At 47.6% G+C, this 67,725-nt stretch overlaps 1 long non-coding RNA gene across 1 annotated transcript; it reads right to left on the minus strand.

Annotated features, from left to right (window-relative positions):
- Nucleotides 1-28,180: 28,180 nt before the first annotated feature.
- On the minus strand, nucleotides 28,181-41,556 carry LOC147574670 (uncharacterized). Its single transcript, XR_015243391.1, has 2 exons — nucleotides 41,432-41,556; nucleotides 28,181-33,946 (listed from the first exon to the last, which is right to left on the minus strand). It is a non-coding gene; the product is annotated as an uncharacterized LOC147574670 (long non-coding RNA).
- Nucleotides 41,557-67,725: the final 26,169 nt, after the last annotated feature.

Consider the following 67,725-nt stretch of genomic DNA (forward strand, 5'->3'; position numbering starts at 1 on the left):
ACGCAGAAGGGCAGACCCTGGCAAGACGCCTTCCTGTCACCGAGCATCACTCCCCCAAGTGGTCCACCAGGATGGGCTGCCGCTCAAAGTCTCGCCTCCTTCACGCTGAACTTTCTGAAATGCAAACTCTACCCTATCGGTTTGCCCGCCCTCCTGCCATTCCCATCAAAACACCCATGGCTCCCTATTGATATTGCTGTTGGGGAAACGTGACACGGCACCAGGCAGCCAGACGGTGTAGGGCGGCCCTCGAGGTCCCCTCCAGCCATGTGCGACAGCACACCCTCCCACCCTGCGGGGCCTTCCACCGCGGTCCCATCCACCGAGGTTGCGCACTTCCTCCCAGTCAATTCTGTTTCCTCCTTCAGATTCCAAATGCATCATCAGAACCTCAGGAAAGCCCCCTCCCCCTCCAGCCTACTTTTCAGAATCAAATGCCCCAATTACGTGTTTTCAGGGAACCATGGCCTCTTATTACAGGCCTTCTCGATCTGGCAATTCTCCATCTGATTTAGCTTTATTTGATTAATGTCTGTCTACAGATTCTACGTTTATAGGTGGAGCGCCCTGGAAAGAGCACTCAAAACATCATTTTTTTTTTTTTTACATTGTTACACGGATTCATATAATCATAACTAACTCGCGTGAATTTAAAAGTTGTCAGCACGGAGAAGACATTTCCAACCACGGGAATAAATGAGGTCGTTTTGGGAGATGATAGGCAGAGCCAGTCCTGGGCACGGGCGCTGTGGTCCCACATGGACAGAACCCGGAGGAAGAGACTCATCCAGGGACACAGAAGAGGACAAGCCAGAGACGCAGGGTGGAAAGAGAGCAGCGCCTCAGGCCAGGAACAGAGCTCTCCTCATCTGAAGTCCAAGATCAAGGTGCTGGCACAGGTAGTGTTTGGTGAGAGGCCCCTGGTGCCCAGAAGGCCATCTTCTCCCTGCGTCCTCAGGCGGTGGAAGAGGCAAGACCTCCCCGGGGTGTCTGTTATAAGGGCCCTAATCCCATCGGGGAGGGCTCCCCCCTCCTGACCTACGCACCTCCTGGCGGCCCCACCCACCTCATATCATCACATTGGGGTGAGGTTTCAACACAGGAGTTTGGTGGGGAGACACAGTCTACAGCAGATAGCGCGCTGAGGTTGGAATCCAACCAGATCAACTCCATTTTAGGAAATACAGTATCAGAGGAAAATAACTTAAAACGAAAATCTAAGACTCACAGACACACACAATGTTTGGGAAAACTTCCTGGAAGACTTTCTAAGTTGTGTGTGTGTGTGTGTGTGTGTGTGTGCGTGTGTGTGTTTGGGACAAGGAGGTGACAAGCATCAGTAAATAATCCTCGAGTCTCTGAAATGTGTGCTCTATCCACTGCTCATAGAAGGTGTCGTTTTGTTTTGCCTTGTATTACATTTTTTTTTTTTAAGATTTTGCTACTGCCTTGTGTGGATAAAATACACGTTTTGCAAACGTAGCAAGTTATGTTAAGTAATTGGAGAAGAATTCTAAGATGGGGGGCCTGGGTGGCTCAGTCGGTTGAGTGTCTGACTTTGGCTCGGGTCATGATCTCACAGCTCGTAGGTTCGAGCCCCGCGTCGGGCTCCGCGCTGACGGCTCAGAGCCTGGAGCCTGCTTCCGATTCTGTGTCTCCCTCTCTCTCTGCCCCTCCCCCACTCGTGCTCTTTCTCTGTCTCAAAAATAAATAAGCATGGAAAAGATTTACAGAAGAATTCTAAGACAGAACTGAATAAAAATCAGGTAAGTTAGTACATAGTAATCTTTATAAATTTTTTTAAGTTTATTTATTTTTGGGACAGAGAGAGACAGAGCATGAATGGGGGAGGGGCAGAGAGAGAGGGAGACAGAGTCAGAAGCAGGCTCCAGGCTCTGAGCCATCAGCCCAGAGCCCGACGCGGGGCTCGAACTCACAGACCTCGAGATCTTGACCTGAGCTGAAGTCGGACGCTTAACCGACTTGAGCCACCCAGGCGCCCCAATAATCTTTAAAACCCAAAACAGGCAGGATACACACAACACGACCCTTGGTAAATATTTCTGAAATAACTCTTATTTCCTGCAGAAAATGTTTTGTATTTAATGCAACGTGGAAAATCTAAGTTTTTCAAAAATAGGCCAACAGTTTTCATGACATAGCAGTTTGGTGTGTCGAAATAATATATCTCTGGCTTTGCTCCCAGCCTCCTTGAAGGAGCCTTACTGTCCCTTAGATAGCTCTGGAAATCCCAAGGGCATACCCTCCAGACTGGTCGTTACCTGCCAGTGACCAGTGAAGACCCCAGAGCCATCATTTCCCTGATGTTTGCCACCAGATCAGCATTTCTATCCGTCTGCCCCCACCTCCCCGTGCCCGGGGTTGTCTGCAGCTCCCTGCATGGCTGCCCGCACCAATTTTGGGCTCTCAATGTTCAGAAGGGTCTGATAAAAAGACCTTTTGTTCGCAATCACTCCTTCATCGGACTGATCGCACTGGAAACAACCTGGGCTCGGGTTGGAGAGCAATCTAAGCAAAAGATACCCTTTCTGTACCCCAAATGACAACCTCCAACCCGCACTTACCAAGGCAAATGACGAGACAACCTTCTTTGAAAGCAATTTCTCGGATAGTAAGGCCTTTCAAAACAATTTTCTCTGCAAATCTGAGGCCGCCGTGATTCTCATAGACCAGCACAACGTGAAATGGTAAACCAGCTTCAGTGGGAGGTGAGTCCCCCACACCAGCCCATGATACATCAGTCAGCAACCAGGATTGGGTACAAACCTGACCAAAGCGGTAGCTGGCTGAGACCCGTGGGGGGGGGGGGGGGGCTAAGCCTACTTTTTCCTCCCCCTTCTACAGCTCTCCCTGCTGGCCCGCTTAATGTATTACGACACGTTTGAACATAAACATAAAGCAAGGCTGTATGCTACCGTACAATTTTGCATCTCTCCACACTCAGGCTGCCTTAGGTCGCTGGTAACTTATCTTCACGTTGTTAAAAGAAAAGACAAAGCTTTGAAAATTCCCTGAGCCGACAGAACTCATCTGGTCCTGCAAATAAAGCCAGATTTATCTTCTCCGGCAAGGCTCGCTTGACCCGGGTCATTCCTTTGTTTGTGCCTCTGGAAGTCACAAGCAAAACTTCAACTGTTTCCCAAGGTACCTACATTGACCGATTCCATAGTATTTCAAAAAATTCTAGCATTAGGACCAATCCCCGGGGAAGAACACAGAGCCACTGCCTTCTCGCCATACGAGCTGCTTTATAACAATCTGCCCCCGAGCTCACGCCACGTTCGGGTTTGAGGGCTCCCGGTTGGCAAACTGCCTTTTTGGCGTGTGCCTGATAAACTTTTACTAATTGGTACTGCGGTGACTCACTGGTTTTAACTTCGGTCATTTCTCAACTTTTGACAACATTTACCACGTCGACTGGTTATTTTTTGGAAGCATCTGTGTGAAGATAATAGGCCTGCATCTTCGGTGGGGGGGTGGTGGGTGGGGATAATGCCCTGAAAGCGAGCGTGTAGCAAAAAAGAGATTGCAGAGAGAGGCAGAGAAGTGCTGTGTGTAGGTGAACCTTCCTACTGGAGCCCCAGAACTGTAATTACCCGCAAACTAAAAGGTTTAGATGGAAAATTTTCCGATCACGTCTACAGAACCTCGAGGGCTAGAATATTCCGTAACACTTAAAGGTTTCGGTGAAAACGGTTCAGAAAAGAATACAGTTTTTTCTATCTATGTAACTAAGCGTAACCCCGTGGTGTGTCCCCCCCCCCCCGCCCCCCTATGTGAGTGTTGCTAAGCGTTAGGAAGGAGGTGAGGCCAGAAGGTTCTGTTGTGGTTCAGCTTCTCCCGGGCAGAAGAACTGTGAGCGCATGTGAGCGGAAGATAAAGAGGAACCATTTGGATCTGAAGACGTGGCTGACGGGAGAGTGGTGTTCCTGGCTTGGGTACGTTGTGTCACGGCTACAGGAATTACACGTTGTGGCATGCCTTTCTCCATTAGAAGAAACCTAACATTTCCCTAATGGGGAACAATTGCCTCAGAGAGGGCTCTGACGCCTTTCTTTGCACCGGGGGGTGGAGCCGCGCTCACCCTGTAATTACAGTGACACAACAAAGCTTGCCGAGCATGGCACGGCAGAGCCACCTTCCTCGTCACGCAGTCCTGAGAGCCAGGAGTTCTAAGAGGCGTGCGGTCTTCTCCCCCAGGGGCTAATGTCGGTGTCCACGGCGTCACTTGCCGTGGCACTGGGGGTGAGGCTCCATCCCCGCGTCTTAAATCACCTAACGAAACTCACCTAACTCACCGAGCCACGACCCGAAGGCCACCTCCGTCAGAATTTCCAGGCAGGGGCCCAGGCACCGGCGTGTGGACCTGCTTCCTTTCGCCGATGCGGGAAACGCTGAACAATCCCTGAGGTCCCCCCAGGTCTACACATCCATGGTGGTCTCAGCTAGTTGTTCCTGATGACGAGGAACCTGAGTAGAGGGAGGAGCACCCAAGGAGCCTCCTCATTCCCCCAATCCTCGGTCACAGTGAAATCTCCGAGGGGCCTAGGTCTACATGGGCTTTGAAATGACGTCCAGACCCGATATAGCTGCCCTCGACGAACCACTCACTGATGACTCTGACGGGCACGCTGTGATCCCAGGAGCGGCTGGGTCGGTCGGGGTGTATTTGCAGAGGACCTACCATTGACTTATTCAGAAAAGCTTCGTTGCTTATTCTGGCCCCTACCATCACGTGTTCTTTTCCCAAATAAAACCACCTCGCACACAGCAGAGGGTTAAGCCCTACAGATACAGTAAGATGGGGGCACCTGGGTGGCTCAGTCGGTTAAGAGGCCAAGCACTTGACAAACTGGTGAGGTTAGCGAATTTCAAGAATTCATAATATTTGTTGGTAAATCTCTGCCCTTCCTTTTATGCTTTACCTCCGGGTCACTTGGATTTAAAAATGTACGTGTCATGAAAGTGAGAGAAAACAAATCGAACAAAAGCGAGAGAAAAAGGAAGCCCAGCAAGTAGAAACCGTAACCCCCAAAAGTGACAGAAGTAAGGCCGGAGGGAAAAAGTCATCAGCTAGAAGAAACGCCCAGGCAAAGCTGTTGGTTTTATTTAAAATATCTGCCTAAATCCAAACAAGTTTTGGGAAAGAAAAAATTGAAAAGCAAAGACTAACTGGTCAAAGCTCACAAATACGAAAGAATCACATTCTATTAATATACCTGATTTGGGGACACCTGGGTGGCTCAGTCGGTTGAGCGTCAGACTCTAGATTTTGACCCGGGTCACGATCCTGGGGTCGTGGAATTGAGTCCCACATCCGGCTCTGAGCTGAGTGTGGATCCTCCTTGGGATTCTCATCTCTTTCCCTCTGCCCCTCTCCCCTCCTCGTTCTCTTTCTCTCTCTCAAATTAAAAATAGATAGATAGATGATAGATAGATGATAGATAGATAGATAGATAGATAGATAAATTTATAAAAAGGTAATACAAATTTGCTGACCTCATGACACAGTCTGGCTGAGGGAACAAGGAGACCGCCTTGAAAGCAAGTCAAAGTTCATACAAGCTCACAAGAGACACCTTGGAGGAGAATGTGGCTGAGTGTCAAATAGAAATATAATCACCAGGTGCCTTGAAGACGAAAAGGTCCATCAGATCCCTGAAGTTGGGCAGGAGTGGGCGACACACAGAGAAAAGAAGACACAGTAAGACAGAGACCCTGCCCTAGCAAGAAAACATGGTAATTGATAAAAGTATGGATCATTTGTCCTGGAAAATTGAATTCGGCCCCGGGTTTTGCCAAAGGGGATGCGTTTCTGTTCTGCGTTCGCAATGGAATTTCTCTGTCCTTTGCACACACAAAATTCAAATGTGTGACAGCATGCACGAATGTCAACGGCCCTGAGTACCTAGTAAGTGTGCGGAAATAATGCTTCATCGTGAGAGTTGAAGAATTCAACTCACCCATGTGATGAAGGAAACCATAACAAGTTTGCTCTATTCAAATAAGAAAGGGGACAGGCAGGGAGAATAAAGAAGAAGAGGAAGACTAATAACAGTAATAAAGAACTGAAGAAGAGATATCTACCTAATGCATCACCAAAATGAAAATAAACTGGAGTAGGCAAGAGGTGACGGGGGCCTGGCAAATTGCATAACTAAGATACACGAGAAGAGACAGACAGGTCAAAGACCTTGTGAGCCACTCAGGGTCCCTAAGTTGTTTATTGTGAGAAACTGGTGGTGATACACGCACACATTCTACATTTTAATTATATGGAAACTTCTGGAAGGGACATACATCGTAAGTGAGTGGAACCCCGATTGGCAGTGGCAGACTTGACTTGAAGGGGTGCCGTGTCAAGACTTTATGTGGCTCCTGCCCTAAAAGAAGTGTGGGAAGAAGGAGAGGGTCACCCAGGGCAGGCAAGCCACTGAAATCTAACAAGATCCGGACGCAGTCATGGAGGGATATCTGGAAATTTTGACATTCTAGGAATTGGAAGAACCAAAATTTGGGAGGCAGGCTCCAGGTAGGGGCAGCAAGGAGGCCTCTGGTGTCTCCGTCCTTTGTCATTATTGATACGCAAAGGGTGGCCTCCCAATGGGTGGCCCAGCCCCCTGAGTATCAGCCCCACCCCAGGTGCACACCATTTCCTTGTTAACGGAGGCGTTATTCACAAGGGGGGAAAACGCTTCCTGGTGAACGTAACATACTGTGCCTGACTCCACTTGGACAGTGTATTAAATACACCCAATGCGATAAGGTTATAAGGAAACAGGCTTATCACTGGTTTTCGGTATAATGATCTTTATGGGTGGCATCTGTGTATCTATATATCGTATATGTGTGTGTACGTGTGTGAATATAGAATCATATTCTTTTCCACCATTCTGGTAAGTGATTTTTTTCCTTTTTTTTTTGATTTCAATTTTGTTTACATCATGCAAGAGAGGTATGTGTATTGTTTTTTAAAGATTATTTATTTATTTATTATTTATTATTTATTATTATTATGTATCTCTGCACCCAACATGAGGTTTGAACTCACGACCCCAAGATCAAGAGTCGCACGCTCTACCGACTGAGCCTTGGTCATTTTCTTCCTTTTGACTCAGAAAATCATTTAATGCCAGTTCAAATGCCCGGCTCTAACAGAGTGTGCCATTTTAAAGAAAAGGACCCCCTCAGTCTTCCGAAGGACCCACGCCAGGGAGGGATCGCAGGGGGCGCAGGAAGAGGGCTTGCGCCTTTGGCTTGAGAAGCCCGGGGCCCTGGGTGCCCTGGAGAGGGACCTGGGAGAGGCGCGTGCTGTTGGGCCACCGATGCCTGGCCCGTGGGGGCCACAGAACTGGAGGAAGGCCTGAGCTGCAACCTCTTAAGCGTGGGGTCTGCAGGACAGAGCCGGCTGCCGCCCGGGTCCGGGGTTTCTCTGGGGAACCATCTCTCCTGAAAGGAAGAAAAAGAAAAAAAGCACTGATCTGTAAGATTCCTAGATTTTCCTGATGCACTTCTCTGTGGCCCACTTCAGGCTGCTGCTAGTCGTACCATAGGAAGGAATCGGCCCTCGCCGGCAGGTGCCCACGGGCCACACCACCAGTGTCAAGGCTATAGAGGCACTGCCACTGTTAATTTTTTGCGGCTGGTAACCCCCGTATATTTGTGGTAGACACACGCTCGCAAATAAACGTACGCGTACGTGGGCACACAAATATGTGATCTGGAGACACGTACCTTGCTAAAATAAAAATGTGAAGGCAGTGGGGCGCCTGGGTGGCTCCGTCGGTTAAGCGTCCCACTTCGGCTCAGGTCATGATCTCACGGTTCCTGAGTTCGAGCCCCGCGTCGGGCTCTGCGCTGAGAGCTCGGAGCCTGGAGCCTGCGTCGGATTCTGTGTCTCCCTCTCTCTGACCCTCCCCCCGTTCATGCTCCGTCTCTCAAAAATAAATAAACATTAAAAAAATGGGAAGGCAGAAAAGAAATGAAAAAGATAAAAATGTTAAGGCAGCATTCTAAAAAAATCTCTGCTCATTCAGAATGTCAGAGAGGGATCTTTAACAATATTTGTAAGTATTTGGGAGCAAAACTATTAATGGGGGATGACTGGGCTGAGCCTATATTTTGGAATGAGGACTTATAAATGCGCTGTGCTCGAAGACTAAAAGACGCATTGGTGTGGATAAAACAAATGTACTCTTTTGCCGTTTACTGGCGTTAGCTTTGTCTGCCTCCCTAAAGGCTGGGTGGCAAGTGTGACGCTTGAGCTGAGTGTCATCAGAGAAGAGCTCCGTCCCCGTACCCCTAGCATCCTCCGGGTTTAATGTCAAGAAGGCATCTCATGTCCGCTTGAGTCCGCAGTGTGCGTGGTGCTTCATGATATCAAGGCTCTCACACCTGTTCTAATTCCGTCTCGGTAGCTCCCTCGGCAATTCCTAAAGGTCCATGCTTTACGTGAAAAGCAGTCCCCAAAGTATTATTGTTTTATAGCCCTTGCTGTTTCTTATTAGCTACTGCATGGGTTCGTGTCCACTCTCGGTTCTGCGGTAGGGCCTGCCACACGCACTGTGCTAACATTCACCACCCTCTGCGCGATCACTCCCGAAAGTCCGGGGAGCGAGTGGAAAGATGGGGCCGCTGGCACAACGCCCAAGGGCTTTGTGACATAAAAAAAGATACGAATCTAGTGGAAATAGCAGCTCGGGTTTTGAATGCTACGTGGCTGAAAACACACCGACACTGCAGTCACTGTGACACCCGGCCTTGGAAAAGACCCGCAGTCCTCTAGTGGCAGCCTGGCCTCTTCACCCTGGGTGCCGGGGAGGAGAACAAGGTGGAGGCCGAAGGGAAGCTGGAGGAAAGAAGGAGAAAGCTCCCAGGAAAGAACTGAAGAGGAAACGCAGACCAGGCTGGGGGTGGGGGGGTGGGGGGTGGGCAGCGAGGCGAGGGAGGGAGGGAGGGCGCCGGTCAGGGACGTCAGGGTCAGGCGGGCTGTCGGAGCCAGGGCCCTGCCAAGGGTTCCGCGGTCAACCCCACATTGTCAGGAGGCCACGGGCACGCAGGAGCCCGCGTGGGGATCAAAGCATCAGACAAGGACCACAGCTGCTGGCTAAGGCTCCTGCTGACCGAGAGCCCGGCCTCTCCTGCTGCAAGTGGCAGTGTTGGGCTGCGTCCCCAGAGGACTCGCACTTTGGCCTGGGTCACGGGTTCTGGGTTCCTCGGGAGAGGAGGTACATTAAGCCCACCTCGTCACTGGCCTCCCAGCTCCGCGGAAAACCCCCTGCCGTGAAGGACCCCGCTTCTTCCCCACTGCTACGTCGCACACGGCCGTCGGCCGGGGAGGCGGTTTTCTGTGCCCGCCTGCTGCTTTTCAAAGTGGCCCACGAGCAGCCGCCAAGTTTGCGCTCAGTTGCTGTCCACGCATCCAACCACCCTGTGGGCACAAATCTGTGCCTTTGCAGCCAGCAGCAGCAACTGCGTTAGAGGCGGGAGCCCAAGAGGGCGCCGCAGGGGAGCGGGAGGCCCTCCCTTACTCACCAGCAGGCTCTGGGGACGGCAGAGAACACACAGGACCACCGCACCCGGACATTCCTGGAGCGCCGTCCCGGGGCCGGAGGCCATCCTCCAGCAGGACAGAAGGCTCAGGGGGAGCTGCCCGTGCTGGGCACCAGCGGGCCCAGGGGCTGCGGACAAGACACCCATGGGGGCAGCTGTGGCCTTGAGCCCACCTCCTCCCGCTGCACAGCACTGGGGTTCAGGGGCTGCACTGTTTCTTAGCCCACCCCCGCTGTGCTGGGGCCACAAGCGAGCTCTCCAGGGCCCTGCCTGTTCCGTCCCCTCCTCCCGCCTCCCCCAAAGCTCCCTGATGACCCTCGGTGTGGACATTTTACAATTACTCTTGTAAAATGACATTTGCTTAAGCTTTATGCGTTTTTCTCTTTAGATGTAAATAACATCCCGGTTCTAACCCTGGCAGATTCTTGCTCTGAGGCGAAAGACGTGTGTTCCGTGTGCTCCATTAAAACGGAGAGCCCGGTAGGGTTTCTCTCAAGAACCCGCATTAAGTAATGAAAAGTGCTTTTCCCCAGAACTCTTCCAGCCCCTTCAATCCTAGAAGTCAAGAGCTATAAAGGTATGTAGAGGGCGCCTGGGTAGCTCAGTCGGTTGAGCGTCTGACTTGGGCTCAGGTCATGATCTTGTGGTCCGTGAGTTCAAGCCCCACGCAGGGCTCTGTGCTGACAGCTCAGAGCCTGGAGCCTGTTTCAGATTCTGTGTCTCCCTCTCTCTCTGACGCTCCCCTATTCACGCTCTGTCTGTCTCTGTCTCAAAAATAAACGTTAAAAAAAAATTTTTTTAAATAGATAAAGGTATGTAGAAAGACAAAAGCACTTCGTTCGGCTACGTGAAATGGAACTTTTTGAAAAGTTACAGCAACATGTTTTTAAAAGGACGTGAGGGGCTTTAAATAACTTCTTTGCTGACGTCGACAGCGGCCGCAGCCCTCCCTGCCACCATTCAGTCTTCTCAGGAAACAGAAACTGCCCGCCTTTCTCTGCACCGGTAACAGAAGAACACCGCTGACATCTTTAGCATTGGTTACATTTAAGAGATGGTTGAAAGAGTGTTCTAGAGACGCCACTGGGCAGACGCGCAGGGCATAGGAAGCTTACGAAAGAAACTGAAGAAGACACAAAACAATGGAAGAACATTCCGTGCTCATGGGTTGGAAGAACAAATATCGTTAAAATGTCGATACTACCCAAAGCAATCAACACATTTAACGCAACCCCTACCAAAGTAGCACCAACATTCTTTGCAGAGCTAGAACAAATAATCCTGAAATTTGCGTGGAACCACAAAAGGGCCCCAGTAGCCAAAGCAATGTTGAAAAAGAAAACCAAAGCTGGAGGCATCACAATCCCGGACTTTAGCCTCTACTACAAAGCTGTCATCATCAAGACCTCATGGTATTGGCACAAAAACAGACACGTAGACCAATGGAATAAAATAGAGACTCCAGAACTGGACCCGCAAACGTATGGCCAACTAATCTTCAACAAAGCAGGAAAGAGAACTTAATGGAAAAAAGACAGTCTCTTTAGCAAATGAGGCTGGGAGAACCGGACAGCAACGTGCAGAAGAATGAACCTGGACCACTTTCTTACCCCAGACACAACAAGAAACTCAAAATGGATGAAAGACCTCAAATGTGAGACATCAGAACCCTACAGGAGAAAAGAAGCAGCAACTTCTTACCTGAGGCCAGGGAAATAAAAGCAAAAATGAACTATTGGGACCCCATCAAGACACAAAGCTTCTGCAGAGCGAAGGAAACAAAATTAAAGGCAACAGATGGAATAGGTAACGAAAATCCCCCATTATGCTCTCCTCACCCCACCCTTGTTGTCTCGGGCCTCAGAAAAGCGTCTGGAACTTGAGAGTCGGAGGGAAAAGCATGAAGGAAGCCAGGTCAGCGGTCGCCGGCCCGACGCCCCGCCTGGCTGTGACCAGAAAGTCGCGTCCCGGCTACACGGCCCCGGAGGCAGGCAGGAGACGCAGGAGAAGACAGCAAAGGGGAGACTGGATCCCAGGAACTTTGCACTGAGGAAGTGAAACGAGTCCCCTGCCCGGCTTCGGCCTGGAGAGCAGTCCCATGAGAGCAAAGATTCGGTGAACGAGAGGGCTTGGGGGCCATGCGACAATTTACAGAATGACCTTCCAAGGATCACGGGGAGCTACGGAGACCCGCTGACCACCAGCATTTAAAATCCCAAAGGGCAGGGGTGCCTGGGTGGCGCAGTCGGTTAAGCAGCCGACTTCAGCCAGGTCATGATCTCGCGGTCTGTGAGTTCGAGCCCCACGTCAGGCTCTGGGCTGATGGCTCGGAGCCTGGAGCCTGTCTCCGATTCTGTGTCTCCCTCTCTCTCTGCCCCTCCCCCGTTCATGCTCTGTCTCTCTCTGTCCCAAAAATAAATAAAAAACGTTGAAAATAAAATAAAATAAAATAAAATCCCAAAGGGCAAACCGAACATTCCTGGGAACAGGATCAGCGACATGCAGAAAAGGAAAAAGACAGAAAGTGAAGCATTGACAAGATAACAAAATGGAAGATCCCCAAACACCGAAATGGGCCTAATGGCAGGGCAATAGGGGTCCGTGCACCAGAGGACCAGGCTGGGAGAAGAAAAGTATTTACTTACTGTTTTATTTTTATTTTTTTAAAGTTTATTTTGTATTTTTAAGTTTACTTATTTATTTATGTTGAGAGAGAGAGGGAAGGAGCAGGGGAGGGGCAGAGAGAGAGGGAGAGAGAGAGAATCTCAAGCAGGCTCTGCACTGTCAGCCCAGAACCCAACTCTGGGCTCGAACCCACGAACCATGAGATCACGACCTGAGCCAAAATCAAGAGTCAGATGCGCAACTGACCGAGCCACCCAGGTGTCCCAAGAAAAGTATTTAAAAATGAAAGCAAGAAAATTTCCTCGACGCACGGACTTTGTAGAACCAAATTTTTCTCTAACACAAAGATTAATCCCGCAATGCAACCTGGTCAACTTCCTGCAATTCAAGATTACCAAAAGCAAATATTTCCATCATGGAACGAATGCCCTAAGTGGAGATAAAGACAGGTTGCCCTCGAGGTCCATCGCATTAGCGTTTACCCAATGCTAGACGACGTTAGAGACATATCTGCATGCTTTGGAGAAAAGGGCGTTTCTTCCATCTCCAGAATACCATGCCCACACAGGGGTCTGCAACTAATGAATATCTTTTTTAAAAGGAACAACAATGAGCCCCTAAAAAGCAAGCAGAGCAAAGCAAACATACAAACAAAACAAGAAAAGAAATCATCGCAAAGCCCTGCTCATGACAGGGCTAACATTTGTTGAGGACTTAGTGTATGCCAGGCTGTTTTATTTATGTATTTTTTAAAAAATTATTTTGAATGTTTACTTATTTTGAGAGGGGGGAGGGAGGGAGAGAATGCGTGGGGGAGAGGCAGAGAGGGAAGGAGACACAGAATCCGAAGCAGGCTCCAGGCTCCGAGCTGCCAGCACAGAGCCGGACGCGGGGCTTGAACTCAGGAATTGTGAGATCCTGACCTGAGCTGAAGTCAGACGCCGAACTGACTGAGCCACCCAGGTGCTCCTGATGTAAACTCTTGATTAAACGTTCTACGAACACTATAGAGACTTAAGAGGAACTAATGACAATGAACTTGTGTCCCTGCCCCAAAGCCTGCACTGGAACTCAGAGTTAGACCTTGTTCTCCACTTGCACATCACGAGATTTAGGTTTATATCTGAAGCTTGAGAAATTGCTATAATACCTGGTCAGACCATTCTCACTTCTTCTTATGGATTGTCCCCTGGGTCTCAGACATCTGGGACCGCTAGTCAGTCTCCCTACTGTGTGTGTGGCTGTGGAAGTAATTCCTCCCCACACGGACTGCTGCCATGCTGGATGGCAAGGCTTCCCAAACCCCAGGGACTCCTGAATGGACTTGGCCTTTTTGCTAGGACTCTGTGTCAGTAGATAATAATGCTTCTAAGTGACACCCCCCACCCCGGTGGCCACAGCCATTTTGATAACAAAAAATACCCAAAACCGTTAAAACATGGTTAGGCTACACAATTCTGTCTCCTGAAGTTCTGGACCATATTAATAGCTTTTTGTCTATGTTACAAATACCTTGTAGTGATCAAAGCTTAATAATTATTGAATACCTATGTTGAGCATTTGGAATGCTGAGGCAATACAAAGTTTGGATGAGAAATATCATCTTATCGATGCATTTTAGAGACTGTGCTTTTTGTTTTTCTTAGAAGAGTAAGCTAAATTATTACATATAAGTTTTTGCCGTGGCAAAGACTCATGCAATGTTTTAAGGAACTTCTGTGCATTGGTAATTATATTTCACATTCAGCGCCGATATATCCTTAGATAGGTAGATGTGAATCAAATTATAGAAATTGGAATATTTGCCCAATAGCTTATTTGCTACTTCATTTTTTTAAACTTATTTATTTATTTTGAGAGAAAGAGAGAGGGAACGATCAGGAGAGGGGCAGAGAGAGAGAGGGAGAGAGAGAAGCCCAAGCAGACACCACAGGGTCGTGCAGAGCACGACACAGGGCTCGAACTCAGGAACGGCGAGATCGTATCCTGAGGCAAGAGTTGGACGGACGCTTAACGAACTGAGCCACCCAGGCACCCCGTTGCTACTTTATTTTATTCTAAATTATGTTTCCATGGGTGTCTTTTGATATCTTAATTTGATCCTTTCTCTATTCTTCCCAATTCCAGTCTTCCTAAAACACACACACCCTCACACACACAAAGACGCATGTACACACCCAGTTCTGCCTCCTCTCAAATTCTCTGGAAGCATATTTTTTAAAACACTTCTGAAGTACAAGCAATGGGTTCTCACTTATCTTTCTGAGAAGACTGAGTGGTTCTGTGTTGGTGTTGCTAAGGTGCTGTAGCACAATGACATCTTCACCGAATTTTGAGGCCAAAAGGAACATGAGCGATCAGCTAATCAACCCTCCTCGTTTTCCAGTTAGGAAAACTGGGCACGGGAAGCACGGAATTGCCAGAATTCAAAGGACAAGCCCGTTCCAGAGGCTGGTCCAAGACCTAGGCCTGGGGATTCCCCCTCGGTCAGGAATCCAGATAGAGCAGAATTAAAACCACCAAATCAATAAATAGTACTTAATAGGCATTTACGATGAGTATGAAAATAGTTTGTGAACTTGGGAGCTTCCAAATTCAAAAGTGATATGCAGTAGAAGGGCCTGGCGTTTTGGGGTGGTTTATTAAGTAAAAACAAGAGAGTTTTAGGCTTACAATGACTGCTTTTCATAGTAGGGGTTTTCATGTGGCAGGGAATTGGCTAAGGGTTATGATCTCATGCCATTAAAAAAATTTTGGGGCGGGGCGCCTGGGTGGCTCAGTCGGTTAAGCATCTGACTTCGGCTCAAGTCATGATCTCACAGTCTGTGAGTTTGAGCCCCGCATCAGGCTCTGTGCTGACAGCTCAGAGCCTGGAGCCTGCTTCGGATTCTGTGTCTCCCTCTCACTCTGACCCTCCCCTATTCATGCTCTGTCTCTCTCTGTCTCAAAAATAAATAAACGTTAAAAAAAAAAAAACTTAAAAAAAAAATTTTGGAGGGGGGTGGGGCGAGGGACAGAGAAAGGGAGAGAATCTCAAGCAGACTCCACGCTCAGTGTGGAGCTCGACTCAGGGCTCGATCCCATAACCCTGGAACCATGACCTGAGCTGAAAGCAAGAGTCAGACACTCAGCCAACTGAGCCACCCACGTGCCCCTCTCGTATCATTTTTAAGACAATGACTTAAGTGCCTCTTATGATTTCAGAGGCACTTATAAAATATAACCCAAGTTATGTTTCACTCACGTTCATGAAATAAACTAGATTTGGTTTTGCTTCTGAGGTTTAAATGGTTTTGTCTGCTTAATTAATTTTATTAATTTTTAGCAATCTCCCACCATCGGTCACTCTTTCAGCCCACCAAGGGTGACAGACTGGTAGAGCATTACTCTCGGTTCCCATGGACTGTGTCATGGGGACACATTCACTGTCACCAACGATGAGTCCTCAGGACGGAGCGTCACGGAGTCGCTGTGGCCGACAGTTGGCTGGTCATCACAGACAGGGGAGTCCTCATGGGCGCGTTCCCCCCAGTGTCTGATCCTGATGGATTACCATTCGATGTCTGAGGGGTTGCCAACAGGCATGTAAAACCCTCCAGAGTGCACGACACGCGAGAGAGATTACTACGCTGGCTGTAAGGAGAAGACTAGCCAAGGATTGAAAACTTCCCAAGAGCAGAGATCCCCAGGAGCCAAGATTCAACCAATTGAATAAATCAAATGGGTTATAATCAGATTTGGAGTTTTACCTTTCTGAGTCAGTCTACAGTTTTGGAGGGTAACGTGTGATTGGGTTTCAGGTTTTTTGTTTTTTGAATTATTTACATGATGGAGAAGCAATCACACAGCCTCAGGATCGCTCGGGACAAGAGGAATGAGAGGATGTTGCGTCTCAGGAGGCATCAGGCCTGGCAGGAGGCCTCGGCAGGGTGTGAGCAATCAGGTAATTTAATGAGAAACATTCCTATGGAAACAAAAGCAAAACAAAGGTCAATAGTGGAAGCTAATTATAATCTCAGTTTCTGAGTTTGGAGAGCAGCCCGAGATTTCGAGAGGTGGGTTCAAGGCGCGCGTAGAGGGTGAGGTGAGGGCAGCAGTCCATCTGATGCACATCCTGGTTTGCACTTTGGCTGTCTTGGAAGATGCCCCTCCAGTGTCCCGTTGAACTTCCTTGAGTAACACACATAGTGGCAGACATAACGGAGGACCACGCATGGCCTGTGCAGTGATTTCTCTGAAGTTTACAAGAGGGATTTACGGGACTAGAATCCGATCACGGATGCACTATAGTTTCTATTGAAACACAAAGCTTGTTTCTAGACATCCCAGTTTTATCAAGGATATTTACAGTGAAATACTTGTTTGTAATATATATTGCTTGTAATATAAGTCTAGCCTTGTTAAACTTGGCCTTGTCATGTATAAAAGTGTAATAAAATGGTGATGTTTTGCATATTCTAAGATATGACATTTCAAGCCAAAGCTTGGTCATATGCAGGGGCTTTCTTGGTTCCACAAAGTCAGCCCGAGTTCTTTAAAATTACCTGGTAATAAGGCCTAATCGTGACCTATAAAGTCTCTTTAGGCTAAGAACCCAAACTAAAGACTTGTCCAATTATGTCCCATTACAAGGAAAACAGATTCTTGTTCAACTTATATAAATATGTATATTATCATGAAAAATAAAAATATTGAATCAGAGTTTCAGAATTTTGGAAAGAGAGGGAGAAAAAGATAAATGTTTCAGCCTTGTTTGCAAACATACATTTTACCAAATTGCTGTAATTTGTAGTTTGCTTGAAAGAGAAAAGTTTCTTTAAATCTGGGAGGAAACATTAAAGATCCAGCAATGTGTTTAATGACGTTGCAGAAATTATAATATTCTTTGTCAGTTCATTCAATATCCTGCAATTAATTCTTGTTTTCCTTCCTCTTGGGTTGGCAGCTTTCTGAGTCAATCAGTATTCTAGTAAAGTTTTAGGAATTCTTATCCCGTTCAGTGTTGCGATCCCAGGGTTATCGGAAACTTGTGTTCTGAGGCACTTGTCGGGGTCTTCTCCATAAATCTCTTTGAAGTGGGAGCGTTTTTGCAGGAAACTTTTGCAAAGGCATCAAAAGCCTTGGAGTAAAACCCACAGACAATGATGCAATTGTCAAGTCAATTTGGTTATTTTCGTGACATACAATATTTTAAGGTAACACTGGGAATCAAGCCCGATAACATTAGACCAGGACATGACAGATTTTGAAGAATTTCATAATTTCCGAGTTACTTATTTTCATGAGATATGTTTCATATAAATATGATCTAAGAAGGTTAAACGTTAATTTGTATTTGACGTTTTCCCTGCCATTTAACCCATCCAATAAGCCTAACTACGCATTTCTCTTTTTATAAGAGAAAGTTAATCCTTTAAGCTCTTCTGGAGACCTTCCGGAATTCCCAAACTTAGTTCAACGTCAAAAAGACTTCATTCGAAATTTGATTTTTAAGAAGTTTGTGAAAAGTGTCCAAAGGTTTCAAATACTCGATCAAATGGGAGCATAGGTCCCTGGCAAACAATGTTTAGTCACCCATTCAACCAAAGTGACAATGAAAGTTCTCAAAGGCAAATAGAGTTGTAAAAGCTTCAGCTTTTTTTATATTGATATGACTCAGTTTTTCTAAGTAATCCAAGACCGGGTAAGGACAACATGAAGGACGGGAAATATTTTCATAAGACACAGAATGTTTGTTTCCTGGGCAGAGTCCATTAAAGAAGAAAAACCTTGTTTAATAGTTTACTAAAAGTAGACCAATAATTTGAGGTTTTTGGGTTTGTTTTTTTTAGCAGAGGGAAAATTAAACTGTAGTTTTGAATCAGCACATTACTGAGCAGATTAGCAACATTTATAAACACATAGTTAGAAAAACTTAAACTTTTGAGAGACTTGTTTTTATAGTACATTTTAAATGTAGCAAAAGTCATTTATTAATAGATCAAGATATCTTTTGTCTGTCTGTAAAAATTAAGACATCAAAAGTAGATAAGTTTACACATATGTTTAACACATTGATTTTTGTCTCAGCATGTTATTTGATTTAAAAATAATTCAGAAGGGTGCCTGGGTGGCTCAGTGGGTTAAGCACCCAACTCTTGATTTCGGCTCAGGTCATGATCTCACCATTTGGTTCATAAGATTGAGCCCTGAGTTGGACTCTTCCCTGACAGCACAGAGCCTGCTTGGGATTCTTTCTCTCCCTCGCTCTCGGCCCCTCCCCCACTCACTCTCTCTTTCTCAAAATCAACAAATAAACTTAAAACAAATAAAAACAATAAAAGTGATTTAGATACTCGAATATCCGTTATTTGGTTTACCTTAGGATAAACTTTGATCTGTATTTGTTTCAATTACTTGTTTTTCACAATTACGTTTAGGTTAGACATTCAACCATCATCTGAAGTGAATTTTCTTCTTGGTAAATTGCGTGGCATAGAGATAACATGAACTTATCTGACTGGTCAACCCGGGTAGAATACGTTGTATGTTTACATTAGCACGGCACAGAGAGGAGTGGGATCCTACGGGCCGTGCTCCCGTGTTCTGTCCCTGGTGCTCCCGGCCCCTTTGCCCACCTTGTCCTTCTGTTTCATCCCTCACTTCTTGGAAGCATGATGTCTGCTCCATTTCTGAGTGCCCAGCTTCCACTAAAATGGTTGTCTGGCTTTCACTGAGCTTGTCAATCCAGACAGCTCTTTCCTCAAGGTCACCAAAGACCCGGCTGGGGTAAATGCCATGGGTATTTCCTGTTCCGTTGCTTACTTAACTTCCAAGAAGCAGGGGGCAATGCCGACCTCCCTCCTTCTAGAAGTATTCTTGTAAAGTCACTCTCCTGGTTTGCTTTTCGCCACTTTATCAGACCTTTATCTGACCCTTTATCAGACTTCTCTGCCAAGACTGCTTCCTGTCCACACATGCTGGGCTGACTCATGGGCTGGCTGGTTCCTCGCCTCCTCTCACACATCATGCCCTCCCTGGGAAGCACTCCATCTAGCCCATGCCCTTGTCTCCCAAAACATGGCTCCATGCCAGGCTTCCTTCTGGTGCCCATCTCTTGTAGGCCCTTTCAAGTGGACCGAGACCTCCTTGTTTTATCTCACCAGATAGCCAAACATGGTCAGACTCAGCTGGGATGCACAGATTCCTTCCTGCTGCTGTGACTTCCCACAACGCTCTTCCCTTCTCTTAATTAATGTGTGTTCATCCTCAGGTCTCCACTGAATAGTGTCCCCTGTGTAGACCCCATGGACACTCAGAAGAGTGTCCCTGTGTGGGGGGCCCACCTCCCCCTCCAACTCCCCATCATGGTGCTGATCATGGGTTTTATCAAGAACTTGTTGAATTTTCTCTCTGACCAGACCGGGGCCAAGTAGCACCGAGAATTCACCATTCTGCCTTGTGCAGGCTGGTTTTTTTATTGTTCTGTATAGCACTTACCACTTTCTCATATATCATATATTTGCATGTTGTTGTATCTAGATCGTCTTACCAGAACATAGGAGCAACGAAGGCAGGAACAGACGCCTCTGTTACGTTCTTCCTGTTTCCCCAGTGCCTGGTTTGTAGCAGTTACACGATTCGTTTTTGATTAAATGAAAGAATCAACCAAGGAATGAATAATATCCAAGAGTTAAATGAAGCATATATTTGCAGCTTCAGGCTTCCCAAGCTTGCTTTATGAGATGGGCCGAGAGGGTTACTGAACCTCAAGAAGTGTTAGAGCGCCGCATCTGGAACCGTGTATCTGTTTCATTGGATTTGTTAAATCTGCACGATGACTATGCATCTTTCGGAACCTCTCCATGTTTCATATAACCTCTATGTTCTAATGTAGAGCTTTCCTCTCAGAGGCTGACCGCTCTTCCTACCAAAGGGGGTTCTTGCTGGAATCCCGTGTCCCACCTCAGACATAGACCGGTGTCAACATAACCAATGCCATCAACGTATATGCCCATGTGTGTTTCCCTATCTTTGTGTGTGTATGCGATATAAGACCATTAGGCCATATTGGTATTTGATTAAATGAAATAATTAACAAAACACTAATTAATAACATGCCAAAAATTAGTTTAGCATATATCAGTCATAATGATAATGATCTTGTCATGAAAGGACCAACCTTGCATTTCTATTGACTTTGATCCTACTATGGTATTAAAATACATAGTTTGCAATAAAAGTCATGAGTAAGAATTCGTAGGAAGGAAGAGTGACCTTCTCATGGCCAATCCCTATCTTCAGAGTCAAAGTCTAACAACGGTTCCTATCTTCAGAGTCAAAGTCTAACAACGGTTCGGTAACAGCTTGGCACAATTTTGTCATTGCCTTGAAAGATTTCCTACAGGGGCATGAAAGAGTCCAAAAGAAAAACAGGCATCCAGCCATCCAGGCAAGTACTGACATGAGATGCTCAGGCAGACCTGGGATTTGCTGAGAACCACAGAGTGGTATGGCGGCCTTGGTTATGTCGCTGTTTCTGCTTTTGTGGGTTGTTGTTGAAGAGCAGTGATGAACTGAATGCTTGTATAAGGTCAGTCCCTACCTTACACTTAGCCTTCAGGGCTACTAATCACTAGTGTGTACTGAGTTCACAATCTCATGTCATAGTTATTATTACTCATTAGAAGATATATCATTCACGGACATTACACTCAATGAGTAAATAATATTGAGGACCTGTGGCCTTCACTGGGAAACAAGGATGAACAATACGAAACTACTGCCATCCATTGAGGACAGGATGAAGTGTGCAGAAGTGTTAAGGAGCAACTTCTTAAGTGAATGTGGTCAAAGTAAGGTGTTGCCATATTGTCGTAACAACAAGGACAGAGTAGTTACTTGGAGGCATGGGGGGAGGCAAGTGAGTTATTGTTCCAGCTGAGTTTATAAGGAGGAGAAGCAAGTTACCAAGCAATTAGAGAGAGAATAAGGGACTTTAAGACAGAGACGTACAGTAAAGATCACCTCTTTTCTTTCCATAACTGGTTCAGGGTCACAGACATGTGGGGAAGGACAGAGACAGTGAGGCTGGAGATGATGTTAGAGGTAAGACAGGCTGGATCGTAAGGCATCTCACATAAACAAGCTAACAATTTAAAACTGTTATCCTCGACAAAATTCATCTTCTAAAAATGTTACTTAATTGGTTAGACACACAATTTTCAGGGATTAAGATTTATCCTAGAGATTTTAATTATAAGCCCACCAGGTTTGAGCTCTTCTCCCTTTAATCAGTATAACCCTGATCTCAATGCATCGGATAAACCAGAGTGAGAAGGGAATAGTGATAGAGAAATCATTTAAGGGCCTCTTATAAGAATATAAGCAAGAGAAGATAAGTGTTGGAACTCAAGCATTGAATTCTTTTCAGGGTGTAGGACGTAGAAGATCTGGTAAATAACTGCCAGATTTGGGAGGGGGATCAAAGGAGGGAGGCAGGATGATGCCGGGGTTTCTAACCTGGAAGGGAAGGGGTCATACTGTTAATAGACACCAAGAATTAGAGGGCATAAAAATGAAGAGACAGAGAGGATGCTACAGCTCTGGCCACACTAAGCTCGAAGATCTGATGCTACATCTGGGCAGATGTGTGGAAGGGATGCTGAACCTAGAGATAGGGTCTCGGGGCTCACCAGAACGCAGCTAGAACTGTGGGCCGTGGGGAAGTGACATTTCCTAGGCAGGTTGCAGATTAAGTTTAGGAGAAGAGTGGCATTGGATAAAATTCTTTAATAGCTTAATTGACCGGCTACTTCTCAGTTCTCATCTTAACAAGCCTCTCAGGTTCATGTGACGTAGTTAGCTGTGTCCTCTTCGGAATGATTTCTTCACGACGTTCTTGTTCCTCTTGGATTTCCTCCTGTCCACAGAACACTGCCCCGTCTTTAGTGGGTCCTCTTCCTGTGCCCGATCTCTACATGTTTCAGTAATTGAGGGACCTGTCCCTGGCCTTCCTCTTTTCCTCGTTGATACTTACTCCCTAGCTGGTTGAATCTGGATTTTGGGACATCGCCAAGATGGTGACAAAGACTATCCCTGGCTCCACTGCCCCTCACAATAACCATGAACAACTATTCAAGAACAAGACAGCACCGAAGGAATTCTAGAATACGGGGCTGATGGTCAAGCACCCTTTGTGCCACTGAGACAAAGACAGATGGCATTGGGAGGGCAAGAGATGTGGCTACCGATGACCACATCGTCCCGCCCCAGGCCAGCACAGCACCACACCAAGAGGTCTCACCTCAGCCTCTTATTCCTCCAGTGGGGAAAATATAATCCACAATAACTTGTTGTGGGTTATACAATATAAATCCCTAAATTGTAACAGCAATAACCTAAAATGTGAGCAGAAGGAGAAGGAAACCTATAAATTTTACAAATTCTATTGAAGTTGTTTTCAGTTTAAAACAGAGTATTACAGGGGCACCTGGGTGGCTCAGTCGGTTAAGTGTCTGACTCCCACTCAGGTCATGATCTCATTCGGAACCTGGAGCCTGCTTCGGGTTCTGTGTCTCCCTCTGTCTCTGCCCCTCCCCCACTTGTGCTCTGTCTCTCTCAAAAATAAATAAACATTATACACCAAAACACACACACACACACACACACACACACACACAAAGGCATAGAATGGCTGAGTGATTTTTAAAGATCTAAATATACTGCCTACCACTAAAAGGCACCCGACAGAATGGGTGAAGATATTTGCAAAGGACATATCAGATAAAGGGTTAGTATCCAAAATCTACAAAGAACTTATCAAATTCAACACCCAAAAAACAAATAATCCAGTGAAAACATGGGCAAAAGTCACGAATAGACACTTCTCCAAAGAAGACATCCAGATGGCCAACCGACACATGAAAACATGCTCCACATCACTCATCATCAGGGAAAATACAAGTCAAACCCACAATGAGATACTACCTCACACCTGTCAGAATGGCTAAAATGAACAAATCAGGAGACTATGGATGCTGGCAAGAATGTGGAGAAACGGGAACCCTCTTGCGCTGTTGCTGGGAATGCAAACTGGTGCAGCCACTCTGGGAAACAGTGTGGAGGTTCCTCAAAAAACTAAAAATAGAACTACCCTACGACCCAGCAATTGCGCTACTAGGCATTTATCCACGGGATACAGGTGTGCTGTTTCGAAGGGACACGTGCACCCCCATGTTTATAGCAGCACTATCAACAGTAGCCAAAGTATGGAAAGAGCCCAAATGCCCATCTATGGATGAATGGATAAAGAAGATGTGGTATATATACAATGGAGTATTACTCGGCAATCAAAAAGAATGTCACCTTGCCATTTGCAACTACGTGGATGGAACTGGAGGCTATTATGCTAAGTGAAGTTAGTCAGTCAGAGAAAGACAAAAATCATATGACTTCACTCATATGAGGACTTTAAGAGACAAAACAGATGAACAGAAGGGAAGGGAAACAAAAATAATATAAAAACAGGGAGGGGGACAAAACAGAAGAGACTCATAAATATGGAGAACAAACTGAGGGTTACTGGAGGGGTTGTGGAAGCGGAGGATGGGCTAAATGGGTAAGGGGCACTAAGGAATCTACTCCTGAAATCATTGTTGCACTATATGCTAACTAACTTGGATGTAAATTTTAAAAAATAAAATTTAATAAATAAATAAAGTACTCTAAAAATAAGTTAATTAATTAAAAAAATAAAAAATAAAAAATAAAACTATATATATATCTATATATCTATCTCTCTCTCTCTATATATATATATAGAGAGAGAGATAGATATATATAGTGCCTACCAGAGACTTACTTTAAAGACACATGCGAGCTGAGAGTTAAGGGATGGAAAAAGACATTTCAAACAAACGATAACCAAAAAATAGCATGGGTAGATATACTTACATCAGACAAACAGACTTTCAACTAAAAATGGTAAAATGAGATAAGAAAGGTCATTATATAATAATAAAGGGATCAATACACCAAGAACATTATAACAATTTTAAGTATTTATCATGCCCAATATTGGAGCATATAATGTAGAAAGCAAAAACTAACAGAGCTAAAAAGAGAAATAAACAGTAATGTGATAACAGCTGGGGACTTTAACACAACACTCTCAGCATCCAGACAGAGAATCATTAAGGAAACAGCAGATTTGAACTACATCCCAGACCACATGGACCTAATAGACATACTCAGAACATTCTATGCACTGACAGAATACACATTCTTCTCAAGCACACAGGAAACATTTTCCATCAGAGACCATATGTTGGGCTACAAAACAAGTTTTAGCAAATTCAAGAAGACTGAAATCATGCCAAGCATCTTCTCTGACCACAATGGCAGGAATGTATAAGTCAATAGCAAGAGGAAAACTGGAAAATTCTTGAACACATGAAAATTCAACAAAAACAAAAAAATTAAATAGATAATAGATTAGATAGATAGACTGTATTGAAAAACCAATGGATCAAAGAATAAATTAAGTGGGAAAGAAGAAAGTATCTTAAGACCAACAAAAATAGAAACACGACATACAGAACATTAGAATGCAGGAAGGGCAGTTCTGAGAAGTAAGTCCATAACAATAAATGCCTCCATTAAGAAGCAAGAAATATACCAAATACGCAATGAATCTCTCTATTCAACAGACTAGAAAAAAGAAGGAAAAACTAAGCCCAAAGTTAGCAGAGGAAAGGAAATAATAAAGATTAGAAGGGGAATCAGTAACATAGGGAACAGAAAGGCAGTAGAAAAACATCAAAGACCTGAGAGTTGGTTCTTTGAAAAGATAAACAAACTTGACAAGCCCTTAACTACACTAACCAAGGAAAAAAGAGAAAGGACTCAATTCAATAAAATTAGTAGACATTACAACTGGTACAGCATGACCTCAAAAGACACCGAGAGGCCACTATGAACAACTTTCTGCCAACCACTAGAAAACCTAGAAGAAATGGAAAAATTCTTAGAAATACACAACTTACCAAGACTGAATCAGGAAGAAATAGAAAATCTTAATAGAGCAATTACTAGTAAGACAACTGAATCAGTAATCAAATATCTCACAATGAAGAAAGGCCTAGGACTAAATGCTGATGGGCAACTTTAGCAAACATTTAAGGAAGGGGGTGCCTGGGTGGCTCAGTCGGTTGAGTGTCTGACTCTTAATTTTGGCTCAGGTCATGATCCCAGCCTCATTCCCTGAGGGCAGAGGCGGGGGATTCAGTAGCTCATCTGAGCATGTTTAGGACAATTTTTTTCAATGGGAACTAAGGTATGTTGTTTTCAGGTTCATTGTGTTTCCAGCTTTTCTACATCCTGCACACCGTATATGGTTGCTATGGTGAAAACTTTCACACATACACCCCCAGACCCAATGGCAATCAAAATATGGCACCACCTGCTTCATTTACCCCTATTTTGTTCATTTCTTATTGTTGAAGTTTAAAGCAAAACCAAGACCTCGTGTCATCTCACCCCTGCCAGACTTCACCTTGTATTTCAAAAGGCAAAAAAAAATTTTTCGGAAAACTCGTAATATCAATGCCTTTACAACATGTGAGATTAATATGAATTTCTGAGCAACTTATAATAATAGCTCCATATACACGTATCTCAGATGACTTCATATCAAAACTATCTTCCTACATACGTTTCCTTTTTTAATTTTTATTTATTTATTATTTATTTTTGAGACAGAGACAGAGTGTGAGTGGGGGAAGGACAGAGAGAGGGGGAGACACAGACTCGGAAGCAGGCTCCAGGCTCCGAGCCGTCAGCATCGAGCCCAACTTAGGACTTGAGTTTACAAACTGTGAGACCACGACCTGAGCCGAAGTGGGACGCTCAACCGACTGAGCCACCCAGGCGCCCCTCTTTTTTTTTCAAATGTGGACTAAAATGACAACAAGTGAACCAAAAGAAGTCACACACATTGCCTTTGGTTTAACCTCTTGATTCTTCAACCGAGCTTCTTTCTCCTGCCTCATTTTATGAGGTTGATTTGCTGAAAACCTGGGTCCACGGTTCTCGAGGATATCGTGAGAGCTGGATGCGCCTTCCTTCCTCAAGCCATCACTTAAGTTTTTCCACTGTCCCCTGTGCAGCCTGTCCCTGGAAGCTTCCTGGAGGTTTTATTACATCCAGATTCAGCACTTTGGCCAAGAACACCTTCCGGGTGGGGTAGAGCATGCAGGCTGCGTGGAGGCAGGGAGGCGTCTGGCTCATCTCCTCTCTCAAGGGATGTCAGGGACCACGTGTGGATGGAGTGGTGGCACCGTGTCTCTTCATCAAGCGTCATCGGAGGCCCTGGTCAGTGTCAGGTGACCGTCACCTCAATGAGGCATGTCAGATAAGGATGCAAGTTGGTGACTCTCCCCCCTACAATTTCCTCCACAATTCTTCTCTGGATTCATCATTCGTCTATAGAAAAACTGCCCCTCATCAACTTCCACTCTCTGCTTACCTGAAATATGCTGGTACCAGAAAGGCAGGAGTTCTGAATAAGATAGTCCCTTCAATCATGACCCGCGAGGTTTCTGTTTGTTTTTTGTTGTTTGTTTTACTATTTCTTCTTTTACGTATAGTTCCAAATCTTCGTGTGTTTATATAGTCAATGAACTTGATTCCAGTGAGTCATAACTGAAGCAAAAGTTCCCCCACGTTGCTTCCCTACCTATCCACACTATATCATGTAACTGCAATTTGTCTTACGAAGCTAAAGGGTTTCATCTATTTTTTTTTTTCAAAAGGGAACGTATGTATGTCCACACAAAATTCTGCACGCGATGTTTACAGCCGCTTTTTTCATAATTGTCTGCATTTGGGAGCAACCAGAACGTCCTTCGGTAGGTGAATGGAACTGTGATCCATCAAGGCGATGGAATAACGTTCATCGCTAAAAAAGAAATGAGCTATCAATCTATGAAAAGGCATGGAGGAACCTTAAATGCACAGAACCAAGGGAAAGAAGCCAATCTGAAAAGGGTACAGACTATAGGATTCCAGCCCTATGACATTCCGGAAAAGGCAAAAATATAGAGACAGTAGAAATTGAGGGGTCATCAGGGTTGATAGGGAGGGATGCGTAGGCAGAGCACAGAGGGTTTCTGGGACAGTGGGAATGTTCTGTAGGACACTAGAATGGTGGGTAAGTACCCTGATACATGTGTCCAGACCCACAGGATATACACCACCAAGAGTGACCCCTAATGTAAACTGCGGACTTCCCTGATGACGTGTCAATGTGGGTTCATGGACTGTACATGTGGTGGGGATGTTGATGCCGAAAAGCCGGGGTCAGGGAGGGGTGGAGGAGGCAGAAGCTTATGGGAAATCGCTGCACTTGGTGCATGAGTTTGCTGCGAACCTGGAAGATCTCTGCAAATAGTCTGTTAACAACTACAACCATAAAAGTTAACATATGCGAAATCGCACCTCACTTTATTTTTAACAGTATTTAGTGTGAGATGCTTACTTTGAGCTCCACTGGATCTCAAAGTCATCATTTTTTTTTTCTAAGTACGGATTGTGCTTGGCTTCGTGAAGTTCTGGCTAGAAATGAGCCCAGGGTTCAGGTTTAAAGCACTCACAACAAACAGAGTCTACCATTATATTAGAAATATATCCAAGAAATAAATCAAAGAACGATGCCGCTTTTTCTGGCTCTCACAGTGACAAATCAAATAAAAAGGCTTTAATCCTAAAGCTATATAGGTCCTCTCTCTGATGAGACTAAAGAGGAGACTCAGGGCCAATGATTTAATTATTGCAGTCTTAGGCTATTGTGCTAGTTAAACGCAGGCATTCAATAGCAGCAGCGAGGCAAATAATTTACTGTTTCATCAGGTTTGGGGGATGAAGGCATAGACATTTTTGAGGAGCCACTGTTCTGCCTGTCCTTTGGTAGGGGTCTGAGAAAGATGGGTCAAGACGCAAGAACCACGGAACAGAGAAAGGATTTTATTGATCGAAATCCCACAAAACACAACAGGAACGGAACTTACAAGGAAAGAGTGGAATTGAGGGAGGGGTTGAAGATCAGGCATGAGGGTCTCCTCGGTAGAAGGCTGTCCTTGAGAGGGTAGGGGACATGTAGACCCAGAGTGCGAGCAGAGGGAGAGCCCGAGAGAGCCCCTGGGCTGGAGGAAAGGGAGGGCAGGCGTATTGTGGTGTGTTGCATTGTATTTGTGCCAGGGGCAGCAAGAAGAAGAATAGCTTTCCTGTTTCCTCTAGAAAATAAGAGACAAAGTCATGGGCTGGCATGGGGGGCGAAAGATGAACTTAACCTCAGCCGGTCTTCAAATGCCACCAGAAGTGGCCAGGGAGAGAGGAGTGGATGACCACCAAGACTGGCTTATCTGCTGGGGTCGGAGACCACGGATGGCGTCACTCCAGCCACCAAACCACCCGGTCACACGACACTCTGCCAGATGCTCACCAGATGCCCAGCATGGGACGAAGTTGATAAGGTGTGAGTCAGGCTCTGAGGAAAGATAGTTGGGCACCCTTGGATCTGTGCCTCAGAGGTAAACGGAGTCATGAGTCAATAACCGAAGACCCGAAGGTCTGAGGCTACGAACACGCATCCTCGGAGGGAGGGCAGGAGGCAGGAGCCACGAAGATTGCGATCCCAGAGTGATTCCACGCCAGCTGCTCCCAAGTCCTGGGCTGAAGTCTTGGGGGTGGCGGGCGTGAAGGGGGAGGAAACGAGACTTGTGTTACCCACTTTGAGGCCGAGCTTCCGTTGGGACATCTGTGACCTAGGATCAAACATACGACCTGCACAGCCGTGAGCAACAAATGAGACAATAAAGGTAAGGCAGTGTTTCAGGCTGGCGACAGATAGGGCAAAGTCAGCCTGCACACTGCGTTTTTCTTGGAATCGGAACACTGCCAGGCAAGCACGCGTTCCCGGCACGCCGCGGTCCCCACGCGCCCCTGTGCCACCGAACATCCTTAGTGCCCTTCGCCCGACGGTCCTGGACTCTGCAGCTTGAGATCCTTGATGAGATGAGAGATCCACCGATGCCCCGTGTCCTAGTTGTGATGCCAAGGAGGATGCATGCAGTCCTGAGTGAAGAAATAACCAGAAAGACATTTTCTTTGCTGAAAACATGTCCAGTTTTTGGCCTCGGATCCAACCACAGCAAAGGAATGTGCATAGTTAGGAAATGTTCTGGGTTTTTGCCCCTGTTAACAAATTACAAGCTAACAAATGGCCAGTTTAGCCCTCATTTCAGGAGGCGCTACCTTCTTGTATCAACAGTTTCTCGCCCTTAAATCTACACCTAAAAACACTGGTCACTGTAAAGCTGTATAGCGGGAGCATCCAGATTTTTCTCTTGGTTAAAAACTCCATCCTTTGAGATTAGCCACCAGTTGATAGCTGTGGAAGCCAGGTCACGTGTACGTGCTACTTCGTTTCCTTTCACTTCTGTCTTGAGATTTCCACGAGGCAAAGCATATTTGTCCTTTACTCTGCAGGACAGTGGCACCTGTGTGTCCACCTGCAGCCCAGAAATTCTGCCACAGGCCAGCTCCCCCAAGACCAAGGACCATCTGTGGACTGACACCTAAAGCTACTATCTCCGTGGCTCTGAGTCTCCATGCTGAGCCAAAGTCCTCACCCCAAGGGTTGCTGCACTGTGTTTGTCCTTGGGCAGGTGAGTCATAGCTGAGACAGTCTTCTCCTCCAGGTAGAGGGAGTAATAAATGATGCCTGCCCCTTCCATTGTTGACCTGAGGATTGCAGATCCATGCGTCAAAGTGCTCGGTACATGGTAATCACTGCATCCATGGATTTTATTGTGACTTAATGCCCTTGAGCCTGGCCCGTCTCCAAGCCACCGCCATTTTGTCACACTGGCGTTCGTAAGCCTGAGGTTGTTTTTCTGTGAATTCTTAAGGCCTTTCTCTTGCCTTCCCAGCTTCTGATCACATTGACTTACTATATGACAGATGCTTGGAAGCCTATTCCTGATTGAAATGTCCTTTGAAATTCACGTGATCTGGCACCTGCCTTAGACACTCGGTCGTCCGACGCCCTGGAGATGCACAGGCAGGTGCTGTCAGATCTGGAGTGGAATGGATTTTTTTTTTCCCCCGGGAAATGTCTCAGAACTCACTTGCTTGGAATCAGTCTGTATTTTGAACTTCATGTTTAAACATCTCATCTGTCTCACAAAAATGGACTTCAGGACGTGTAGCCCTAAAAATATCCCGGGCAGAAATCACAGAACCGGGAGTGCAATGTGAATTATTGGCTCAAAGGTGAGAGTCACGCGTTTTCAAATGATTTCCTCCTGGTCCGAAATCCTGGCCTTTTCAGGTTAGACTCGCCTGAGTTCCACGTCCAATTTTGAATCTCCCTGGCTTGGTGACCTGAGGAGACCACATGGGGTCTGTGAGCCTCAGGTTTCTCGCTTATAAAATAGGGATAAAATAGGGATATTTCATGGTTTTCTTGCTATTCTACCTTACGCTATTATCGTATCTTTCTTCCTATTATGAAAATCCAAGAAATCATTCTATACAGGAGCCTGGCTACCAGCAATCAATCTTAGTTTCCCTCTTTCTTTCCCTGCAGGGTGTTACCTTCAGTGTTGTACCCGTGTCCTTAACACTGCCCGTACTATTCGAAGTTTTCTTTCCTTCCGACGAGGTATCTTTTATAGGCTCATACTCACTCTCTTATTATCCTTGCAGTAAGTTTTTTGGATATAGCGTGAAAAAAAACTCCCGCTGATTGTTTTGAAAAGCGATGTCTGCCTTGAGGGGAGAAAATGTTCCAAAGGCTACGAAAAATCCAGCATCATCAGGAAAAGGCCACCCACCTGCCCGCCTCTGCCACAATTGTCTCCAAGCCCACCTTGATGCAGGACGTGGTGCCATTCAGAGGAGGCTTTAACGGGGCACCGTCTTCCCTGTGCGTGTCCGATGCTCCTGCATGGGGTACGGATCTAGTCCGGTTAATCCACAGGAAGAGCAGGCGTGAGGGGGAAGGTGTCTGCCTTGCTCTCAGCCCCACGAACGGGTCAGTGGGAGCTGCTCGAGGAGGACCCCGCTGCTGTGCTCAGGCCATCGGCTCGACCGTTCCGTCCCCAGCCTTCAGCTCCGTTGCCGTGTCTCCATTTGAAACCTGCCCGGGCTTTTCGTGTCTTCGGAGGCTCAGGGCCTGGCACAGCACGTGAGTGCCTCTGACCACGAGATACACCGGCAGGAAGATTCAGCTCATTGTCGAGGACCGTGTGTTAGCGTTTGGGGCCGCCGAGCAAAGTATTACCCACGGGGCGGCGTAAACCACAGAAATGTATCATCTCACGGCTCCGGAGGCCACAAGTCTGAGGGGTCAGCAGGGCCGGTCCCGTTGAGGACGTGGGAGAGAATCGACTCCAGGTGATTGCTGGCAACCCCTCGGTGTTCCTTTATCTACGGGTGCATCACCCTGACCTCTGCCTTTTCGTCCACAGGACGTCTCTCTGTGCGCATGTCTGTCTCTGTGTTCAAGTGTCCTCTTTCCAGAAGGACTCCAGTCATATTGGATGAGGGCTGTGCTTAAGGACCTGATCTTAACTCGGTTATTTGTAAAAAGATTCTTATCCCAGAGAAGGTCACGTCCGTAGGTACTGGGGGTAGGATCTCGACATCTTGTGGGGTGACATTCCATAACAGAGCGCCTCATCTTTGTTCCTTGTGGTCAAGGCCATTGGGCTTTTCCCTCCCAATTTAACCAGAAGGCTGTCGATAGGTGGGGCTGACAGGACAGTCTCAGACGCCGCAGGATCCTAGCTGCACGGGCGAGGGAAGAGCTGGGGCCAAACCCCACCAATGCTTAGAAGTGATTCATCCTCTCGGGGAACAGATCCCCAGCTCCCACCCGCTAGAAATTTGGCTGGACGAAGGGGCTGCGGGCGGCTAATCGATAGCCAGAGCTGCGGGCCGATGACTCATTGTTCAGGTCAGACAATCTGAAAACATTAATATATCTTTACTTTTTGAGTATCATTAAAGTTCTAGTATTATTTTGAAAAAATGCATGCAAACATTTTCTGCTGGCTCTACTCACACAGGTGCTAACCCGCCCTTGCGTAGCATATGGAAAACACGTAATGATGTTTTGGTGGGGAATTTGTGAGTTTTGTAAAATGCAGACAGCGTAAATTCCACACAGAGAGAGAGTCGATGAGCCAATATCAGGGAGATGCGGGGCACAATCAGACACCCCACAGAGATCACGGCTGGAATTTGTGCCCTGACCCTGCAAAATGGTCACCCCGTCCCTTTTCTCGTCCAGGAAAAGCAGGCGTGGGGAGCCACGGTGGGCCGGAATCTCGTGCAGCTGGAGTTGCCGGCGGGGACCCCCGAGTCCTTCGGATCCCACCCTGTTCCCTCAATTGTCCCTGCACCGTCCTGTGTCGCGCTGTCCTGAGAGCTATGACTTCTAGGAATAGAGCCCGCAGGGGGGAGATGGTGGTCTCCAAAGTCAGCCCAGGCTGGCACGCAGCTTCCACGTGAGCTGTGTGGACCCAGGCCAGTGACCTGATGGCTTTTGCTGCTGGACCTCGTCACAACCAAACGCCCAACACCCCTCCGTAGGGTTGTTGCGCCTGTGACGTGAGACCGTGCTGATCAAGTCTCTGACATAGTGCCTGCCCGTAAGAAGCCTGCCGGGCATGATGGTGTCATCGGCTGTGCTCAAATAACAATAAAGAGGCAGATTGGGAAATAACACTTCATAACTTACTGCGGAAGAAAGGCAAAGAGCTGAAGGGAAAGAGCAGCTCTTCCGTATTTGAAGGTAAGGTCGTGCTCTCGGCAAACCACAGGCCGTCTCCATTCTGCCAAAGGCAGGAAGGCCAGCCTCCTGCTCCGGCGGCCGAGAGCCTCCCAGTGAACTGCCCGCACGTCCCTGTACCTCCTCCCACGGACCCGCATCCACCCGGCCGACCGGTCAAGGCAGGCGCAGGGCTTCTTTTCAGAGTGTGTCGCTGAGTGAGTTGGGCTCAGAAGTGCCCCGGCCAACCTAGCTTTTCCTCAGACTCAACTTTTGGATGTTCAGGTGACACTGAATGGAGGCAGACATACTTGTTTGTTTATTTTTTTTAGTTTTTAAATGCTTTATTTATTTTTAAGAGAGAAAGAGCATGAGCAGGGGAGGGGCAGAGAGAGGGGGGAGACAGAGGATCCGAAGGAGGATCCAGGCTCTGAGCTGTCAGCACAGAGCCCGACGCGGGAATGTAAGTGGGAAACGCACACACAGTGTCAGGCTCTGTGGGCTCGGTCCAGGGGGACCCAACCGCCTCCCAGCCACCCTATTGTGCTGCAGGGGAAGCAATGGCAGAGGGAGACAGCGGGGGTGGGGGGGTGGGGGGACCGCCCTGGGGGATGAAGACTGCAGGTGCAGGGCTTTGATCCCAGAGAGACAGGGTGCAAGGTCAAGTGAGACTAATACTAGCTCCAGAGCAACTCAGAATAGGATGTTCTCCCATGAATTCAAGGTCACCAAGATGACTACCAAGGAGGGCGGGGACACCACCGTCACTGTGTGCAGGGCTCTCTGAGTCCAGGGCCCCCCCAACCTGGAACCGCAGGCTCTAAGCATGCAGTCTTCATACTGCTTTGCTGGGAGAGTGGCACAGGTCCGTGCAGAGTGAGGAGACGGTCCAGGAGAATCCGCCACATTCTGGAAAGAATGGGCCATTTTTGACTTCATGATATTTATGCAATACGGATACATAAAGAACAAGGAGGAGAGTAGGCAAGGGGGTAGAAGGAAGGAAGGAACGTAGGAAGAGAGGGAGGAAGGAGGAAGGGAGGAGGGAAGGAAGAGAGGAAAGGAGGAAGGAAGGAAGGAAGGAAGGAAGGAAGGAAGGAAGGAAGGAAGGAAAAAATGAAGCAAGGAAAGCGACAAAAAGAAAGATGAAACATCTTATTAGAAAAAAAATCTAAATCCAAGTTCATAAGAACTATTTTGCTAATTGCTCATAATTCACCAATATTTTGCTCTATACAGAAGAATTTATAAATAATAACCTTATTTTTAAAGGACTAGAAGCTTGGGGCATTAAAATAAAAGTACCTATAATTAGCGACTGCAGAGATTAGAAACAAACAAAGTCAATATACTGAACACAAGAAGAAAGTAGCAACAGCAAAGAGAAAGGAGCACAGCGCAGAATTAACTCACTGCCTTGGAAAAAGAGGACTTAAAAAATCACTGTGAATGCAGAGCAAGGAACAAGCCGATTAAAGTGGTTAAAGGAAAAGCGAGGTATTCTAGGGAACAAACAGATAATCTAAACCTAAGGTAATTCATGTCTTTGTAGTAAAGAAGCCCCAAAAGGAAAGCAAAATTTTACCGGGAGATACAATGAAATGATTTTTACAGAAACAAAGGAAAAATTGCACACACAGGTCACAAAGGCACAACTGGCCCCAGGAAAATTGATATAAAATCACCAACACTGTGACCTATCTTATTCACGTGAGTGAATTTTAATGAAAGAAACAGAGAGATTTCTTCCAACCACTGGCAGACAAAGCAAGTTACTTAACAGGAGGAAAAGCCAGAATGGCCCCAGATTTCTCCAGAGCAACGTGCAAGGTCGTTAAACAAAGTTCTGAGGGCAAGGGGGGCGGGGTTCAGGAAGCCCCTCCTCGCGACTTTATGACTCAAGGGCAGGGTGGGAGAGCAGACAGACCTTCTCCACGGTGAAGACACCCACGGCACCCGTGAGCGCCCCCTGAGAGAGAAGCAGGCAGCTGTGGAATGTGGCCACAAGCAAGAGTTCGGGCAAGAAGGTGAGAGGGGAGGGAGGCTCATTAGATATCAAGGATCGAGGAAGACGAGCTTGAGGGGGCATCAAAGGCGGGGGGAGCTTCTTGATAAACTGATTAAGCAAGAGTCTTGGCTAAAACTGGGCTCAGCAGCCCAGGGACGGGGCCCACGGATGAGCATCAAAATGTGCTCAGGGAAGTCTGTCTGAAGTGTGGTCAAGGGGCTCGTTCTTGGTCAAGCAGAAAGTTAATCTGTCACACACGCCCAAACAGGGTGAAGTATAGTGTTTAAAGCTATGTTGAAGTAAAAATAAAAGGTAGCAAAGAAAACTGCAATACATTTAAAGAACAGAAAAACAAACAACCCATATTTGATGCGGAAATGCATTTATTTTTTAAGCTAATTATTTCCTGTATTTTTGAGAGAGAGAGTCAGTAGGGGAGGGGCAGAGAGAGAGAGGGAGAGAGAGCCAGACACGGGGCTCCAACCCACAAACCATGAGCTCATGACGTGAGCGGAAATCGAGAGTCAGATGCTTTACTGACTGAGCCCTCCGGGGACCTCCTATGCAGAAATATATTTAAACACCAATACTACCATTCGAAGCAAAACGAAAACGAAAACTAAATCACTTTTGCAAGTGAAATGTTTTGCAAATTCATTTTGCAAATGAACCCGTACTGGCCACAAATTTGCCAGCGTCTCCAGAGGTCCAGCTTCCAGAAGTCCTCAGAGCCTGCAGGGCGCTGGCTAACGCGGGACTCTCGCAACGCAGTGGGTGCAGGCCCTTTGCGGAGAGGGGGGCTGGCTTTCTTCTCCCCAGAAGAGCGAAGTACCTTGTTCCTTCTACACTTGTGTTAAATTCCAACACCCCTCCTTCCAATCAGATCCGGGCCAGAGTTGTGAAAACTACACTTTCGATGCGTCATTTGACGGTATTTCTGCCACGTGGATGGCGGACGGTCGCCGGGGTGGGGCACCTGGCGGGGTTATTCTTAGCATCAGCTACATGCACCTTCTACCAAGTACAGACTCGTCAAGGAAATAATCAAATGAAACCATGGTTTTGCAAGACTCTCTTGCTAGGATGCTTCTAGGCAAAATAATGACTTTGGAAGATTTAAAAATAGATAGACCATTGAAGGCGGGAGGCATCGCTTTCCCGAGAAGAAACTTCTCCACCAGTGGTTTCGTGCCCTATGCCTTCATTCTCTCCAGCTTTTCTCCTGCCCACTGTTCTCTTTATCCTTTGCTTCCCTCTTGTGTTTACAGTCCCTGTGTACCCCACAGTGGGGTGGGGGGTGGGGGGCCGCAGGCTGATCGCTGTCTGTCCGTGGCCCCCATGTTTTTAGAAAAAAGTTGCCACTTCAGAAAAGTCATGGGTCACAGCATTAACTTTATAAATACTAAGGATGTTTTTTCGTCTTTGTTTCTTTCTTTTCTTCTAGAGAACACAACATGAACATAATTCAAGCTGCTTCAGAGGTAATTTTTCAGACTCTGTACTATGGCAAACTTCAAACACATCCAGAGCTGGTGTTGTGGGGTAAGGGCCCTCCCAGTTCCCATCATCATCTTCAGCAACTATCGGATCAGCCCAGGGACAGGCTCTTGCCCTCACTTTCCCCTTCCGTTTTGTGACTTGGGGATATTTCAGAGCAGATCCCAGGCCATCAGTCCATTTTAGCTGTAAATATTTCATTACACACAGCTGCCATCTACTTTCTCTTCATGTATTTATCATGCCATTAACACTCCTAAAATTAAACCATTTCTTCATATTATATACGGTCCATACTCACGTTTCCTTGATTATCTCCCTATCTTTCCACAGTGGAATATTTTGAATTAGAATCCAGACAATATTCACAAATTGTATTTGGTTCTTATATCTTCTTAGATTTTCCCATTGGCTCTTTTGGGGGGGTGGGTGGACAGGATCTGAACCACTTACCCTGAAGAACCCCCGCATTCTGACTTCAATAAGTCGCTTCTTCGTGGCATCATTATGCACATTTCTCTTTCTCGTTGTGTGTCCTATAACCGGGGTCGCGAGACACAGGCTGATGATTACGTTCCAATTAATTTTTGCCACAGTACTTCACAGTACTTCACATGGTCTCCCTTGCAGGGATTCTTAAGATTCACGAGAGCATCATGTGTCAGTGTGATCTTTCCAACAGAAAATTTCACGTCCACCAGCCCTGTTTCGTCCAGGGGAGGTGACAAAAGGGTTTTCTAATTCCGTGACTTGTTCTGCGTGCATTGGTCGGAGTTTGGGGCAGAGAGAACCATTTATTATGTAGCAGTTGGCTACTCTGAAAAACAGATAAAAGTTTAATTCTTTCCAATTACTTTACCTTTTTAGAGCATTGAGGTGCCATCTATCAATTACCAATGGCAAATAGTAAAAAAAAATTTTCCAAATATCATTTTGTCATGACTTGTTTTTAAAATAAGCTTTTTGTTTTATAATATACTGAGGCCTACAGAAAAGTTGTGAAGACAGTGTGTCAGTATTTTCCAGAAAAGCAGAATCAGTAAGATCTGTAATCTATACCGTCTATTTCTAGAATTCTGTGATCATCTATCTATCTATCTATCATCGATCATCTGTATATCAATCATTCATCTATCACCTATCTATCCATCAATCAATCAATCATCTATCTATCTATTATCTATCTATCTACCTATCTATCTATCCATCAATCAATCATCTATAATCTATCTATCTATCTATCTATCTATCTATCATCTATCTATCTATCTCTCCATCGTCTATCATCATCTATTATCTACATCAAGAGATCTATTTCAAGGAACTGGTTCATGTGATTGTGGGGGCCAGGAAGTCCAAAATGTGTAGGTCAGATCAGCAGGCTGAAAACTCTAGGACACACTGCAGCCTTGAGGCAGAATTTCCTCAGGGAAACATCTGTTACGATTGTTTTTTTAATGCACTTGAGTTCTGGAAACAAAAATGACATCAGGCATCAGGTAGTTTGGGGATAAACATACGTCATTCCCAGATCAGAATTGGGAATCTTTCGACCTAATTTCGACCAGAGAAGATACGGTTTGGGAAGGGGGGTACAATTTTGCTCTGAAGCCCTTTAGCCCACCCTCACGTGGGGAAGGATCCCTTCTACTGACGGTCGACTGATCGTAGGTGTTGACCCATTTCCAGCTTACCTTCACAGCGATACCTAGGCTGACATTTGAACAACAGAGCCTAGCCAAGTTGACATGACAATACCCATCACAGATGGCAGAGAGAATCTCCCTACCCACATCTGGTTCCCTTTATCCTTAGTGCCTTCCATCGGGGTGACAAAGCTGAAACAACACTGATGCATCCTAATAACCTGAATTCCGTACTATATTCAGATTTCCTTACTTTTTAATTTAAGGCTCTTTTTCTGTTCCGGGACTCCATCCGAAATGCCATGCCACATTTGGTTGTTGGTCTCCTTAGGCCCCTCCTGGCTGTGGTTATTTCTCAGACTTTCCCAGTTTTTGATGACCTTGACAGGTTTAAAAAATATTTTTAAATGTTTATTTATTTTTGAGAGAGAGAGAGAGAGTGCACAAACTAGGGAGGGGGAGAGGGAAGGAGACAGGATCGGAAGCAGGCTCCAGGCTCTGGATCTAGAATATAAATTGGTCAAGGGATTCTTGCTCGTTCGTGTGCTTCTGCTATAATTCTTACCCTTGCTTCTCTATAAGTAAGGTTTTTTGTTGTTTTTCCTTTCAACATTTTCTGTTTCTCTATGGGTTTGTTTTGTTTCATTTGCAGTTGAGTAAGATAGGCCTAGGGGTGTTATTTTTATTTATCTCGTTTTGTGTTCCGTGAGCTTCTGGACCTTTTTAGTTTCTTGATGGCTTCATTTCATTTGGAAAGCTCTTAGCCATCGTTACAAATATTTTGCTTCATTCTCTTTCTTACCCTTGTGTTCTCCAATTATGTGTGTTACCGCTTTTTATATTCTCCCACTCTTCTTGGATGTCCTGGGTTGTGATTTTTTTTTCTTTCTGGCATTGTTTTTTGTCTTTGCCTTTCAATTTGGGAATTTTCTGTTGACCCACTTTCACGTTCCCTGATTCTGGACTCAGCGGCGTGGAGTCTGCTGATGAGCCTGAGAAGGGAACTCTTCATTTCTGTAACTATAACTGTTGCTTCTAGAATTTCCTTTTGATTCTCATCATTTCCATTTCTCTGCTTCCATTAGCTATCAGTTCTTAGTGCATTGTCTGCTTTTTCCTTTAGCATCATTGAGACAGTAAACCTATGTATTTTAAATTCCATAATCCCAACATCTGTATTATGGCCCATCTTGGTTTTTCTTTTTTAATGTTTATTTTTGAAGGAGAGAGAGACGGAATACAAGTGGGGGCGGGGCAGAGAGAGGGAGACACAGAATCTGAAGCAGGCTCCAGGCTCAGAGCTGTCAGCACAGAGTCTGACATGAGACTCGAACTCAGAAGTCTTTAGATAATGACCTGGCTGAAGTCCAATGTTTAACGGACTGAGCCACCCAGGGACCCCTAGCCCAATCATTGGTTCTAATGATTGCTTTGTTTCTTCACACTGTGTTGTTTCTTGCCTTTTTGTGCACCTTATAATTTCTTTGCGGAAAGCTGGACACATCCTTCCAGATAATGGGAACGGAGGTACATAGACCTTAGCTGGGATAGACATCTGGCTGGTGGGTGCTGTGTTCAGTGTTTGCTGTGGCTGTAGGAACTGAGTTGGGCTCATGGAGTGAGATCCCGTTGAATGTAGAAGACGAGCCTGGGGCCCTGGGGTTTTCTCCCTCAAACTAGTTCACACTCAACCTCCAGGGATTGGTCAAAATTTCCGCGTCAGTGTTCCCAGCTGTTTGTGGTTCTGGCACATTCTGCTCTAGATAAGCAGGTCTCGGCTGCAGTTGTCTTTCCAGAAGTGCTTGTCTCTGTAATTTCAGGATGTAGCCTGGCCTGCAACCTTGGTTCTCTGAAAGGTCCCAAAGAAGCTGTGACTTTTAGTGTCTGGCTTTTCTCATTGTAACAATGGGAATCATAATGTCCATGCTCCTTAAATATTGGAGCTGAGACCGGAAGTTACCCCAGATTTTACACATGGCCAACTTGTCAATCCATGGCCACCACTAGTCTTTCTCTTGGCCAAGGTGTGCTGTATTTAGCAGCAAGAATCCCACCAAGTTAGCACCTGTATCTGGGGTCAGTTTGTCTTTGGGAGCTTGTTTTCTGGCAGAACATGATGCCCCACGTTCATATTGAACCCTTCCTGCCCAAGCCCCGAGTGGAAAGTTGTACACATTTGGACATTTCTTGCCTATTTCTCCAGGAAGTCTGGTTCCCTGTAGGGGGGACAGGCACATTTTGCCACTGGCCTGACTTGTCTTTTCAAATATTTCAGCGAACAAACCTGAGAAGTACATGCTTTAAGTAAACAAATGAGGGGCGCCCGGGTGGCTTGGTCCGTTAAGCGTCTGACTCATGGTTTCCGCTCAGGTCACGGTCTCACGATTTGTGAGATCGTGCCCCATGTCGGGATCCATGCTGTTAGCACAGAGCCTGCTTGGAATTCTCTCTCTCCCTCTCTCTAACCGTCCCCCACCCGTGCATTCTCTTTCTCTCTCTCTCTCTCTCTCAGAATAAATAAATAGACTTAAAAAAAGTATGCCTTCTGGCACTTTCCAGAATTCTACATGAATTGTGGAACCAAGCCCCAGTTTAGGGGGAGGTCTCATTTCCACCAAGTTAAATATGTCTCTGTCTCTCTTGCAAAATGGCAGTTCTTGCTTTTTTTAATTCTAGAAGCAATACATATTTATTATAAAACATTTGCAAAATTAAAAAAAATAACAGCTCAACATATGACAACCCAGAAATAATAAGTCGTAGTATCAGCTGTCTTAGAAACATGTGCACGTTGTACACTGTATCCGTGCTGAGATTTGATGGAGTTAGACCCATTTCATGTTTTCTGGAGTAGCAGAATCAAGTCGCTACAGATGCATTAGGCTTGGGCAGATAGTTCATGGGATCCAGTGTATTCTAGCGAGTCTAAATGGTGATCACTAATAGTCTTAAATTTGTTGTTGCTGGGGGCACCCGGCTGGCTGTGTCTGTGGGACATGCGACTTTTGATCTCGGGGTCATGAGTTCGAGCCCCACGCTGGGCATAGAGCTTACTTCTAAAGATAAAGCGGGAATAAAGTTGCCCATCATCTATATTAAGAATAAAATTTATTCCTGCTGTCGCTCTGAAACTTAGGACATCTGCACAGAAAACACTTGCTCCTGACTCCGCAAAAGAAAGGCTCCAGCACCATGCTTCAGGCGAGCACCCTCGTTATTTCTCTATGTTGAGGGAAAGACTAAACGGAGAGCTTAGCGAGTACTTACGTATCAGTCAGTGCGCATGCGAGGTTTCAGGATGGAACTTTGACGGTTCCATGGTGTGAACTCCAGGCCACGCAAAACCAATTGACGGTTCCATGGTGTGAACTCCAGGCCACGCAAAACCAATTAATTTGAGAGAGGCTGAGATGAGAAAGGGGTGAGCACAGCCACCGTAAGCAAGGACTCAAGGACTCACACGCCAGTGATAATCCCCTGCACCCCCTCTGCCCACTGCTTCTCCCTCCAGTCCCAAGACCAACGCTGTCTTTGCATAACAAACATGCTTGGTGTTCCCTTTACCGTCCTCCAGAATTGAAATGTCCGCATCCTATTGTGTGGTAAAGAAACAGCTTGCCTAAACAATGGTCTGGACTTTGCCCTCAGGGTCTGGGACCCTGGGATGTCCTGCTTGGTGAGAGTGTCTTTATTTACCAGGAGACTTAGAGCTGCACCCAAGTTTAACAAAATGCTCTCCAGTGCAAGACCCATACAGGCGACAGGCATGTCTCAGTGACTGTCCCCAGTAAAAACCCTGGACCCCAAGCTCAGATGAGTTTCCCCCGTTGGCTGTACTGCACATACCTTGCCACAAAGCCACCGTAGGGGCGGTTCGAGCTGCTCACCCCTCCATAGAGGGGACAACGGGAAATTGCATGTGTATATCTCCCCTGGCCCCCACCCCATGTGGCTCTTTCACTAGCCGATGTTAATCTGTATACTTTTGCTGTAAAACACACACACACACACACACACACACACACACACACACACAGCCAAAAAACCTGTAACAGTGAGTATAACAGCTTTCAGTGGGTTCTGTGAGTCCTCCCAGTAAACTGGTGAACTTGAGAGTGGTCTGGGGGACCCCTGAACTCTACCGGTGGTGTCAGAAGTGAGGGTAGTCTTGGAACTCTAATTCTGCACCCACATAATTGCTAAAAAAAATAAAACCGATATGATGCCATAATAGTACTTGGTTGAAGTATACGAATTTGCTAATATCTAACAGTGTGAAACAAATAAAATGTCAAATTCATGTGATTACTCTGAGTTGGGATATAAGGGAGATACAAATGGAAATTAAGTTAAAATTATATAGCACATATTTCAATAGGCATCTGTTCAGACACAGCTGTCCTGTGTCTGGAGGGCATAATTAAGTAGACAAATGCCTACACTTATTTTTAATGAATAAATGTGGGTTTAAGAGAAGAAGGACACTCAGGGGCCATTGTAACAAGAGGCATGGGGTAATGAAAATGCAGAGGGAAAGGTAGAGATTAAAATAAAGTCTGATGGGGCACCTGGGTGGCTCAGTCGGCTAAGCGTCTGACCTCGGCTCAGGTCATGATCTCACGGTTCGTGGGTTCAAGCCCCACGTCGGGCTCTGTGCTGACAGCTTGGAGCCTGGAGTCTGCTTCTGATTCTGTGTCTCCCTGTCTCTCTGCCCCTCCCCCGCTCATGCTATCTCTCTCTCTCTCTCTTTCTTTCTCAAATATAAATAAAAATATTTAAAAATAATGAAATAAAGTTTGATAATTGGGGTAGTAACTACAGGATGGATTGAGTGCAATAAAAGAAAGAAGGACTCTTTTTAAAATATTAAAAAAAAATTTTTTTTGAGAGACAGAGAGAGAGAGAGGGAGCGGGGTAGGGGAAGAGAGAGAGGGCGACACAGACTCGGAAGCAGGTTCCAGGCTCTGAGGTGTCAGCACAGAGCCCGATGTGGGGCTCGAACCCACAAACTGCGAGATCGTGACCTGAACTGAAGTCAGAGGTTTAATCGACCGAGCCAACTAGGCGCCCCCAGAAGGAAAGACTCTTTTACGGAAGTGAGGTAATAAGCCGAGGCAGTTACAGATGGATGAAATTGACCCCCCAAACTGATCCACTGTGCACTTTCCATAAGATGGGTTTCCTACCATGGTGCTACACAAAAGTGTGTGTGCCTGTTTTACATGTAGAATACAAGCGATGCGAGACCCCTGAGAGGCAAGCTGTGCTGATGGGCTCCACAGGGGCCCCTGGGCTTCGTCCATTCCCTTCCACTCGATCCGGCTGGTTCCCCGACTGTCAGACTCCTTCTCTTACACATTGCACTTGGCTTCCGTGCTTTTTTTAGCAGCCACCCTGCTGCACCAAAACCATCTTTAGCAAAATGCAGAGTTAGAAACAGGGCTAAATTAGTAATTTCGTTCCTTTCCAAATGGGTGGGTGGGAAAACCTTAAATACAAAATCTTTTCTAACTATACCAATTAAGAGATATTTTGGTCTCAAAGTCACTTTTAGTTTTTAACCTCTTTAACTTCCAGCAAATGTTTTACATGTTCATTTTAAATGGATGAGTAATGTGGTCTGGTAAGTACATTGATCAAGATCTTTAAACCCATTCTTTGTACATTTTACATAATATCTAACTAGGAGCAACATGTTTCCAAAACAGGACCTTCACATGTATCCACCTGTAATGCTCAGTGAGCGAGATTATGTTTAAACGATCTATACTTAATAATAAATACCCCAATAATTCTACCACAATAAAATTGATCTCATTTCCTTAGAGCTTAGAAAGAACCCACGTAACATTTTTAAAGATGTCTGAAACATATGTTGTGTATTTTCTCAATATTTCCGTTTCGATGTATAGTTTTTTAAAAAATGAAAATTACAAGTTATTCAGTAACATCAGAAAGTGGACAAGATCTTCGTTTTAAAGGGAGAGTACTTCCGGGGCACCTGGGTTGGCTCAGTCGGTCAAGCTTCCAACTTCGGCTGGGGTCGTGATCTCTTGGTTCACAGGTTCGAGCCCTGCGTCAGGCTCTGTGCCTAGAGCCTGCTTCGGATTCTGTGTCTCCCTCTCTCTGTCCCTCCCTCACTCGTGCTCTGTCTCTCTCTCTCCCTCAAGAATAAATGAACGTTAAAAATTAAAATAAAATAAAATAAAATAAAATAAAATAAAATAAAACAAAATAAAAAGAGAGTACGTCCTTTGCTGTACAGAACGAGAAATGCACACTCGTCTACACACACCACAGTTCAGGGGGTGATCGGAGGTCATCGAGTGTACTGAGCATTTTTCACGCCCTTAGAGTCCCGACCAGGAGGCCAGTCCATGACCCTTCAGGTGATCTTGGCCCTGAGGTGTCTTGGTGGGCCACGTGCTAGAACAGCTGGCCCTCCCTACCCCTGCCCGGTCGCCATGACATCCGTGCCCTTCTGCAGCTGAAGCCTCCTCAGGGAGAAATGGACTATTTTGATAAATACTAAGGGTCTCGGGTATCAGAAATTTCCTTCTCTCAGTTGTCAGCAATTTTGAAAATAACATTGCCTCCTCAACGTTTCATTCCTTACAAAGTTAACTAATGGGAAAGCATAGCTTCATTCCCCACGGGATCTGTCCGCTCACTGGTAATGAAAATTCCCTGCACTTGACCTTGGAGCGGTTTTCTCAGACATGATAACTGACTTGGTGGAAAATTACTTCTTTCAGGTTTATTTCCACTTCTGTAATAATAATCAGTCATACTGTGGGGCATCTGGGGGGCTCAGTTGGTTAAGCATCCGACTCTTGGTTTCAGCTCGGGTCATGATCTCACCGTTTGGGAGTTCGAGTCCTGCCTGGGATTCCCTGTCTCCCTCTCTCTCTGCCCCTCCTCTGCTCTCTCTGTCTCTCAAAATAAATAAACTTTAAACAATTTTAAAAACGTAATCAGTCATACTGCTAATAAGATTAATTTGGGCTAATGTTATGTAGTTTGCCATAGTTTGAATTAATGTGCCAGTAAACTAGGAAGCGATGAAATCATTCCCCTTTTGATCAAAAAATGCCTCCCGGGACAATTTCAATTACATTCTCCAAATCAGCCCTTTACATGTTGACAATGTGATGTATTTTTGACAACTCTATTGGTGCATTTTTTGGAAAATATTTGCCTAACTGGGTTTTGCTCTACTTTGGCAAAGCAAATATTAACATAAAATCAATTATTAAATATTTAACCGAACGTTCTTCGGCATTGTATCTTCATGTTTCACATTTTTAGATAAGGGTGGAGTTTTTGTGTATCTGTAGTATCACCGTAAATACCACGTACAATTGTGGACTAACGCAGTCTGCTTTCCTGGTGACTCAAACCAGGAGAAAATTCTCGACGGCAGCACGTTTTTCCAAACCCAGGAACAACTCTCAGTAAAGCACCCAATGGAGAGATGTGGGCAGAAACCTTGTATCTGCACATAAAATGAGATTCCCCGCCCCAGACGAGTTTTTCTGTTCCGTTGTCTTCACTGGAACGTTCAAGAGTAATCTGGGACACGGCCTGGTTTCCTGGGGCACAGAAATCCATAGTGTAGACCTTGAAAATTCCAGATGTTTCAGGGTATCTAGAAACCCACTCCTTGCTAAGTGCTCGGCAAGTTGCCAAATTTTGCGTCCGAGGTGGTTCTGCCTCAGGAGCATCACTGATATCGCGCAATCCCGAAGGCAACACCGGGGGTAATTAGCGCCCACTTGACAGAAAGGGAAACGGAGGCATCTAATGGCAATTACGTGCAGCTGCACAGCTGGGATAAAGGTCACGTCGGTGTACCTCAGAGCCAAGACTTGACCCCTGGTCCCTGCTGGTGTCGATCACGTTTGCCTGCATGAGCACACAAACAGCTGAATGAAAATGGTAAATAAACGAAGGACTTATAACCTGATCTTAGGGATGTTTTGCAGCCCAGTCTCCCCTTGAAGGAAGGACACTGAGACTGCCCCCGCCCCCACGGCCAGCTGCTTTGCCCTGTGATGTGGGGCAGTCATGTGCACACTACAAGGTGGTTCCACATTTTGTGAATCCGGTATGTGCTCCCGGATGGACCCAAAGCCACTGGAGGCACAGTCACTGCTATTTTAATAGCACGAGCCTCGACTGCCTCCTTGTATCCTTGTGTTTGTGAACTGGTGATGAGTCACATCAATATTGCAGAATCATGATTTTTTTTTTTTCTTTTTTGGCCGTAAGGTTTGGAAAATTAAGCAGGTCGAACTGTATTTTGCTAATTGCCCTTTTAATATTCAGAAACGGCGTCCTTTCCCGCAACACCAGCTTCTGCTGAAAGCTCTCCGCTCTCAAGACGACAAAGTTAAAATATAAACGGAATGAGTCGGATGGGTGGATTGGGCCACTCAACCCCAAAGGCCCATTAAATTCTGCCCGGTGATGGCACTGACCACGAGGTCTCACGTGAGACCCAGCGGTGGGGGGGATGACCGATCGCAGTGATTGAAGCGAGACGATTTTCAGAGAGAGAGAGAGAGCTCATAGCGGCTTCTCACTGACGGTGCGTGAAAAGTCCATCCAACACGACGGCTGTGCGTTACCGTTGCCAACCTTAGGAGAGGGGGTCCGGCCCATAATGCCGGGCACACGTCTTCCTTCATCCACGTGAAGCACGCGTTACTTTTCCGGTTTTGCAGGTGAGGAAGATGGGACAGGGGATGAAATCATTGGTGGGATCCCGGGTCACAAGCCCGGGCACAACTCGTTGCAAGCGCTGAATTGTAAACACACAGTGGTGTCGACGTGTGGAGGGTGCATGGTGTCGACGCGTGGAGGGTGCATGGTGTCGACGCGTGGAGGGTGCATGGTGTCGACGCGTGGAGGGTGCATGGTGTCGACGCGTGGAGGGTGCATGGTGTCGACGCGTGGAGGGTGCATGGTGTCGACGCGTGGAGGGTGCATGGTGTCGACGCGTGGAGGGTGCATGGTGTCGACGCGTGGAGGGTGCATGGTGTCGACGCGTGGAGGGTGCATGGTGTCCTACCCATGCTGTGTGCTAAGGAATCCTATAAGGAGTGTGATGCATCTGTTCTGTAGCCCAGACATCCCTACATCGTCCAAAGCATCCCTGCCAACCAAAGCTACCCCTTTTGCTAATAGCTCCAATGGTATTGAAGCCACCGTGCACATAATTCAAAAAAAACAAACAAAAAAGCACTAATAGAAGCTGAACGAGAATCTTCAAATGTTTGGAAACCTTTTCCAGCCTGGGCTGACCGCTTCTGCCTGCGAAGGCGGCCGGAGGGTGGACGAGGAGAGAAGGGGTGCGGAGGGAGGGATTCAGACCCAGGCCGAGGCCTCCCCTTCTCCCACCCGGGCTGGGGCCAGGGTTTGCCGCTCGCTCTAACACAAGGAGGTCTTGCGGCGCGTGTCTGACTGCAGCCTGGGGATGGCGTCAGAGCAGATCTTGAGGGGGTGGCAGGTGGCTGCATCAGGGAAACTGTCAGCCCAGAGGGAGCATGCGTGTCGCCTCCAGACCGGGTGCTCTACACGGTGGAAGAGAGAGGCAGCTGGGGTCCTGGGTCGGCCGTGAGGACAGCTGGGCGGCAGGCGGACCTCAGCAGAGAGAGATCGCAGGGGCCTCGGGACAGGGGAGGAGTGGACATGAGCCTCATCGTGTGCAGAGGTCACCTGGGATTGAGAGCCCCGGTCCACGCCACCAAGCTGAGGACAACCCACATTCCTGACCCACAAAATCATGACATATCGTCAAATTATGCCTAGTGTAAGCCATTCTCCTCTGGGTGTTCTGTGAGGCAGCAAACAGGCCACTTTGAAGGACCATTAAAAACACTCTTTAGGGACAAAATTTGCAGACACAGCGAGCCTGAGGCCAGATCAAGACGGGACCGGTGAAGTGACACTCTCCCCACACCCTTTCCTCCTCATCGTCCCCAAGGACAGGCCGAGGCTCTGAAATAGCACTGAGAGGAGGGGCCCGGCCTCCTTTCCCGGAACGAGGACCGGCTGGTCAGCAGCAGACATTCGATGTTTGGGTTCCACGTTCCTGCGGCTCAGTCATCGATCAGAGGATCCCGTGGCACCCCAGAAAGAGCAAGTCTGTGGGCCTGCCCAAGTTTTCATCGAAGGCAGGAGAAGAATTCGTTCTGGAAGATAAATGTTAAGAGACTAGTTATGTGATACTTGCACCCCCATCAGTTATGCTCTTTCAACGCAGCAAAGGGCTGGACCAGCCCTTCCCGCTCCTCGGGACCTGTCTTCTCATGCCCAAATCGGTGTCCTCTAAGTGCTGGGACTTCCCAGAGTCCCTGAGTTCAGCCCAAAGAACCGGGAAGCTCCCGGCCAGCTGCCATGCTGGGCCAAGGACTCTGCAGTGGCTGGTCGTGTGGAGACAGAGACGTGGGCACATGGAGACCCCGAGAGAAAGGCTGCACAAAGTTACATCTTCCGGCCACTTGTGGGGCTCCGCAGAGACCTGCCTCTGAACTTTTATTACATGACGGAATAAACAGACCCTCATTTGTTTCCGTCTCTGTGTTCTCTGGAACGTGCAGCCAAATGCATTTCTAAGTGGCACCGTTATTTGTTCAGTCATTTATTCCCTCATCAGGTAGACATCGGGGGGCCTCGTCTTGGCGGTCACGCCCATGCTGGGGGTGGGGGGGGGGTGCAGTAAGCAAGGCAACGGGCCTGCTCAACACAAGGTTAGGTACATTGCGGAGAACAGACACAAGTAAGCAGGTGAAGCAGCACCTTCATTTAGGAAAACAACACTTCCGTGAAGGAAGACAAGTGGGTGAATGGAGAAAGGGAAGACCCGACTGGCCCGTCTTGTCTGCAATGATCAGGAGGTGACTTCTTGAGTGGATTCATTCGACCCGCCACCTGAAGGATCCAAGTGTGGGCTCTACGAGCATCCAAGCATCCCAGGCCTAGCAGCTGGGGCAGGACGCTGGGCAGGAAGCCGGCGGGGGAGGGGAGGGGAGCATGTGGGGCAGGGCACAGAACAGGAGGAGCCGGAGTCTGAGGGGGTGGGGCCATATTACCCCAGAGGGTTGGAGTTTCTTTGAAGCATGACGGAAAGGCCTTCTTTTTCTCCACCATTTGACCATAATCTCTGGGAAATCGGCTACATTCATTTCCAGACTCCAGCACAGCGCCCCGGCCACGTGGCAAGCTCCATACATACCTTCTGAACTCAAAACAGAATGTCTGCTCCCAGGGAGAGAGAGAGAGATTCTATTCAACAGTCATCGATGCATTGAGGCTCCGTAGAAATAGAATTGTTTGATCAGGCATGTTTGAAAAGCCCAGGGAAGATGCTCGGTTTGCCGGGCAAGAAATTACATGGGTGGACATTCCCACGGCAGCCCTGAGCAGACCACTGGGCAGCCTTCCTGGAGGTCCCAAAAGAAAAGACTCACAGACCAAATTACAGTGCTCAACGCACATGGGAACCATACAGGGAGGTGCAGGGGAGTTAGACAGGGCAGGGAAACACGGGAGGGTGGAGAGCCAGTTGGGTGGGGGGGGGGGCCACACTTGCTACACTTGGGTTCGCAAGAACCATATGTTTCTGTCTCCCTCCCTGTCTGTCCCCAGCATCAGCCTCCTCGGACACAAGGTGTGGTAATGGGGAGTCGAGGTTGGAGCCAGAGACCCAACAGATGGAAGGTTCCTAGAGCCCAAGCTCACACTGGCCCCACTGGGGAGGTGCGGGGACAAGAATGCCTGGACATAGCCGCACCCCCACGTAGGTAAGCAAGCTGCTCTGCAATCTGTGTTCCCTGCAAAGGACCCCTGAGGGCAGGATGGGTGTCACCAACGAGTGGCCGGTGTACATCCTCGATCGCACGTAGTGCCACACGCACCTTGCGTGTTTAGCGGTGACGAGTTCATCCAGCCCTCCCTTTCTATCGACATTTACTCTGGTGTATGCTGTGCCCTCGCCGTGTCCGGTGTGCCTCACAGAGTCTAACTCGCTGACCTACCCTTAGCCCGTGTGAAGTCTGTCCCTACCACGGGGCACCTGTCGTCTGTCATAGACGCGGGTACTTACAAACAATACAGCAAATGGTCTTCACAGAGTTGGTTCGAAAACTCAGCATGTTCAGGCATTGGGCTAAACCCTGTGTCAATAGGTCTGACATGTAAATACATTTTATAAAAAGGCGCACAATTCATCTGCAAATATTTTCAAGAAATAGTGTAGTAACTTGCTTGGAAACACAGTCCCAGATCCATTGCCAATCTAACTGATGGTGATGAGTGAGATACTTGTCATCATTGGAGGCTGGGCCTAAAGGAGGATGCCTGGGGCCTCCCAGTAATGAATTCCTGAGAAGTAGGTAGGCACCATCCGAACCATCGCTGGGTTGAGAGTCACCCAATGAACCACGGCTGCTTTGTCACACTTTGCCCGCAGAAGGAAAAACCAAGATGGCAACATAATGGTTTCCACATTTAACAAACTTCCCCAAAGAAAAACCTCTCTTCTCTCCCTCCAACCTTATTTTTTTACTTTTTTCTTTTTTAAATTTTATTTTAGAGAGAGATTGAGGGCACGAGCAGGGGAGAGGGTCAGAGGGAGAGAGAGAAAATCTCAAACAGGCTCCACTCTCAGTGAGAGTGTAACACGGGGCTCCTTCCCAAGACCCGGGGATCACGACCTGAGCCGAGATCAAGAGTCAGACGCTCAACCGACCGAGCCACCCAAGCGCCCGTTTATTTTCATGTTTTAAAATCCACTTGCACATCTGTTAACATGTCCTTTGGTGAATGTCAGAGTAACTCCACCTTGGAGAAAGGCCGAACAGATGTGGTTCCGACAGGGCAGAGAAACCACTAGAAAATGTCTCCAAGGGCAAACTCGGAGTCATTGCTGTTTTCCCCAGAGCAAAGGAGTCAAAGCAGAGGGAATTCATTCCAAAAATTAAGTGGCCCTTGGCCCAAGAGAACACATACAGGAAAACCATCTAAGTCCGAGGAAAATCGGGGGAGAGGGCCAGAAGTCAACCAAGCGAAGCCCCTCTACTTTGTGGACTGCCCTCGGGGGCCCCAAACCTGGTTTCCTGTGGCTTCTCAGTGGTCTGCTCCGGGCGGGTCTGAGCCCATGCTATTCAGAGACAGGAAGACCAGGATGGGAAACAAGCTGGGGGCCCCTCTGTCCCCAAAGATCTCCAGAGTCGGGGAGGAGGAACAATCAGAAGGCAGAGGAACCCCAGACCCGGAGTCAGCCCTGAAGGGCCTCCCACACCCTGACAGGCTGAAAGAAACCGGAAAGCCAACACAGCCCAGGCCGTCCACACCGCCGTCCTGATGCAGAAAGCCCACAGGGAGCCCAGTAAGACCTCAGAGAAGCCCCAGCCCCATGAGACGCAGGACCAGGTCCCAGGAGCTTGGGGCAGGTGTCAAAGAGCACCCATCTGCATTGTGTCTGGACAGAAACGTGATCCACGCAACTGCCCACGTTAAGCACGAGCAATACGGAAAAGAAATAATAATCATTTGGTCTTTACACAGATACAGTACAACATAAATAAATGGATTGTTAGGTAATTTTTAAAAAGGAAAAAGAAAGAACAAAGCAAAGGAAGAAGGTAGAAATCTAACGTGAAATTGCACATGTGAAGATCTATTCTAGGAGAAAAGGCCCGGCTCACATCAGAATTTTGCTTTAAAACATCCTCGGTGCAAACTTCACAAACGGAACAGCAAGAGACAGAGGAGATGAGTGGCACAGCCGGGTCACCTGCGCACAGAGAAAGTTCAGGCGCTTGTCCACGGGTGCCGAAAGGACGCAGTGGAGGGGGCCTGACGCGGGGGCACGGCAGGCACGTCCCAGACTCAGACCGAGGGTGTCCACGCGCAGTGGCCACGTCAGAAGGAAGAGGCCGTGCGTGTGGCCATGTGAGACACCAGCACTTTCCTGCACCCGAGCCAGAGCGTCCACAAACCTGGTCACAAAACGTGACCCTCGCGGACGGGCACAAAATGGTCTACTAAGACACCGGGCACCGTTAAGTTTTCAAATCCGTCATGAAACAGCCGTTCTCCAGACATCTCCATGGGGCAAATCAGGTGACTGACAAGGTCAGGGGCAAGACAGCAGCCTGGCCTCGTCCCCCCGCCCTGAAAACCCCAAATGGCGTACCGCGTGTTACAGGTGCAGGGAAGAAACAGGGACCCAGGACGCCATGTCGTGACTTGGGTGCAAGTCGTGAGGTGAAACAGCTCAAACGGGTTAACAGTCCAGGAGTGTGAAAGACGCTCCAGTCCGGATGGTCCAGGGAGGAAGAAAGTGCCGGAAAAGGAGGGGTAGAAAGAGGAAGACACTGGAACAGAAAACCAAGACTGGTTCGGGCGGCAGCTTGGTTCCAGGAGGCCCTTGTTATGAACCTCAAGCAAGCCAAAGCAATTCTTTTAAATTTTTTTTTTTCAACATTTATTTATTTTTGGGACAGAGAGAGACAGAGCATGAACGGGGGAGGGGCAGAGAGAGAGGGAGACACAGCATCGGAAACAGGCTCCAGGCTCCGAGCCATCAGCCCAGAGCCTGACGCGGGGCTCGAACTCCCGGACCGCGAGATGGTGACCTGGCTGAAGTCGGACGCTTAACCGACTGCGCCACCCAGGCGCCCCATGCCAAAGCAATTCTAAAGCCAACAAGGATCAGGGCAGGAGGAAGACGGTGGAAGCTGTCGTTTCCTCCTCTGTCACAGCACCGAGTGGGGAAACCAAGAGGAGGGACCTCTGAGTGTCTCTGGTGGCTGTGAAGGGAACCACCAGAGGGACTAAAAATAAGAATCAAACCCAGAAAAGTCTGGAGGCGGAGGGAAGAGAGAGGAAGCAGGAGAGTGGTAATTTTCTCTTAGTCATAATGGAGTCCGCAGATGCTAGGCAAGCATGCTAAATTCAGACGCGGAGGGCTAAGTGTGACACAGAGAATTATAAAAAGAACCACTACAGAAACCAAAAACAGAATCTGTGACATTACTAACAGACAGACCCACACGTACACATGTTCCCACATCGAACAACTCGAAAATAGCAAAGGTAGGGCACGGCGCAAAAGATAGAAAACCAGAAAGCTTAAGACCAAAGACACCTTACATCAATGTGGTAAAACAGGAAAATCGCACCTAGAAAAAGAAAAGAAGTTATAAAGTCAGACAGGAAAGACTAACTCTGCCGGCCCCCGATTCGGACCAAGGCGAGTTGGCAAGGAACGTACCAGAGTAGGGATGACGCAGGGGCCTGACCTGGCAGGAAGGTGATCTCTGAAACCATCGGGGAATTCTACAGGCAACCTCACGCAACACGTTTAAGTTCTTGGAGGAAAGAAGTGATCTTCTAGCAAAATGTAGAACGCCCAGATCGACTCAAGAGACAGACCGATTTTCACAGAGGAGAGAGGAGAGAGAGCAAGGGAGTCCTTGTCGGTCTCTGGCTGGCCAGCGGCCCGAGGCACTAACCGTGTTACCTGATGTGACGGCGTCTATCGTGCGGTCTTAAGCTTCCTTTTTCTGTCTTTTGCTCTGTGCCCTACCTTTGCTGTTTTCGCGGTGTTTTGTGTAGGAACACGTGTACCTGTGGGTCTGTCTGTTAGTCGTGTGGAGGTCGTAGAGTCTGTCCTTGGATTTTGGAGTGGTTCTCCTCAGAATTCCTTATGCCTCGTCACTCCAGTAGCATCACGTTGTGGCTGAGCAGGTGGCTTTCTTCTGGCTGTGGACCAGCCACACCTCTGGTTCCTAAACCTGAGATCCTGTAAACCAAAGCACACAGAGCCAGAAAAAAGAAAAAAAAAAATTTTGCTTCGAAATGGTCAAACGAGCTTTGTTTGTTGTCTACAGCGGAACCCTAAATGATACAGTGAACGAATAACCTAAACAATATAATTTCAGACTGTGGCCAGAGCTAAGGAGACGATAAAATGTGATATTGGGGGCCAAGCCTGGTTAGAAAACTAATTTCGAGGAGGTCTGGGTGGTGAAAAGAAGGTGATGGGGCAAGGGACGGGGACACGGTTGCAGGTCAGAAGAAATACAGAGTACGATGCATATTCAAGCAAGGGAAGCGTCAGCCTGGCGGAGGTGGGGCTCTGTAGAGCAGGGAACAGAACCAGATGGGTCACTGACCGCGGAGAACTTATGGGGTCCTAATTACAAAGTGGAGACAAAGTCAAGGGCTGTGCAGTAGAGGGGAGCCCCCCCGAAACACAGGGCAGAGAGCAGTAAGTGGCTGGACGAGAGACCCCCCAGGGGTCACTGACCAAGACCCTGTGCTTGGCCGGGCTGTAGACGGGTCGGATGCCCCACCCTCGGTGCCCGCTCTTGAGTCATCCCCCTTCCCCGGACCCCCAGCCTGCTCCTTCGTGATGCACTTGCGGTTGAGTCGGGTCTCTCCCTGCCGCTCGCATCACAGGGCTCCCGGCACCCACCTCGATGGTCCCGGATAAAAAGTCTCCCTTCCCGTCTCCACAAAGGGCAGAATCCTTTTTCTTTTAACCGCAGCTCTTCAGAGAAGTTTCCGGGGGAGTCAGTTCCCCGCTCTCCCTCTCCTCCCCCACCCCGCCTCCCGTCAGCCCTTCCCACCAGGCGAACACACTCGGGAAGCAGAGGACAGGGACCCTGTTGACGGGGTTTGTACCGTGGGCTCCGGGACACAGAGCAGGATGGAGACAGGGCGAGTGGATGTGCTGAGGGCGACGGGCAGAACGTCCCGCGCGGTCTGCTCCTCTGCTCTCAGTCTCCGCTCTTGTCTCAGGACAAAGCACAGGGCCCCCAGAGTCCCCTCGCTTACCTTACCGCTGCCGGGAGGTGGGCCAGGACACCTTCCTCACTAACGCAGTTAGCGGCCCTGAGGACTCTCCAGGTTCCTAAGGGGATGGGGACAGGCACGTACGTACTGTGACAACATGCCCGTGGGCCCCCATCTGACCCTGGACTTGAGTCCAGAGCCACAGCACGGCCCCTCCTTCCAGCACTCGGCCCCTTTCCCAAAGCAGAGGCTTTAAAAACCAGGTGATATAACGTCTAAAAACAGGCAAACCCCTCCATGGTGTTTGAAGCGGCTCCTCTCGGCGGGTTAGTGGCAGAAATGGGGGAGCGGTAAGGACTACTGGGGTGGCCATGTGCCATTTGAAATTCTACACATTCCATATAAACTAACAAATATTCCATTAGATATTGAAATGTCTCGGGGCGCCTGGGTGGCGCAGTCGGTTAAGCGTCCGACTTCAGCCAGGTCACGATCTCGCGGTCCGTGAGTTCGAGCCCCGCGTCGGGCTCTGGGCTGATGGCTCGGAGCCTGGAGCCTGTTTCCGATGCTGTGTCTCCCTCTCTCTCTGCCCCTTCCCCGTTCATGCTCTGTCTCTCTCTGTCCCAAAAATAAATAAAAACCGTTGAAAAAAAAATTAAAAAAAAAAAAAAAGAAATGTCTCTGAATAAGGTGCATTAATAATATGATTAACAATATAAAAAGCTCAGAAATTATAATGAACACTTTAAAAAATCACTTAATCTAGGGGCGCCTGGGGGGCTCAGTCAGTTAAGCATCCGTCTTCGGCTCAGGTCACGATCTCATGGTTCGTGGGTTCGAGCCCCACGTCGGGCTCTGTGCTGACAGCTGGGATCCTGGAGCCTGCTTCAGATTCTGTCTCCCTCTCTCTCTGCCTCTCCCCCGCTCGTGCTCTGTCTCTCTCTCTCTCTCAAAAATAAAATAAACATTAAAAAAAATTTTAATCACTTAATCTACCACTGGTCAATAATGTTCACGGCACATGACACAGTCATACTTCAACGGAGGCAAAGGTCCAACAACTGAACTCAGTAGACTGCTTTGCGTATCATTTGATTTCAACATTTAAACTAAGGCTGTGTCTGCGTTCTCGCCTGGGCAAAAGCAATCTCTTTTCCCAGGCCTCTATGTAACCAGAAATCTCTGTAAAGATGGCACCCATAAAGCCATGATGTGTTTCACAAGAGCAGAGCTTTGAATCTTAAAAAGGATATTTCTAATACTGATTCAAGACTAAATATTTGTGCCATCTAACATAAATGCATGAATTATAGGCCTTACAATCTATTCCCTTCTCTTACAACTGGTAAGTGTATTTTTGAGCATTTAATAGAAAACTCTCTGATATATATGTATATATATATATATATATATAGAGAGAGAGAGAGAGAGAGAGAGAAACAGAGAGACACAGAGAGAGACAGAGAGTCTGCCTTTCTCGTATCTTAGTGTCAAAACTATGAGCAAAGCACTCATACCTCCCTGCATCTGTTCTCTTTGTTCAATAGTAACTTTAATATCTCTGTGTTTACATTCTGTGGGCAAATACCCATGACATCAAGATTTTGTTCAGGACATTTTTCTCTCTCCCTAGGATTATAAAAGGGAGTTGTTTTCCTGTGCCTATCCCACAGACGTTTTGGAAAGATTAAAATGTCACAGGCGGAGGGAACAAAAGTCACTTCGAGCAAACAGCCTTATATCCTACCTTCCATGTCTTAGGACTTACACGTGTTTATTTAGAGCAAATGAAAATGAGACGGGTTGGTAACGTTGCCACGGTCCAACCATACAGAGAATTTAAAACCATTTACTGTCCAAACCCTGAACATATAATTTTTTTTTTTTTTTAACGTTTATTTATTTTTTTGGGACAGAGAGAGACAGAGCATGAACGGGGGAGGGTCAGAGAGAGAGGGAGACACAGAATCAGAAACAGGCTCCAGGCTCTGAGCCATCAGCCCAGAGCCCGACGCGGGGCTCGAACTCACGGACCGCGAGATCGTGACCTGGCTGAAGTCGGCCGCTTAACCGACTGCGCCACCCAGGCGCCCTGAACATATAATTTTTTACAACCCTTTTGGAAATGCAAAGCGATTTCATTACAACCTATTATAATATCTGTTCAGAAACCTATGTCTGTGCTTGCGTATCTAAATATTTATGCAGGTGTATCTGGCATATTTGAATAAGATGCTCCTTCAGATGATCAACTGATCGTAAGAGTAACAAACCAAAGGTAGAGTAACAAAGCACAAGGAGAAGATACAATTTACAGACTAAGTATCTGCAACGTGAATTCCTGGGACATTTGCAGCCTGCTCGTTTCTTTCCCGGTAGCCGACCTGGAGCTGACCCGGCACATAAATGTGGTGTCCCTGCTTATGACCAGGGGCCACTGACAGCACTCAGGGGGGCTGCAAAACTCAGCTCTTCTGAAGTAACTGAGTGAGTCACAAGAGGCGGTCCCTGGGAGCAAAGATTATCACGGTAATACTTAGCAGCCTTTCAAAAATGTAGATTCTTTTCCATGTCGGTGCCCCATCACCCATTCACTAAGGCGTTTGGCAGATGGCACGCAATGGATTTAATTATGAAACACAGAACTGAACTATGAAATGTCATCAATTATAATGCAGAACTTTAATCTGCCAAGGGAATCTTTTGATTCCCTCCATCAGGGTTTCCATTGCGTAGAAATACTTCAGTGCTTCTCACCGCCTGTAGGAATCAATTTACAGCTTGAAATATTTCTTTGGGCATTCCCCTGCAAACTCCGCTACCTTCCAGCCACACCGGTCCTTCTGGTCCTTGCATGGATCATTCCAACAACTCCAGGGGCTTCGTTACTGATCTGGTCTAAGCGCGTGGCATATCGGATCTCATTTAGCCTTCTCGACTGCCACATAAAGTATTATTAGTCCCATTTTACAGATGAGGAAGATGAGCCAGCAAGAGATAAAATCGCCCAGGACTCCACCACGCTGCAAAATGAGGCGGACGGGATTCGAACACAGTTCCAATCCAGGGGAAAGTCTTTGCACTTACACTCCCTTCCTCCATAGTACGAAGCAAATGTAATAGCAAACCCAATGAATAAAACAGAAAACACACGAAAGCTCCGAAATCTTTTTTAAAAAAGCATTTAAAATTACATAGTTCATTAACAACAAATGAACCAAGTTCATTAACCAAGAAATCTTGGTATCGGGAAAATAAAGGCACTCTCATTCGAAATGGAGTCGGTAAGCCCTGCAGGGGGCGCTCTCACGCAGGTGCCTCGGGCTGCACCTGTACAAAAAAGGGAAGAAGGAAGCGGAGAATTCTTTCCACAAGAGAGGACGTTTTTCACATAGGAAATTTATGTCTTGCTTCTGAGAATGATGCTCCCTCCCTGCCCCAGTGCCCACCACCGCTCAGAGCCAATGAGAAACCACCACAACCCGCACCTCTGCTCTTCGCCAAAGAACTGTTGTTCACACCAGCCCTCCCCAGCTTCCTCCTAAATCCTAGTAAAAGCTGACCTTCCCTTTGTCTCTGCCGACTTGCCCAGGGTTCACCGCAGCTTGGGTGTCCCGGGTAGCACTTCCTCTGCTATTCCCAAAGAAACTATTTTTTTTTTTTTTTACTTAAATAAAATTATTTTTACTTGGTTTAAAGTTAAGTTTAAAGTTATGAAAAATTCAAAACCTTAAAAGTGCATGAGGGTGTGTCTCCACTGTCCCCCAGTATCACACTCTCCATTAAGAATAACTAAAAGCATGTATTTATTTTTTGAGAGATAGAGCATGAGTGGAGGAGGGGAAGACAGAGAGAGGGAGAGAGAGAATCCCAAGCAGGCTCCACGCTGTCAGCACAGAGCCCTACGTGGGGCTCGAACTCACAAACCACAAGATCACGACCTGAGCTGAAATCAAGAGTCAGACGCTTAAGCGACTGAGCCACCCAGGTGCCCGTGCACTGTTATTTCTTTATATATTTCATGATGGGTTATGTCATCTGCTGAGCAGGGACCCCTCATTTTTTTTCCTGTCATTTATTTAGCTGATCTCCTGTATTTTCTCCTTCATGTGAACTTTAAAATGAGCTTGTCAGTTTCCATAAAAATATTCTTGGAATTTTTATTAGAATTACATTAAACTCATCACTTTGGGGAGAATTTCCAGGTTGAGGGCACCCTTCAAAAATGTCACCATTGTCTTCACGTGTTTCTCTCTTTCTGACAAGCTCAGGTGAGATTTCACTGCTCTCCCATGCGGGACAGATTTATTGTTGTCATTTGGCAAACTCAGTCAACTGGGTTGATCAGAAAACAGTTCTTTCCTCTGGAAGCCACGACCCTCACTCTTTAAGTGTGATCAGGTGCATTTTCTGGAGAGTTCCTGGATCGCCTTTACAGTCCATCTCTAGATATTTCACTGCTTGGGCCGGTTTTGATTATATCGTTTTCTGAAAACTACAGCTACTTCTCTCAGATCTTCGGATTCTTTTGCTTAAGTCCTTCGCGTGGTCTCCTCATTCTCTCAGAGACCCTGTGGCTCTCTCCTGGCTCAACTCCTGCAGCCACGACCTGCCCACCGATTCTCCTGATGTGGCGTGGCTTCTGAGTCCCAAGTAATAGGACCTGAAAACAGTAAGTTGACGTTATAGAGGGAGTTGGCAGTGGAAACGTCTCAGCTGACCCAATATCCACACTATTTTGACAGCTCTGCGTACGGTCCATTCTGCCCCTCTGGGAGCAGGGGAGCCCCATCTGGAGCAGGAGAGACCCCCAGGAGCAGGGGAGCCCCCCAGGAGCAAGGGAGCCCCACCTTGGGACAGGGGAGCCCCTCTGGGAGCAGGGGAGCCTCATCAGGAGCAGGGAACGTTCCCAGGAGCAGGGGAGCCCCACCAGGAGCAGGGGAGCCCCACCTTGGGACAGGGGAGCCCCACCTCGGGACAGGGGAGCCCCTCTGGGAGCAGGGGAGCCCCACCAGGAGTAGGGGAGCCCCACCTTGGAACAGGGGAGCCCCTCTGGGAGCAGGGGAGCCCCACCAGGAGCAGGAGAGCCCTGCCTCGGGACAGGGGAGCCCCTCTGAGAGCAGGGGAGCCCCCCAGGAGCAGGGGAGCCCCACCAGGAGTAGGGGAGCCCCACCTCAGAATAGGGGAGCCCCTCTGGGAGCAGGGGAGCCCCCCCGGGAGCAGGGGAGCCCCACCTTGGGACAGGGGAGCCCCTCTGGGAGCAGGGGAGCCTCACCAGGAGCAGGGAACGCCCCCAGGAGCAGGGGAGCCCCATCAGGAGCAGGGGAGCCCCACCTTGGGACAGGGGAGCCCCACCTCGGGACAGGGGAGCCCCTCTGGGAGCAGGGGAGCCCCCCCAGGAGTAGGGGAGCCCCACCTTGGAACAGGGGAGCCCCTCTGGGAACAGGGGAGCCCTGCCTCGGGACAGGGGAGCCCCTCTAGGAGCAGAGAGGCCCCCCCCAGGAGCAGCGGAGCCCCCCAGGAGCAGGGGAGCCCCACCTCGGAACAGGGGAGCCCCTCTGGGAGCAGGGAGCCCCACCAAGAGCAAGGGAGCCCCACCTTGGGACAGGGGAGCCCCTCTGAGAGCAGGTGAGCCCCCCAGGAGCGGGGGAGCCCCACCAGGAGCAGGAGAGCCCTGCCTCGGGACAGGGGAGCCCCTCTGGGAGCAGGGGAGCCCCCCCCAGGAGCAGGGGAGCCCCTCACACCCCAGGAGCAGGGGAGCACCGTCCCCACACAGTCCAGGGGCACACCTCTGTCCTTCTCGGAACTAGTTTGCAGGCTCTGAGCAGCACACCCCCACCCTCTGTGTGTCCCTTTCCATCTCACTGTCTCCCTGACAGCTCAGAGGGCAAAGCAAACCATCTGTCACTGCCAGGCTCTCCCCTGCCTCACACACAGCAGTGATCAGTGAAAAACGGTTGGAGTGGGCAGAGGGCACTGGGGCCCGGGGGGTGAGGGTCTCCAGGCATAAACCCACGAGCTCGTGACAAGAATGAGGACAGCGGCGTCTCTCCATCGCTAACACGCCGGCGCTGGTTATTCTGTGTGCCCATCACCCTTTGATTCCTTTCAACCACACAGCGTGAAGCCTTTTTGTCTCCCTTTTATGGCTGAAGAAACACAAGCTCAGAGAGGCGGAAGGATTTTGCTAAGGCTGCACAGCTAAGGAGAAGCAGAGGCAGAGTCGGGACCAACCACTTGGCAAAACTAATTTCTGACTTTTGGTCTCAAAACCAAGAGCCCAGAGATTAAAAGGAAAGAATTCCAGTCTTTGGGGGCATAACTACCATTGACAAAGCTTCTTGTTCCTCTATATCAGGAAGGTAGAGAAAGTGAAAATTATGCCGTGACTATCACTGGGCAGATGGCCAGTGATAAATGTTTTTATTTTTTATTCTTTTGAGAGAGAGAGAGAGAGAGAGAGAGAGCACACAGTGAGGGAGGGGCAGAGAGAGAGAGGGAGACCCAGAATCCGAGGCAGGCTCCAGGCTCCGAGCTGTCAGCACAGAGCCCGGCACGGGGCTCGAACTCACGAACTGAGAGATCATGACCTGAGGTGAAGTCACCAAATGAACTACTAGACGCCCCAGCATTTTTGATGTTCCAAGGGCACTGGGGAAATCGCTTCTTTACGTCAATTCCTGGTGATACTGAGCATTCGGGAAATGATCAGCCCTTCATTCTGCCAGAAAGCAATATTCAGTAGTCTTCTACAAAAAAAAAAAAAAAAAAAAAAATCTGTAGTTGCTCTGAGATTCCACAGGCAGAATTTTATTTGTTTTCCAGGTTTAACATAGGAAGAGGTTGCAAATCATATTTCATGAACAAGAAAGCTGTGGAAACAAATCAGCTACCGCCGAGGTTGACAATGGCTTGGTCTCGACCGAATCAGAGGGCACGTCCAGGAAAGACTAGTGAGGAGTTGCTCATGACCTCTGTGCTGTACCCGCCCAGGGATGAAGTTTCCAGACTCGAGTGGGTTAGGGGCGGGGGAGTGACGAATGCGGGCTGTGGCACCTGGCCCCCTGGGTTGGAACCCGGGCACCTCCTGGGAACGCAGCTTGCCTGCACCTCTGAAAAGGGGGGTAGGAGGACACCTTCCTCGCGGGATGGTCCTGAGAACTCAGTGTGATGATGCAGGTGGCCGGCGTGGCCCAGGGCCCAGCACGCGGCAAGGACTCGATTTCTGGGAGCAACGGTCTGTGTTTGCTGATCACGGATCGGGTAGGAAGGGGGGAAACCAGGACTGAACGTCACAAAGACCTGGGAAGAGCCTTGCGTCCCGGACAGGCATTGGCTTTCCAAGCTGATGCGGGCAGCTGGCAGGAAGATGCCCGGTGCCAATGCTCTTAACCAGAAGGGGGCGTCATCACCCCACATCACCTTCAGCAAGGAAGATTCCTGCATGCCCACGACCGTAAAGACCAAGTCTCCTGTCTCTTCCAAGCCTACTGGCTCCAGGCTGACGTCATCTTCAGGAAGGACTGTGGCCGCCCACGGCCACCTGCTCCATCATCTCGGGCTTGCAACTCGAGAGAATGGGGCCTCGGGGCTCCCCGGTGCAGCTGGACAGGTCCCGGGAAGGTCACAGCTGGCCTCGCGCACCCCACACCCACCTCCGGGGTGAATCCCATTGACCGGGAGAGGGAAAAACGGAATCGAGAGAACAAAGTCAGTAGATGCCCTTCAAATACCGCTCGGAAAAAAATACAGCTCCAAGTGGCACATCCGCATGGGACTGAGTCCACAGACACCCGCGGAAAAAATTTCCATAATCATAGCCATAAATTTTAAAAACGCTCTGCAGGGTCCGAGAAGACTTGCATGCCGGTTTCGGCCGAAAGCCCTTTCCCGGTGAGCCGCGACACAATATTTGAGAAAGGGACCAGACACAGTCATAAGGAACGTGTCGAGTGGCATTGAGTCAGGACAGATTTATAAACATAGCCCGGCAGAAGCGTGGTCACGGCTTGTACTTTATAAGCTGTCTGATAGCTCACCTCACGCTTGGGTTTTGTTCTGTTTTGCCTTGTTGTTTTTGTAAAATGTTATGTCCAGCTGGGGTTCGTTCCATCACTCCGGGATTAGCTTAGGTGAAGTGCTCGCCGCATACGAAATTGCCCTGGAATCCTACAGAGGGACGCTGATGAGCCCTTCTCCAGGGCTCCATCAAAGAGCACGAACGCGAGAGCCACGCTGGGCAAAAGAGGCTTTTCTGCAAGTCCCTGTCGGGTCTGGCAGCAACTGGCGAGCTCCCCAGGCAGGAAGCAGCACTCAGGAGACGCTAATTAACAGTGACAACCGTGATGGTGGCCTGTTTTTGTTTTTTTGGCTTTTTTTTTTCTCCCCCAGAATCTATTTGGAGACACAAAAGGGAATCCAGAACTCGGAAAAGTATCTGTAATGCCCCTGAAGGGGTTATTTCGTGAAGATGTTGCCTCTTAGCTTGTAGTTATTGAGACTTGTCCTGGATGATTTTGCACATCTCGCTCCCACTCAGGCAACAGGATGGGGTTCACGTTGGAGCCATTCACGTAGAGTCAGGCGGACGACTCCATGGTACCCACAGCCACCGCTGCCCGTGGGCTCGACTTGGAAGGCTTTTATGGTGCTGCAGCCCTTTAAGGAAGTTCCTGTTCATGATGAGACATGTTTGTGAGTTTTAGAATACACTGTACTCTGAACCATATTGTAAAAGTATCTTAGGGGCACTGGGTGCCTCAGTCGGTTAAACCCGGCTCAGGTCATGATCTCACGGTTCATGGGTTCGAGCCCCGCGTCGGGCTCTGTGCCGACAGCTCGGCTCCTGGAGCCTGCTTCGGATTCTGTGTCTCCTTCTCTCTCACTCTGTCTGCCCCTCCCCTACTCATGCTCTGTGTGTGTCTCTCTCTGTCAAAACTAAATAAATTTTTAAAAATTAAAAAAAAAAAATTAAAGTGGCTTTAAACCTGATTATACTGTCTAATGTTAGATGGGAGTTGTTGGGGAATTTCTGCTTGGGCTGTGTTCCGAAGGAGGGCTTGAGGTCACTGCGCGATGATGACGTAAGTCACAGAGGCAAGCTGGTAGTTCATTTGATACTGACGTTGTTCTCTGGTGTTTGAAAGCTGACACCTGGTCTGAGCATCGTAGGGGTGCTGCGAGGGGAGTCTGTGCTTCTAGACAGAAGCAGGGCCGGGCCCAGCAGGCAGGGCCTTGGAACGTTTCTTCTGATTTCTCTTCACTGCACTGTGATCTACCTTCGTGGACTGGTTCATTTACTGACAAAGATTCAAAAATGCTAACGCCGTATTTATGGACAGGACAGAGAGATCTTGTCTTCATCTGCTTCAGGGAGAAACTCAAAAGGACATTTTTCAGAAGTCCTACATTTAAGGAATCTCTTCCACGTCTACTCTCTTCACCGCCAGGTTCTGATTTCTCAGCCTTACAGAAACCTAGAAGCCAGATGGGGGGCCGAGGACCCCCGGAGCTTTCTGGACCTCTGGCTTTGCCCACTACTCGCCCCCAGAGAGGCAATGACGTCTGGTCCTGCTGCAGACATGACTGTGACTTCGATGAAGTTATATTTTTATAACCCGGGCTAATAACACGAAGGATATACTGTCACACACACATCGCGAAGACCCGCGGGTCGGTGGAGGTCGTGCCATGTAAATAGCAGGGGGGAATCATGAGCATCAGATACTAAGACGATTTTGTCGGTGTGAAGGTCAGTGGGGGAGGCTCCAGGGAAGCTGGGTGTACCACGCGGTATTATCCGTCTCCAAAACATACGAAGGTACCAACAAGAGTGGTAAGGCACAGACACAGGGGGGTATTCCTTGAAGAGACCCCGGCAGGAGGCTAAATCCGTGCTGGGGTCAAATATCCGGTGCTCTTGATGGCTCCTGCTCAGATAATTGGACGTCTCCTAACAGGAAGTATGCTCCTATGCCTTCTCATTCTTTTAGAACGAAAAAATAGTGGAGGAAAAACAAATGTGCTTTGAGAATTTGAGAACTTGTGAGATCTCAACGCTGAGAAATAATTTGATCGACTCTTTTACAAATCTGAATTAACTCACGTCTTGACACAGTCTGTCGTTTTGGCCTCAGTCATGATGACAGCTGGTAATCACCCAGAATAATGTGATTCCCAAGCATTATGATATAAGGACTTCATTCTAGAAGAAAAAAGTGACTGAAAGAGTGCAGGGTGACAAAAATCTACGATAAATTCGGGAAGACAGTAACTAACATGCGCAACGATTTCTGGGGGAAAGAAAAATCGGCCCCGAAGACGTGGAAACGTTATTTATGTCATCTCCAGACAATGCTTACCTAGGGTTCCCGTGGGTTAATGGGCATTGCAGTCATTTTTCTGAAGCCCTCCCCTCCCCCGCATGGGGAGTCTCTTCTTCTGGGGACTTGTTCTCAGCAAATATAATCAAACATAATGGTTTCGCGCCTATGCCTACCAAATGACTTTTAGCATATTTAAGAATAAATGGTAACTATTTGGTATTCAGGTTCTATAGAGTAGAATTTGCACGTTTTCCTTGACGGAAGCTGACAAAGGGAGAACAAAACAAGTGGAAAATAAACAGAAATCTCTACTTGCACATGAGTTCTTCGTACACGAAGGGACGGCCTGGGTGTTCGGAAGACTGGTTTCTCACCGAGCACACAGCTACATTGCATTTTCCTTCCTCCTTGGGAATTAGATGTGGCCATGGGGCTGCGTCCCAGGAGATGGAATGTGAGTGGAAGTGAGGTGTGTCCTTTCCCGGTCCAGCGCCCTAACGCTTGCCAGACATGATTCTCCAAGCTGTCTTCCCTTCCAGCTGGCTGGAGCGGAGGCAGTGTGGAGTGTGGCCTTGAGGACCCCTCCGTGCAAATGGCAGTGCCATTGATGGGGCCCGGGTCCCTCAGGGACCTCCTCGAGGGGACCTGCCCACCGGTCAAGAGCACCGATTTGGAAACTGAGTGAGAAGTAGGTTTTTAAAACATCCGAGCCGTTCTACGTTTTCAACTGTAACTCGTGCAGTGTATGATAAATGTTGGATTACTCTTAACCAGAGGTGAATCTCAAGTCACTACGGTTCTGTGAAGCAGACCAGGAAATGGAGATTACAGCATAGCTTGCCCTGCATTTCTTCCAGGCACAACTTGCACATTCTCTAGGTACCATTATCGTGTCTCCCATGTGAGGTGGCGCGTGCTTGGAAAGCATTGCCTCACATATTTGGTCTAGTTTTAACATTCATGCGTTCTTGACTGAAAGCAGATGTTCTTTGTCCCCCGCCATTTTTTTAATGCATGGCTTTCTAGCGCCACCACCCACACCCCTACGTTGCCTTCCCATTGCGATAGCATTCACTGGGCAGCTGGCTTAAAACACTGTCTCGACCACAGTCATTAGTCGAATATGCTATCGGGTTTCTAATTCTGTTAGTGATATAGATGTGAGTTTTAAACGTCCGTTTAACATTGTCAACAGCTTGGGGGAAGGTATCAGGAGATCAGTAAAAAACGCATTTCCCCAAATGAACTTGTTTGCTTTTAGTAATAACGGGCTATAATGGATTGAGTCATCTAAACTACTCCAGAGAACTCAATTCTCATTTGCTCTGCTCTGTGTTTCAGCCTTTAAAAATACTCAGATAACGTCTCTAAAATGTGGGGATAAATATTTACAAAAGACGTCTAACAAAGGACTGTCATCCATAATATATAAAGAACCCTTAACACTCAGCAAAAAGAAAATAGACAACCCAATTTTGTAATGGGCCAAAGACCTTAACAGACACCTCACCAAAGAAGATAGGACAGCAAAGCATTTGAAAAGATGTTCCACGTCTTATGTCATCAGGGACTACAGGTTAAAATAGCACTGAGATACCACTATATACCTATCAGAACGGCCAACATCCAGAACACCGACAACACCCAATGGTGGCGAGGAAATGGGGCAAGAAGTCTCACGCGTTGCTGTGGTTCCAGCTACTCCGGAAGACAGTTTGGTGGTTTCTGGCAAAAGTAAACATACCCTTGCCATAAGACCCACCCATCACACTCCTTGGTATTTGCCCAAAGGAGTTGAAACCATAGGTCCGCACAAACCCAAGGGGTTTCCGACAGTTTCATTCACAACTGCCAAAAATTGGAAACAAACGAGATGCCCTTCGGTCAGTGGATAGGTAAACAGCTTGCAGTACCTTCGGGCAATGGAGCATTATTTAGCACTAAAATATGATTGATGTGCCACCAAGCTATTAGAAGACAAGGAGAAAACTTAAGTGCATGATGCTAAGTGAGAGAAGCTAATCTTCCTATTCGATTCCAATGATGTCGCCTTCTGCAAATGGCAAAAATACAGAGACAATAAAAAGAAGTCATTGTGAAGGTGGGAGAGGAGAATAGGCAAAGCATGGAGAGTTTCTAGAATGGTGAGAAGACACTGGAAGGATAGACCCAAACCCATAGCATGTGCAACCCCAAGAGTGAATCCTAATGCAAGCTAACACTTGGGGTGATGATGGTATGTCAACGCAGGTTCATCCATTGGTTAAAAAACTATTGCACCATTCTGTTCAGTGTGTCGATGACGGGGACATTAGTTATGTATGGAAAATCTCTGCACCTTCCTCTAAATGCTGTTAAAACAATTCTGAGAGACTCTGTGGATCTATTGGCTGGTAGGAAACGGCACTCAAATGGGGTGGGACAGAG

The sequence above is a fragment of the Puma concolor genome, chromosome D4 (genome assembly GCF_028749965.1).
Source record: "Puma concolor isolate L17-30 chromosome D4, mPumCon1.1.hap2, whole genome shotgun sequence".
Taxonomy (NCBI): Eukaryota; Metazoa; Chordata; class Mammalia; order Carnivora; family Felidae; genus Puma; species Puma concolor.